The sequence below is a fragment of the Rhinolophus sinicus genome, chromosome 9 (genome assembly GCF_057876585.1).
Source record: "Rhinolophus sinicus isolate RSI-liver-muscle chromosome 9, RSI-T2T, whole genome shotgun sequence".
NCBI lineage: Eukaryota > Metazoa > Chordata > Mammalia > Chiroptera > Rhinolophidae > Rhinolophus > Rhinolophus sinicus.
In genome coordinates this window covers 4,782,677-4,854,765 of record NC_142509.1, presented here as the reverse complement: position 1 = coordinate 4,854,765, position 72,089 = coordinate 4,782,677, and the positions used below count along the sequence as shown (strand labels likewise).

The 72,089-nt window shown below is 37.8% G+C and overlaps 1 non-coding gene and 1 pseudogene across 1 annotated transcript; one reads left to right on the top strand and one right to left on the bottom strand.

The window, feature by feature from the left end:
* Positions 1-17,141: 17,141 nt before the first annotated feature.
* On the bottom strand, positions 17,142-17,216 carry TRNAR-CCU (transfer RNA arginine (anticodon CCU)). The gene has a single exon. It is a non-coding gene; the product is annotated as a tRNA-Arg (tRNA).
* A 28,659-nt stretch (positions 17,217-45,875) lies between these two features.
* On the top strand, positions 45,876-49,997 carry LOC109439512 (succinate--CoA ligase [ADP/GDP-forming] subunit alpha, mitochondrial-like; annotated as a pseudogene).
* Positions 49,998-72,089: the final 22,092 nt, after the last annotated feature.

Below are 72,089 nucleotides of genomic sequence, written 5' to 3'. Positions count from 1 at the left end.
AACAACACAAAACAAAACGCTGTATTTTTGAAGTGAAGCTGCATTTTTCAGAATAGAATGATTGTTATCTTCCTTTTCTTGCTTTCAGTTCTTGTCTAGCAACACAGGTAATTGAAAATAAGTTCTCCAGGTAGAAACTACAAGCATCACACTATGTGTGGAGTGAACTATTAAAAATATTAAATGGGCCCCAGTGACAGGAGATGTCTATCACCCATGCTTTGTAATTTGCCATGTAAGAATTTCTAATGCAAGGGACTATAATTGCACGCCACAAGCAATTAGATAGTCTCTCTGGCTAGAAATCAAAAGGACGCTAATCCATTTTCAAGCAATCTTAGTTACACTAAAGATCCTTCAAGATGAGTAACAATTGATTTGAAACATTAAACATGTCAAATATTAAACGATAAAATGTAAATAACGGCTCGATTTCCCAATATATTTTTAAAATAAAAATTACCAAAATTAATAACTTCCATTATAGCAAAGTTGTTATCATTTTAAATGCTTTGTTAACCAGGAAACACAAGAGTAACTACTATTCTTTAAGTGGTGCCATGATGCTGTCAGTTGCATTGGTACCCATTCACCTCTTTATTCCTCCAAATGCTAAGGATTCATAGTAATTAGTTTTTATCTTCCTAAATGTAAGACGCATGTTTTCTTCCCTAACCTTCTCATTTGGTTGGCAAATGTTGAAATAAGCATACATTTTTACAACCTCTACTCTTTGGTTATTCACACACACATACGTGCACGCACACACACACACACACACACACACACACATACACACACACACACATTTTTGTTTTAAACATTTCACCACTTATCACTACAAAGAAACACATGGCAATACTAAAAATATAAAATACTTGTAAAGTTACAATGGTTTAGAAAATCTCTTTGAATTTTACCTTAATAGTTTTCCTAACATGTTTTAAAATTGTAATTCCAGCTAGTGATGTCTCACTTCTCTTTTTCAGTTTCTTACCTCCCCTTGAAGGGCCATGTTTACAGGCTAAAAGCCTGGATTCAAGCATTTCTTTAGTTAATGGCAGAACCAAAAGTAGAATCCAGATCTTCTGATTTGCTGATCAGTTCTTTTTCTCTTTCCCAAACTTATAAATGCCAACTGAGAAATTTATGACTGATCTTGATGTTACAGAACTTTAGTTAATTTCCAGACAAGTCATCATAACAATAAAATAAAAAATAAAAAATAAATCATCATTTTGTTGAGGTCATCTCTATTTAACCCACATTTTTATTTCTCCTAACATTAAAACCTATAATAGCTTTTAAAAATAAAAAATATAACACAAAAGAAATAATGTCTAACTTTTCCGTTCAATGAAGTATTCCTAGAAACTTTGTCATGTTGATTTTTTTTAATTTAGACATAATTTGAGACTTACAAAAAAATAGAAAAAGTAATACAAAGAATCCACATACACCCTTTACTCTGATTTCCCAAAATGTTATCATATTTGTTTATTCTCTTCCTATCTATCATCTATCTATCTATCTATCTATCTATCTATCTATCTATCTATCTATCTATCTATCTATCTACCTAATCTATCATCCATATTGATACATTATCTCCCAGCACCACCAACTTCCCCAAAACATTTATTTGCTCTTTAAATCTTTGGAAGAGTTAGAGAACACATTTTCTTTCTCAAACTCAGAAGTTATACACACAAGCATACTTATTTTTTTCTGAACCAGAGTAAGTTGTGGGTATGATGAGATATAGATATAATGACCCCTTTCCCTACATACCTAACAGCATGCATTTTCTAAAATTAAGGACACCCCCTTATATAACTATAATATAGTTACTAAAACTAAGAAATTAACATTGGTAAAATACTATTATCTATAATACTATAATCTACAGACATTTGTTTTCATTTACTAATTATTCCAATAATGTCTTTTATTAAAAAAAAGAAAAATCCAGGATCATGAGTTGTTTACTGGCTAAAACCTCCCTCACAGACAGAGCCTTGTGAGCTGGTGCATTGTCATGAGGCAAAAGCCATGAATTGTTGGTGAAAAGATCAGGTCGTCTAACTTTTTCAGTCTTTTCAGCACTTCCAAATAGTAAACTTCGTTAGCTGTTTGTCCAGTTGGTACAAATTGGTAATGAATAATTCCTCTGATATCAAAATAGGTTAGCAACATTATTGCAACAAGTTCATAAACTTAATTGTCTGACCTCGTATAGTCCATAAAGTTATTTTTCTTTGGTTTCTTTTTTATGTAAAATAATTTCTGAGTCATGCTTTGTATTCCAAAACATTAATGTTTTTGAAGATTTCAGACCGGATATTTTGTAGAACGTTCATCAATTTCAGTTTGTCTGGAGTTTCCTCCTCATTAGATTCAGATTATACATTTGGAAAAGACTAACTCAAAAATGATGTTTTGTTCTTCCCACTATATCACATCAGGAGGAATTTGCTGTGGATTTATCCCATTACTAGTGAGGTCAGTTTTGATCATTTGGTTAAGATGGTGTCTGCCAGATTACTCAAGTGCAAAATTATCATTTCATTTTCCTAGTTAATAGTGACTTCGAGGGGAGGAGGGGTATTTTGCAATTATGTAGATATCCTGTTACTCCTCAAAGTTTTACCTGCTAGTTTTTGCATCAAAGTATGATGCTTGCCTGACTCAATTATTATAACAGTTGCCAAATAATGATTTTTGCAATTTAATTATTCCTACTGTACTTATCAATTGGCTTTCTACTATTAATTCCCCTTGTCTTCTATTTTATCAAAATGACATTCTAAAAAACTGAATAAAACGTATGAGACTTATCTTGTTGAGAATGTGATAAAAGCTGTCAGCTAGAATCATGGGGCAGAAATGATCATACCAGGATCTTATCTCATTTGGGTGAAGCATCCCTTTTTTAGGGTAGGAGATATAAACGATATCAAAAGTGCTTTGTCCAGTGGACTAGATAATTTCTAAATTCTCTTCCAATTCTGAAATACTAATTTTGCGATTCCAATATATCTGGTTGGGGAAACGAGAGAGAGTATGAATAGAGCAAGGAACGCAAATGGGAGATGATAATGGGACAGAAAGAAACATTTTTTTTCTTGGCATGAAATTCTTGCTAAATTATTCACCAAATAAAAAACAATTCCTCTTTCACTAGTTTGGTGCCAGCTAGCTGCAAATATTAGATATGAAACAATAGGCAAAAACACCAGTCAACCAAATAACAGGATTTATTTATTATAAGAATATAGAAGACAATTGGTACAATCAAGATATATTACAACAGCAATATTTTTCAAGACAGAAAACACAGATTCTTGGACCTAAATATCACCACTGAACACAAGGCTGTTCATTATAATATGGGAATGAGTAAGTTTACCTCTAGAAACATTGTTGACTACTTTCATACCCAGACTAATGGACATTAGAACATAAGGCTAGACCACTTCTGCATATATGCCCTGCCAGCTACCTCCGCCTGGAACAAATATACCTCATCAATCTCAATATTATACAAGTACACAATATGATTGCAGGATAGAAGACAGTAAATTCAGACCATTACAAGGTCGTTAGCCATTGCATTCAGACTCCACAGTCCATGGAATCTCCTGTGAACACATTCTTGATCTAGGTGCAGGAGAATTAGAAAAGGAATTGTTCCCCAGAATTCTATCGTTCATCTCACTCAGCACTTAGTCTCAATCCATGCTCTTACAACACCCAACGGTGTTTTAGAATCTCACATTTTCTACAAAACAAAATTGTCCTATACTCTACTAGTCAGAGCCCTGGAGTCAAATGGCCTAAAGCCAGAAGACTTCTAAAATATGCTGGCTTTGCCCATTAACATATTAATATTAAGTCTTCATAATTCTCCTAAACTATGAAAACCGTGTGCACATAATGTGAAATAGCTTTGTCTAAAACTCACTTAAGCGGGCAAGAAACAATTAAATGGTTAGCCCCTAACAGTTTTGGAACATTTGTATAGGATGGGCAGTGAGTAGCACGGGATACAGTGCTGTGCAAACTTAGAGCAAATCATCTCTGTAGAGGGAAGGATTTTGGGGCTGGGAAAAATGCAAGTCCATAAGCATTGTTTTACAGAATTACAAATGTGGGGTACCCTGATTATAAAATGAGTTAGAATGATTACATTTTACTCATAACTGCTATGACAGAAACACTAGACTTAAAAGAAGTGGAGGTTAATAGGTTAAGCATATACTGGATTATGTATTATTAATCAACATATTTATGATCACTTCTTATGTACAATACTTAGGATTTGTACAATGGTTAGGAAGAAAATAAAATGCACATGAATCTTATCTTTAAGAAACTTAACATCAAATGAAGGGAGCCTTAAGGAAAACCAGGAGACCGATGTCACCACTGTAATTCTGAATATTGTAAAAAAATAAAACAAAACAAAAAAACCCCAGAAATACCTGAAATTTGTCTACTAAAGAGAACAAGTATCTACACGTGAATTCTTCCCCAGGATATGGCAGCCTAATACCATAATAAACCTCTCAAAAGAATATTTTTCACAATTGAATTTTAAATGCAAATTCACAATTTATGCACTCCAAGCAACCTACATAAACTGACTGACATCCTGTTAGGCCTGACATCAAGATTTTCTCCTTTGTCTCACATTTCTCTGTCTATGCTCCTAAGCCCTAGAATGACTAGGTCTTTTACATAATTCCTAATTGGAATAGCAGTGGGTTGAAATTATATCATGTACCAGGTCCTGAGAATATTATTTTGTTTGGAATGTTGCTATATGTTGCTAAAAGATTTTTCCTTTTGTTTTTAATGTTTTAGGTATTGGGCTGGTTTTCTGAAAATGCTATATTTCCACTTGGGAAAGCTGAAATTAATGAAGAACCTCCATGTTAAAGCAGTTTAAATTGGGAAATATTAAAGGAGCCTTGCCCTATTTCATGAGAGAGTCCAGAAATTAGCTACAAAAGAAGAAACCATGACCCCAAATAAGGCCCCTCAGCTTCAGAAAAAAATGAACATGAAATTATGGAGGGAAGAAATTTGAACTCTTAATTCTTTGGACTCTGATATACAACAAAAGTGTATTTCATAGTTATTTTTAATTCATTTCTGAAATTTTAATAAGAAATTTCTTTTTCACAAGTGATTTTCATATGCAGGTTAATTTTGTTGGCATTATATTACTTAGCATATTTTCACACTGTAGTGGGTACTCATTTTACAGCTTCATCTTTTGAGCTACATTGAAAAATGTGGCTAGACATAATTTGTGATGAAAAATAGATTTCAGAATGCATTTTTGGCTGAGCGTGCACTGTGTCCTTGATGTTGAATCAATTTATGTTGTGTTCTAAAGACAAACCAGCAGGCTAGTCTGCTGGATGGCCAGGGAGACGTTCCTGGTTGCCTGGCAACCAGCTGGCTGCAGTTGGTGTCCTGCTTCCCACCAATAGAAAGAGGAGCGTAAATCAAGATGCTGCTGATTCCAAGGTTTTAGGAGAAAGATAGGTTATTCTCTTGCATTTTTAATCCAGCTTTATTAGTAATTAAACCAACATTTTTATTTTGACTCTCAATTGTATTGCGTTTATACATCAATTTTAGTACGCAGAGATGAGGAAGTGGGCAGAAAGATGATTGATTAGACTCCCTCAATATACATTATTATATCAGTCTACCTTTGCATTGTTATGATACTTTGTACAGCCCAGGTTGCTTATAGATAAAATTATAGATTTATGAAATATGATCGAATAACTGTTTACAACTCTTCCCAACCTCAGTCTATTATGAATAAAGAAGCATCACAAATATTTTCCTGACGCAATTCAAGCTATTCTTTCTACTGAGCACAAGACAAAAGAGTAAGTCTGAATCAATCATCAGAGCTTTTTGATTTTTTATTTTTTCAATTACAGTCCACATTCAATATTATTTTATATTAGTTTCAGGTGTACAGCATAGTGGTTAGACATTTATACAATTTATGAAGTGATCCTTCAATTTCTCTAGTACCTGCCTGGCACTATACATACTTATCACAATATTATTAACTACATTCCCTATGCTGTACTTTATAGCCCATGACTATTTTGTAACTACCAATTTGTACTTTTTAATCCCTTCACATTTTTCGCCCAGGCCCTCAACCTCCCTCCCATCTGGCAACCATTAGTTTGTTCCATCAAAGTCTTTTTAAGTAACTAATATACTATGCAAGAAAAGTTAGCATTTCCCTTCCTCCCTGCCATCTTTTGAGCAATGATATTACAACATGCTCAAATGCCTAAATCAAAAGCTAAGAGCACACCTTTACTTTTTCACACTCCCTCTCGATAGATCATCCATGAAGTTCTATACCCTATTTCTTAACTATTTTTTCCTAATTATCATCCAATCTCCTTCCTAATTGCTGCCACTTATTTTGTTACCCTGATGACCCCCTAAATGAATTCTCAGCCACTGTTCCTGCCTGAGTCCAGCCCCCAATTCACATGGATTCATATCACCTTGTTAGAGCACCATCTGGTCTCCACAGCCCATAGTATGAAGTGCAAACTCTGTCATATACAGCCTTTCATAGCCTGATGCCTACAGACATTTCTATTCACGTGTCCGTGTATGAAACTGAGTTGTAATTTTCTCAAACACACTGTGTTGTGGGTCCAGGAATGTTTGATAAATCACAGCCAAACTCTTCAATTTGGACTCCTCTCAAATATTATCTCTTCCATGATGCCAAACTGGAGAAGTTGATCTCTCTTCTGTGTTTCTCTAGATTGTATGCATTTTTACTAATGGACTTCCTTCAGCAGCATACTTTAGAGATACTGAGAAATACAGATTTGGTTTGGATTCCCGGAAATACTACATACATACTGTGTGACATAGGGCCTCGTAAACTTCCAGGGCCTTAGTTTCTTCACCTTTGTTCTCAATATTAACACCTCCCACATATGGATATTGGTAGAATTAGATAATATTCATTAATCAAATATCAGAATCCTGGCTCATAGAGCTAAAACAGTAATTTTCAATTATTTTTCTCTTCCCTCTCTTTTTCACCTAGGTTGTAAAGTTTCCTTGAAGTAATTGTAAATCTTTAGCACCTAGCTCAGTGCCTTCACATGATGGGTATTCAATAAATGTTCAGTAAAGTAATATGTCATTAATAAATATATTTATAACCAGTGTCAATTAAACAACATTTATTGATTATATATGATATTCAGGAAATTTATTTGTGTGCTTTCAGAGATACAGAGTAACATAAAATTAGCCTTGGAGAAACAAGAAAAAACCATGTTATATGAATCATGTCAAAATTATCATAAATGTCAGATTTTTGGAGTTTCAGTCAAGATGGCAGAGTAGGAAAATGCAGTGCTAGCCTCATCCGAAGACCACATCAAAATTACAACTTAACTACAAAACATCGTCATTGAAAACTGCCTAAAGTCTAGCTAAACAGAAGTCCTGTAACTAAACTATGCAGAATAAGCCAAGGTGAGACTGGTAGGAGGGTTGAAGACATTGATCAGGCTGGTCTCACAACGACATGGGACTACAACCAGTCCTCACAACCAATCAGCCTGATGGTCAACGCCCTCACACACTGACATACTAACAGCAATCAAGGCTCCACTATGACAGGAGGGCACAAACAACCCACACAAGAAACACACCTGGAATACCTGGCTCAGGGGACCAGGGAAACTGAGCCACTGGGCCCCACAGAACACCTATTACATAAGGTCACTTTACCAAGTCCAGGAGTCATAGCAGCTCTACTTAATACATAGAAATAAACACAGGAAGGCAGCCAAAGCAGGAAGCAGAAAAACATGTCCCAAATGACAGAATAGAACAAAGCTCCAGAAAAAGAACTAAACAAAGTGGAGACAAGCAATCTACCAGATGCGGAGTTCAAAACACTGGTTATAAGGATGCTCAATGATCTCAGTGAGAACTTTAACAAAAAGAGATAGGAAAACTAAAACGAGATAGGAAAAAAAAAAAAACAGTCAGAAATAAATAATGCAATAACTGAAATAAAGAATACCTTAGAGAGAATCAACAGTAGATTAGATGAAGCAGAGAACCAAATCAGTGATTTAGGGGTAAGGTAGCAGAAAACACCCAATAAGAATGGTGAAAAGGAAAAAGAATGAAAAGAAATGAGGTTAGTTTAAGAGGCCTCTGGGACAATATCAAGCATACCAGCATTCACATCATTGAAGTACCAGAAAGAGAAGAGAAAGAGCAAGGAATTGAAAACCTATTTGAAGAAATAATGACAGAAGACTTCCCTAACCTAGTAAAGGAAATAGACATATAAGCCTAAGAAGTCAGAGAATCCCAAACAAGATGAATTCAATCAGGCCCACACCAAGACACATCATAATTAAAATTCCAGAGCTTAAAAACAAAGACAGAATCTTAAATGCAGCAAGATAAAAGCAGTTAGTTGCCTGCAAAAGAGCTCCCATAAGACTATCAGCTGTGAGCATCAATGCCAACTATAAAAGCATTATAGAGACTTGTGTGAAGGAAACAAAATCTTCACCACTGCCCATGGTGTCTACAGACCATATCAGGTGTAACTGAGAATATTCTCCTTCCACAGAAAACGTCCCATGGTCTCTCCCCGGCCACTGGCCACCTGCGACTACAGTCTTCTCTGAGCGAACACCAACAAGGCTGGTGATGGGAGAGGGAGGGCAGAGTAGTCAAGGTACAAAGGGGGAGGGACAAGAATAGTGCCTCCAGAGGGAAATGTCCAAAGAGGGAATGATAACACATTCAGACATTTCTCGGAAGGGAAGTGAGCTGTAAAGAGCTACAGTAAGTAAAAAGTGGACAGTGAAGTTCATATACAAACTACAGGCTAATTTCTGTGGAAGGACTGGATTTAGAAGGAAAGCAGTGGTGGATGCCCTATTCTTATTATTCTAAGGTTCTGGTGACCTGTGGTGTATTTTTTTCTATTTCCTTGTGACTTTTTTTTTCTTCTCCCCTCCTTTTCCTTTCCCGTATCCATGTCTCTTCCCACTATGCACAGATAAACTTTACCTACAAACTCCTCAATCTGATCTGTGGAGAATGTATGGAATTTAAACACATCAATAAATATTTTAACTTCCACCAAGACTTCTTGTTTTATTGGCCTTGGTTTATTATTCTGTGGTGATGGTTTCAACCCTCCTAAGTCCAGGGTGATGAGTTGCCAAGCTCCTGGCAGAAGAGGGGATTAGTCTGCTCACACAAGTTGGACTCTTGAGCTTGAATTCCATTAAAGTAACAGGGAAAGTGCTTTCAACGTGAAGGCAGGTGTCTTTATTAACTCAGAGAAATATTATTTCATTATGTCTTTAATGCTTTCCTCCACTGTATTTTGCATGTTTTTGAAAATTCTAATTGGTTAGACCTTGGACCTCCCTGATGGTTTCTTTCTCTTTAATTTTATTCTGTAGTCTGAGTGATTGCTTTTTCTTTATCTTTCAGCATTTCTAGTGAATTTTATAATCATCTTTTTAAATTTTGTAAGGACTGCTTGCTTTATCTTAGCATTTTTTTAAACACCCTTTTTTTAATGATGGCAAACCATCTGAGTTTTTACATTAGAAATATTAGTTTGCATCTAATATATGGTGATGGAAAGAGAACTGACTCTGGGTGAACACACAATGTGAAATACAGATAATGTATTACAGAATTGTACATCTGAAATCTATGTAACTTTACTAACAATTGTCACCCTGATAAACTTTAATTAAAAGAAGAAAAGACTATCAGGTGATTTCTTAATAGAAAGTTTGCAGGCCAGAAAGGATTTGCAGGAATATTCAAAGTGATGAAAAGCAAAGACACACAACCAAGATTACTCTACCCAGCAAAGATATCATTTAGAATCTAAGGACAGAGGGAGAGCTTCCCAGACAAGAAAAAGCTAACGGAGTTCATCACTATCAAACCAGTATTACAAGAAATGTTAAAGGGATTTATTTAAGAAGAAGGAAAAAAAAATGATGAAAAAATGAGTAGTAAAATATCTACATATCTATCAACAGTTACTTTAAATGTAAATGGATTAAATGCTTCAGTCAAAAGATATAGGGAGGCCAAATGGATAAGAAAACAAGACCCTTACATATGCTGCCCACAAGACACTCCCTTCAGACTGAAAGACACATACAGACTGAAAGTAAAGGGATGAAAAAACATATTGCATGAAAATGGAAACAAACAAACAAAAAACAAATTTGGGGTAGCGATACTTATATCAGATAAAATAGACTTTAAAACAAAGGCTATAGCAAGAGACAAAGAAGGACCCAGTAATTCCACTTCTGGGTATTTGTCTGAAGAAACCCAGAACACTAATTTGAAAAGACATATGCATCCATATGTTCATTGTAGCATTACTTAAAATAGCTAAGATACGAAAGCAACCTAAGAATTCATCAGCAGATGAATGGATAAAGGAGTGGTACATATATATATATATATATATATATATATATATATATATATATATATATACAATGGAATATTACTTAGCCATAAAAAGAATAAAATCTTGCCATCTGCAACAACATGAATAGACTGAAAGAGTATTATGCTAAGTGTAGTAAATAAGACTGAGAAAGACAAATGCTATATGATTTCACTTATATGTGGAATCTAAAAATTAATAATAATAATAATAAATAAATGAACAAAGAGAAATAAACACATAAATACAGAGAACACTTTAATGGTTGCTAGATGGGAGGGGGTTTTGGAGGTTAGGTGGAAAAGAGGAAGGGATTAAGAAGTACAAATTAGTAGTTACAAAATAGTCATGGGGATTTCAATTATAATAGCATAGGGAATATAGTCAATAATATTATATATGCTGTCCAATGGTTAGTAGATTTCTCAGGGTGATCATTTCATAAGTTATATAAATGTCTAATCACTATGTTGCACACCAGAAACTAGTATAATATTGTATGTCAACTGTAACTGAAAAATAAAAATTATTAAATAAAATGTCATATTATGACACACACCAACTAAATAGTTCTGACGACCGTCACTGATTTACAAGGAAATCGTCATCAATTTTTGTCCCATAATTACATTTGATAATTACCAAAGTCTAGAATAAGAACTACTTAATCAATATTTCCATGACAAGAACTATGACTATGTAGGGAAAAATATTCCAAAGGAAGATCAAAACCAAGTTCGTTTAATTTCTCATACACAGAGAGATTTGCTTCTTACAAAGTAAAAGTAAGTAAAAACTGAAATCTATCAAAATCATAAGATGTTTTGTGACAGACTTTTCTGTTTTGTGAATCGTAATAATGACATTACATGTTTTATTTGAGACAGTGTTCTTGTCCTGTCCATTATTATCTTTAATGCTCCCATGTAATGTGATGAATTTAGAGGTTGGATGAAATAAATGTCTTTACGTGAGTTTTTTTTTTTTTCTTATTGTCAGAGAAGAGTCTATAGTTTTAATGAAATCAGATAAGCACAGAAATTAGAGCAATGCCAGGAGTAGAGGTAGAGGCTAATGGGCATGGACTGTGCCAGTCTAGGGTATAAAATGGAAGGAGGACTGGGAAGAATCATACTTGTTGGTTTCATGGAGGTTTACAAGATGAAACAATGGAAAAGTTGAATCCAAGACTCTATTCAAAGACTTTCCCCTTGAGAAAAGTGCTAATGAAAATTACCTGAAATTAGAAGCCTCAGTTTATAGATAGATACTGTTAACAGGACTGGCTCGCTAATCCAACATATAAATTATTAACACTTTGTTTGGCCTTTCTACCTTTTGAATCTAAAAGCTATTTATTTAGAAAGATCTTTATATTAAGAAAAACCTTCTTTTCATTGCTATATTTGTGTTGACTCTTCTCTAAAATACGAAGTCACACAGTGAGGTCTGAGTTTATCCTACTGGGAATTGGTAAGGGCTGGCAACTAATTTTTATTATCCCGTTCTTATCTTTTAAATTATGTATCCTCTTGGGAAATGTTATACTTGGACTTACTGTCTGTTCCTTTTGAATTTACTCCTTAACCTTTTTTTTTTACCTGTCTTTTGACATAAATTTATCTTTAGTGATTGTTTTACCTTTGAAGGCAAAGGCAGGTCACCAATTTTCAGGGTTTTGCTGCCCATATTTTCTATTCTTATTGCCTATTCACATCATAATTTTCCTGCACACAGTGATGCAGTGCCACTAGTTTGCTGCCATTGGTGATCCACTGCAATATAAGATCAATCACCTGAGGCATGAGCTGTACATACTGCTCATCACAGGGACCTGCATAGAAGACTGGTTACATTTCAGTATCCTTACTCTTCACTTACAGTTACCACAGCCCACTGCCAAAGAGATGGGCTATTATTGCCTGATGCCAACCTGTGACCTATGCAAACACGTACTAAGCCCAGCGGGTGGGTTTTCCTAATGTTGTTCTTTTTCTCTCTCTCTTTTCCCATTACTTTTATATTTGCAATGGAAATGCCATACCAAAAATTCTCTCAGCAGAGGGCATACATACAGTTTTCTCTGCCAGCATTGCCCGCCAGGCTACAATTCTCTGTGGCCATGAACAGAAGCCCAGAACAAGAGCCTTCCTTAATTTTGTGACTTGGCTACTAAATTTGTGTGACCCTTTCATTGAACAACTTGATTTTTAGCCTGAGAAATAAAAATTGAAATGAGTTACAAATGAAGCATTTAAAGGACAAACTTTATTCATAAAAATAAATGAGAAGATTTAGAACTTCTAAAGGAATCCTTTTTATTTTATTTTTCAATTACAGTTGACATACAATATTACGTTAGTTTCAGGTGTGCAACATAGTGATTAGACACGTATATACCTACTAAGTGATCACCCTGATAAGTCTAGTACCCATATGACACCATATATAATTATTACAATATTATTGACTATAAAGGGTTGGGGTGATGGATGAAAACAGAGAAAGGGGTTAAGAAGTACAAATTGCCAGTTACAAATATAGTCACAAGGATGTAAAGTACAGCATAGAGAAATCTTTATTATTCTTTTCTTAGCAGCTTTCAAGGAACTGTGCTTTAATTAGTACTATGTCTTTAACTTCATTCTTAAATCCTATGTCCTAGTGTGAATATTTGCTAGTACTCATGCTTTAGAAACAAAAATAATTTGTTATGTGAATAGCAGATATTCAATTGCCACTGATCATTTGATTACCCCCAAACTAAACAATGTTTTATTCTTTTCTCATTTCTATGGAGAAAGCATGGGAATGCAGACTATACCGTTGCAAAACATTCACTAAAAAGCATATAGCTCTTATCTTAGAACATTAGTTTTCAAACATTTTTCAGAAGAGAACTTACTAAAAATAAAATATTTTCCAATTTATATATGTGAAGCAAAAGTAGATAAGAAAAGCCAAACTATGCAGAGAAAAACTCACCTCAATTGGAAAAAATAGGATAGCATCTCTTTATGTTCATGTGGAAGAGAATTATCTTACATTATCTTTGATTCAGATCTTATTTACTAAAAAGAGCAAAATTCAAGGAATGTTGTTTAAAGAAAATGTTATTTTTTAAAATACAGACTCTATTACTGAAATAAGTTAGCCACTAGTGCCTGAGTGTTTAATCATGTACTTTCAAAGCAGGCAGTAGGAGATAATTGACAATTCTATGACTCACTATTAAGTCTGTTGCTTATTTTTGTGAACAATAAAGACACAGAATTGAAAGCGAGAATGTAGGGGAGAAATTACGAGTGTTCTGCCTAATAATGCAAAATCCTGACTCTGGTCTGAGAGAGACAATCTTGCAAATTACCATAGTTTAAAATATATGGGTTTTTTTTCCTTTCCCTCTATATAAAAGTTAATGTTTTCTTATGGGAGATTTGTAAGGCTCTGATTCGACAATTAGCTTATAGACACTGAGATTTAAAAAAGAAGGATGTGTGAAACAGACTGGTAGGAGACAGTACTGCTGAGGGTGGGCTGATGAATGTTGAGGCAAGATTCATTCTTAAGGGTAGGGATTAGGCTTTTAGAAATGACCAAGTTAAAAGAATAATTTCCAAAAAGATATGGCATGAAGAGAATGAAGCAAGATTAAGAACTGGGAAAATCCAAAGGAAGGTGACTCCTCCACAAAGGGTTTAACTTCTTGGATGAATTTCTCTTGTACTATGAAAAAAATTAATATTGAAGTATATACAAGGTCAGACAATTAAGTTCGCGAATTCATCCTGGAAAAAGTGCTACATACCTCATTGCTAAATATCACTACCATCACCTTTGAGTACTCCCCTTTGGGAATCTATGTACTGAGGCCAGTGCCTAGTCCACCCTTCAAAGCAATTTGAAACTCTTTTTCTGGAATGGCCATCAAAGCTGTCATCATATTACCGTGGATGTCTTGAATGTCATCAAAATGTCTTCCTTTCAATATTTCCTTTATCTTTGTGTAAAGAACGAAGTCATTGGGGGCCAGATCTTGCAAGTAGGGAGGATGTTCCAATACAGTTATTTGTTTACTCGCTAAAAACTCCCTCACAGACAGTGCCGTGTGAGCTGGTGCATTGTCCTGATGCAGGAGCCATGAATTGGCGAAAAGTTCAGGTCGTCTAATTTTTTCACGCAGCATTTTCAGCACTTCCAAGTAGTAAAGTTGGTTAAGTGTTTGTCCAGTTGGTACAAATTCATAATGAATAATCCCTCTGATATCAAAAAAGGTTAGCAACATTGTTTGCAAACTTAATTGTCAGACCTCGTATTTTATATGTTATAAATCTCATTAGCCCACCCATTAAAAGATATGGCATAGCTTCACAACTTAGTGGGGGAACATTGTAAAGAATATGGAAAACCAACAGTAAAAGTAAGTGTGGATAGTCGCACTGAAATGAGAGGCTTAAGAGCTAGACTGGCAAACTCCCCTCTAGGCTCAGATATGAAAATGGATCACAATACTTACATACAGAACATACCAAACTGACCATAAATGAAGCATGCCCAAGGTTGTCTGGTTCTGTGTAATGTTTCTCAGAGCAACCAGAATGTGGTTCTCAAGATTCTCTATTTATAATATAATTAATGTGATCCATCTACAGGAAAACTGAGAGCAAGTCACATACCCATGAAGGATCCACACGATTAGCAAAGGATACCAGTTTCCTTGTGCTAAGGAATCCTAATACATTTTGCTTCACCTCTTACAAATAAGAGTGGCCCATGCAGTGATGGGATCTTGAAGCTGTGCCTGGGCTATTTTACAAATTCTCAATAGGAATGCATATGCTGTACAAGTACATGTTGTGCCTCTCCTGCAACAATGTTTAAAGCTACATAAGCTTGGTGTTGAATTAATGGTGTCCCCTGAGTTTATCAAACTGTGACATCTTTACAACTCCACTGGTGGCAGCTCATTCACACTGTCCTCCCACAGATACCCATGTTGAAATAGTCTGTCTAGGGAACTCTGTCTGGGAGTTCCAGATATAGAAATGATCATAGGGCTGTAACAGAGCTCAGAGCTGTCGGAAGGACACACAGTACTGAGGGGACAACTTCCAGAGAAGAGATATTACACAAAGCCTCCCTTTCCCAGCACATACTGAGAAAGATGACCCAACAAGGGAGAGGGAAGACTGATATATATGTTAGGCTGTGGCCTAAGGAACACAGAGCTACAACACAGTTAAACAACTTCAAGATTAGACTTCCTATATACCCTTAATTCACTTTTTTTTTTCTGTCTTATCACCCAGTCAAAAGATTGTCAGTAGAGTCTCTCAGTGGAAATGAGATTGTCTCCACTGAAGGAAAGGTGAAAAATCAGATACTGTTAATGACAGTTAGTGGGTCAACAGCAGCAAATCACCAAAGAACTCTTAAGTATTGTAGTGAAATCTAAATAGGAACAAAATAAACAGAGAGAAGGTCAGATGTGAGCATTCACCTAATCCTAAGGGTCACTAGGAAACCCTTGTGATCACTCTGAGATAAATAATAAGATGGCAAATGAGATATCTTGTCAAATAGGGGATGTTGAATTGAAATGTGGATCAGTTTCCTGTCATCTCTTTAAGACACACACCAGATTATATCACAGTGGCATGATAGAGCACAGTTGTTATGTTTCCAGTGGTCTATTCTTGGAGACCCACACTGGCCTGCCGTTCCGTTCATACTATCTTGTATCTACTTCTTTATCCTGAGATTGCTTGCTATCCACCCTTTTTAAATTGTTTAAAAGCCCAATAGAACCGACCTGTTGTCTACATTTACAAGTATTCCCAACTCTATTCACTTTTTCCCATCTAGGCTTTATTCCAATCTAGGCAGAGAATGTGAAAAGAAACTAATGTCTCGGTGTATTTATGCTCCAGTCAGTCATACCCACTAATTCTTTTTTAACTCCAGAAGTTTTACCACTGATCATTACAAGATATTGGGAAAGCAAAAGTATTACAACCTTATGAAGTTATAATGCAAAAAATAATAACAAAATAAAATTTGGGGTTTCTAATTCTAGAAGAGAAAGTACATACTGAAACTTTTATCTTTTTCTCTAAACATAGATAAATGATAATATAATAAATATATAACTGCGGATGAAAATAAGGGAAAAGATTTCTCAATAAACAAGAAACAGAAAATATTCAGTTAGACATGAATAGCACTCACCTGAGGGTGAGCACGAGAGCTGCTCTTTCCAAACTAGTCTAGGGCCAGAGGTACACAACCAAGCAAGCTCCAGGCTAGAACAACATCTCACAAATGCTACAACATAATTACCACCCAGGAAGACTCACAAATGAGAACTGTTTTGTAGGAGTTTTCATCAAATGTTTCCAGGAAACAAACATTTTTTTTTTTTTCAATCTTAGTTGTGGAGGGTGTCGTTCAGCTTCAAGTTGTTGTCCATTCAGTCTTAGTTGTGAAGGGCGCAGCTCAGCTCAGGTTCAGTTGCCGTCGCTAGTTGCAGGGGGCGCTGCCCACCATCCCTTGCCGGAGTCGAGGAATTGAACTGGCAACCTTGTGGTTGAGAGCCCACTGGCCCATGTGGGAATCGAACCCACAGCCTTCAGCGTTAGGAGCACGGAGCTCTAACCGCCTGAGCCACCGGGCCGGCCCAAGGAAACAAACATTTTGAAAAGACATACTAGAAACTCAAAAATCTGAAGAACTTGTACCTTAGGAAATAAAAATACTAGGGCATTTAAAGAATTTAAAACATAAGTATGAAAGAGGCAATTAAAGAAATAATAAAAGAAATACTATTATTATGAAACGAACAGGAAATTCTGAAACAAGGGCAAGAAAAGGTTTGAAAATAAACCAATAGAAATCTTATAAAAATAATATTGAATTTTAACATGCAATATGATATGTAACAGAATAGCAGACTAAAGAGAATAAATTAATGAACCAGAAACTCTAACTCTTAAAATCACCCAAAATGTAGCACACAAAAAAATCTAAAAACAGAAAATATAAAGATTTATAATTTTCAGCATTTTCATGTAAAAGTTATTTCTTGGTTTTCTAAAATTTTAGATCTTGATGTGCTGTTGTCCTCTTATTCTCTGATTCCTATTTTATATACTCTCTTGGAAGTATTATTATTTTTTTATCATTTTTACTTTGAGAGTGCGTTGAGAGTTCATTAAACTTCCTTCCCTTTCACCTAGCTTTATCTAGTAGGCTTGGTAGATTCCAGTTAGGTGAGAAAAATAACTAGAAGATTCATTCAAAAGGATTATTGTATTTTTCTTTCAAGACTACATAATGTTATTATTAGGTGTTAATGATTAATAGGTTAAAAAAATACAATAAAACTATTTTTAATCCCTTATAAATCTCAGTACCCAGGAATAACCACTGTTAATTATTTGGGGGACATCTTTCCATCAAACACACACATATATATGCCCACACATACACAAATTTACACAAATGAAATAATATTGTAGTTATTATTCTATACCTTAAGTTTCCTATTTCCTAAACAATTTTTCACATCAATAAATATAGAATTGTCTTAATTAAAATTACTACCAGAAAGGATTGCACTTAAGTCACTAATAGAAATATTTTTTCTTAACTGTTCACTATCATGAACTATCATGTTTAACTATTCTCTCAATTGAGACATTTATTTTATAAGGATATTCCATCCGCATGTATATAACCTGTGTTTCTTCCCTGATTTAGAAAGGCAATGTAAAAAAGCTATACCCTCAATCTTTGCCTGGAGTATTTTTGCATTATCTTAAAATTTCTGATTTTATTACTTTAAAAAAAGTATTTTGGTTATAAAGTTTGAGACTGAGCTTTCTAAAATGCAAAAACAGGAAACTGAAATTTAAAAAGCAAACAAAGTAGAGATATTAGGAAGGACAGCCTGAAAGAAAAAAAATTATAGATGTTCTTTCTTTACGGGGGTATGCATTTAAGAAGATGTGAAGAGAAAGTTTTACTCCTACTTCTTTCCTTGCACAGTTACTCATATTCTTTCAAAAGCTAAAAGAGAAGACTATAGGGCCTGATAGCCACCTATTATGACTTTTGTTAACTAAAAAAGAGACAAAGACTTTCAAACCCTTTGTTTAAATAAGAAACACATCAGAGGGATGGGTTTACATTATACCTTTGTGAATGAAGGGAGAAGAGGAAAACAGTTCTGCCTAGTCATAAGTGTATAGAGCATTTATATTTTCGTAGAAAAACACATATATGTTTAAATACAAAACCTAATGCAACAAATTACAAAGCAGACATTTTAGTCATTAAAAAATACATTTCTCATGACATAAACCAATTTCTCCAGTCCACTTGAATGTCCTAAAAGTTTCAATTATCAAAATAATGTTACAAGGGCAATTTTATGAAAATCAAAAATAGAAACACAATATTGTACATTTTCTCAAGATTTGTGAATGTTTTCATGTATCATTTTATCAAAAGAATGTTGACAGTACAGGATAGTATCTATTACTACAGTTATAGAGAAAAAGGAAACATTTTCTCTCCTTTTGCTGGGATTCCTTTTACTAGTGATTGTTAATATTTAAGAGGCAAAATTTCAAGGCTAAGCTTGAGAATTTAACAAGTTATCACAAAAAGAATCTTAAAACTTTTAATATTGCAAATAAAAAGGTCAGGACAATTTTAACAAATGACATTTGAGAAATATAATATTCTGATTTTATTTGCAACCAAGCATTAGAGTGGGAGAGGAAGTCATTAAGTTGTTTCTTACATCTACCAATTTCAAGTCTACTCAGCATTTTGGGCTTAGAGAAGAGAGGGAAAATTAGACCAGAGATATTTTAAGAAAAGCAAAAACAAATAAAGGAAAAAATGGTTATTGAGAAACACACAAGAAAAAGAAAAGGTAGTGGAAGAGGTAGAAGCAATTCAGTTTCTACCTCTGGAACTAAACACGACAAAAAAACAGATGCTTCTCTCTTTCCTCTCACAGCATAAAACTTTCAGATTTGGTACCAATTTTATCAACATTTATGTCAAGGAATAGTAATAATATCCTGTAGTTAGGAAATTCTCTCTATTGTTCCCTTTTGTTGAAACTAAAACTTGGTATCACGTTATCATCATAACAAGATTAAGTTTCTACGTAAAATTAATCCCAGGGGTTCCTTGAAGATGCTCTCTGATGAAGAAAAAGTCCAGTTCCCTTCTCTAGTAGCTGAGAGTAGAAATAAATATGTCCATTGGCATCAGGCTGGTTCTTTTGCATTCTGTAAACCCAATGCAGGATCCCGTGACCTTTGCTAGCCATATTTTCACCAAGACTTTTATTTTTTTTTACCTAAATTTCTTCTTGTATCCAATGTCTATGACAGAGAAAGAACAGTGCGTATAGTGTCACCAACATGTAAAAAGGTTGAAGTTGTTTCTCTAGAGATTCGTGTACAGTCACTCGTGTCATCAGAAAAACATGAGCTTCACAGACCTCACACAATTTCAACCGTCATTTCAACCATTGTTTATCTTATCAGTTCAGTTCCAGGATCTCCGTGATCAATCTAGCTTATAGGTGCCCCAATAGTGCCATCTGCCGGCCTATATGGAAAATTTCACCTTGATTCAGAGGCCAATCTCAAGGGCAGGATTCAAAATCAAAAGTAGTAATTGTTCTGACCACAAAAAAGAAATGATAATTAGTACTTCTTAATCCTCTATCTTTTCACCCAGCCCCCTAACCCCCCTCTCACCTGGTAACCATCAAAAGGTGAAGGGATTAAGAAATACAAATTAATTGGTAGTTACAAAATAGTCATGGGGATGTAAAGTACAATATAGAGAATATAGTCAATAATATTCTAATAACTATGTATAGTGCCAGGTGAGTATTAGGCTTATTGGGGGATCACTTCATAAATTATGTAAATGTCTAAACACTATGCTGTATACCTGAAACTAATATAAAATATTGAATGTCAACTATAATGGAATAATTAAAAAGTTAAAATGATAAAAGTAAATAAATAGGAGATATCAGGGACAAGAAAAAAACGATAATTATGTGATGTGACATAGGTAATAGTTAATGCTACTATGATAATCATATTGTAATATGTAAATGTATCAACCAACATATTGTACACCTTAAACTTACACAATTATATGTCAAATATATCTCAATAAATTTTTTAATTAGAAAAAAAGAGCAGTACTGCAGAGGTAGTAAGGAAAGCATGTTCTCTTCTACCAACGATGTCAGTGACTGCTTAGGCATGATTGTGGGACTGGCTGATGATAAGAAATGAATGCAGAAGAGCTGTTTGGGCTTCTGCAGGAGAAAGGATTTTGCAGAATATAAGTAAGGAACTAAAAGTTCATGCCTGACTCTCTGTGGGTAAGCTTTCGGTAATAAATTTACTTTCTCCTCTTAGTTGCAACATTTAAAAATTTGTCAAATTTACATATTCTTCTGCATTTCCAGGTGATTTGAAAAATCAGAGGCACTATCAACAATTAACTTGCTTACCAATATGTCCAATAACACCCTTAGTTTTTTGCTACATGTAGAATTTTCAGATGAAACAAATACAAATTCTGCCGAAAGAACCTTTTTCATTTAAGATAGGAAATGTAACATAGCAAAAAAAAAAAAATAAGGATGTACAAGTCTATATTTACAATAAAATACAAGGAGAGTTATAGTTATCAGTACAGAACAGGCTATTCCATGATAAGAGGTAAACCCCAAATTTCAATAGATACACACAAGATTTATTTCTTAGTCATGAAAAGTCCTATATGAGATAGGAAACTTCTTCAATGCTTCCAGAATCCTGGTGACAGGGAAGAGAGGAGAAGAAGGGCACTTAGGTTATTTTTACAAGCTATTCCTGAGAGTGGTTTGCATCACTTAAGCCCACACCCCTTTTGTCAAAACCCAGTAAATAGTTCCAACACAACTACCAAGGAGTCAGAAATACCCTTTTCTTTTGTGAAAGAAAAATAAAATGAAAAAGGATTTGTTGTACATGTAGTATTGCCTTTGTTCCAAGAGTTTTTATAGAAGACCATAGGAAGAATTAAGAAAGAGGTCATTATTGCATGGAAGAATCATCGTGGAGGAAACATAGAGCAGTTTGAGTATGTGAACATGGGAGAAGGTATGGCGCTTACAGGTGGAATTAGAGCAGGATTGCATTTTATGGTGGTGACAGAGAATGCCTAACTAAGAGGCATGGTAGTATTAAAGGGACAGAAGACTTTATGCAGATGCAAACAAGTGATATTGAAGGCTTGGTACAGCTAGGAAAAAAGTGGCCTGATCTGTGAAAGACTGAGGTTAAAAGTAGCTGACACCTTTGAAGTGTCAAAATCCAGGTGATTCTCAAAGGTAGAAATGTTCCCTTTCGTGCATAATACTATGAGGTTTGGAATACTATTGGCTTAGGAAAACATATTTGCTTTTTTCATATTCAGCAACTGTTTTTTGCTTATTATTATTTTTTAAATAAAAAAAACTAATTAAGGATGACATTTGATACTGATTATGGGACCTGAAAAAATATGAAGTGAGAAAACAGAAGAAAGGTGGACCATTTTGTACAGATACAATTAACTCAATTTATTTATAAAATATATTTAGTTCCTTCTAGTTCAAAATACTGTGGTAGATACCGGAGACAGTCTCTGTCCACAAGGAGTTCACAATATATTTGTGTGAATGTGGGCTGGAGAGTGATTTCAAATCACTATTTTAAGTTCAACAGTAATTACTTAGTAGATACAGTGATAGTACAAAGCAAGGAGAAAGCAATGAGTTAGGTTGGATTAGGGAGTTTCTCAGAATAGAAGATAATTGAGCTGTGCTGGTAAGAATGGGAATGATAAAAAGTTATCTCTTTTTGAAAGCCTGCATCGTCCTGATATTATATAAAATGCTTCATACAAATTATCTTATTTAATTCTTACAACAACCAGAAAGCTATGAATTATTATGTCAACAATTGCTAAAAAGTAATAAATAGTTGAGATTCTTAATTATTTCACAATCTGAAACTCAGAAAATTGAGAGAGGGAAACTAACCTAGTTCACATCATGTGGCTACTCTAGTGTCATTTTAATCAAAATGGATCAACCATTTATAGTAAGTTGAGTTTCATTTACTATGCTTAATTCATTGATATGTAGAAATGCAACCTAAACAAAAATAATGCAAAAATATTGTTTTATTAAAGAAACAGATTAATGAGTTTATTTTCATTTTCTTTAAATAAATTATACATACACACACACAGAGACACACAACCACACACACAGGGTAGCCTTTCTGAGTTCATTACCAGATCTAAACATTAATGATAACAAGCTTTCTACACTCTGATATAGAAAATTGGCAAATTCTCCACCAAAACTACTATGAAATAAGTCCAAAATTGTCAAAACAGGAAATAAGTAAAAGTGTAAGTAAGTCCAAAACCAATATGCTATAAGACCACAAAGAGTAAGTACATTTTATAATAGCATGCTCTCTTTTGGAGAAGTTATACATATAAGTTATCTGGTGGCATGTTAGCCACATCTTATAAAATATCTCCTAATTGAAATGTCCATAAGGATATTGAAAACTTATAATCATGCCAGAAAACAATAATATGCCGGTCTGACAATTAAGTTCACGAACTAGTTGCATTGATATTGCTAACCTTTTTTTGATATCAGAGCCATTATTCATTATGAATTTGTACCAACTGGGAAGAACAGTAAACCAAGTTTACTTTTTTGGAAGTGCTGGAAAGGCTGCATGAAAAAGTTAGAAGACGTGAACTTTTGGCCAACAATTCATGGCTCTTGCATCACGACAATGCACCAGCTCACCCAGCACTGTCTGTGAGGGAATTTGTAGCCAAAAAACAAATAACTGTATTGGAACACCCTCCTTACTCACCTGATCTGGCCCCCAATGACTTCTTTCTTTACCCAAAGATAAAGGAAATATTGAGAGGAAGACATTTTGATGACATTCAGGACATCAAGGGTAGTAATACGACGACAGCTCTGATGGCCATTCCAGAAAATGAGTTCAAAAATTGCCTTGAGGGTGAACTAGGTGCTGGCTTTGGTGCAAAGCTTCCCAAGGGGAGTACTTCAAAGGTGACTGTAGTGATATTCAGCAATGAGGCATGTAGCACTTTTTCTAGGATGAGTTCACGAACTTAATTGTCCAACCTCATATACAATAACTTTGGAAAAGATATCTCAGAATCTGTGCAAATTTTCCAATAGTAGGAACACAGGTGGGAATGATTATAAACATAAAAAGAGAGAGAGAAAAAAAATTGTGGCCTAACCATAAATTGACCTCTAATCAAAAATTCAGGTTAAGAAATAAGAAAGTGGAAGCCCACTGTTTACTCACAATTCTATCACCCTCTCACTCCTGACTATGCCATCCTCCCATGCACAGTCTCTCTATCAATGTTTCTTTCTAAAGCCCTTTGGAGATAGTAATTTCTAATATGCAACATAGATGAATAGCTGGAGATAGAGGAAGAAAGGAAGTGGATCCATAGACATATAGGACCAAATAAAGAGAAAAAAAATCTGTAAATGATATACTGTAGGTGGGAAAAGTGAGAAAGACAGTGTCTCTAGTAACAGAAAACAGGAGCCGTGGAAATAACAAGTTTAGATGGAGAGGAAGTTGGTTAAGTTAAAAAAAAAAAAAAAGAATGCCCATTTAGAAATTCAATAGTAAAATTTAAAGGATTATTTTATTCCTGCGTTACATTATGAGTGTTAATAATTTACGCCTCAAATTATATCATAATTTAGAATGCCAATCATTAAATATTAAAGTATCAGAAAATATTAAAGAAAACAGTTGTGATGTTTTACAAATTTTTAATCATAAAGCTTAAATTGGTTTTAAAAAATTCGTACATAACAAGTCTGTTTTTGATGCTAGTGTATATTGGTGATGACACAACTTGATGATGTACTAGAATATAACAATGTCTTTAATCAATTACAAAAGTAAAACATAACCATATTTTCTAACAACTAAGGTGTAAAGCAATAATTTAAAAAAAAATTTAAAAAGTCTAAAACTCTTATAATTAACAATGTAGGTGAAAACATCAAGAATGTACTTACAATTTTATACAAAGAAAGAGAAAACACCCAAGGTAAAAAAAGAAAAGACAAATATCCATGATATTGGAAGGAATGAATAATAGCAAAGATAAAACTGGACATCTTTCACCTCCAATCCAAATGTAAAGAAAATTGATTAACGATACAAAGTTTTCTTTCAGAAAATAATTGAATAAAAGACAAACTTTGGGCAAATCTAATTATGTAAAAAGGGAGAAAGTGCAAAAAAAGTACAGTAAAAATGGGAATATGATAATACATACAAAGACAAAAAGTTAATATAGTTATTCTGACAACCTTCAAAGGCATAACTGTGCTTTTTAAAATATAGATATTGGGTACTCTCTTCAGACTTCATGAATCAAAAATTCTGGAGGATGACACACAGGAAACTGAAGTTCTAAATTAAAGTTTCTAATCCTACATACCTAAGGCGATTGAAAGTAACCAAAGTGTGAAAGTCACTGATTTAGATAGAATGAAACATTTCATTAGGAAAGTATTCTTCATATTAACAACTCAAGAATAAAAGGAGAAAATATAACTAGATTAATGGTCACAAAAAAAACTAAAAGAGCATTTTCCAAAAATATTTATTAAAATCATATTGCAGCTAGAGACTTTATAGACTACTTCAAGAAACACATAATCCTCCTGTGTTATCTTTTCTAGAGCCTACAAAATTTAATCAGTGTATTTGATTTATTTTATAAAGGTAGCAAATGAGACCCAAACTTAATTTCAGAAACATGTCACCTATGAGGGTAAGGGGGATCGAATATATGGTGATGGAAGGAGAACTGACTCTGGGTGATGAACACACAATGGGATTTATAGATGATGTAATACAGAATTGTACACCTGAAGTCTATGTAATTTTACTAACAATTGTCACCCCAATAAATTTAATAAAATAAAATTTTAAAAAATAATAAATTAAAAAAAAAAAAGAAACATGTCACCAAACTTATAATTAAAATAGATGTAAATCTCTGAATAAAGTTCAATCAAATGAAATCCAAGAAAGTATTAAAAAGCCTAATCTCAATGACTATTTACTTTAGGAATCCACAGATAGAAGGCATTACATCTTAAATAACAAGACGAAAGTTTGGCTATTATGAAGATAAACAGAAATAAATTCCCAATTTGAAATCACGCAAATTTCAGGTATATGAATGAGGGGAAAAAAACACAAAACAAAACGAAAATCTAAAACTCACTATTAAATATTTATGAGAGTAGTTATAAGAATTTCTAAGTTTAGATAAAATAGGGGAAATTAATTAAAAACAGAGAAAAAAGATTAATAAACTAGATTACATTTAAAAACTTCTGTACATAAAATATTGCAAATAAAAGCAAAAAATAAATAACAAAATGAGTGAAAATGTAGTCTATATGATAACTTAATACTCTAATTTAGGAAGAACACAAAATAATAATACTATTCCCAAGATCCAATGACTAAGGATGATGACTGATTTTATTTCAAATAAATGTAAAACTATACTGTCTCTTTTGAAATAACAATGAACACTCCAACATTAAATTATTAATCTAACAAATTTTGTGGGACTATTTTACATAATGAAAGGAAAATTCTATTTCTAGGGGTAGTTATAGACATTTCTGTAAAGTATTTTGGCAGGGTGCGTAAAATAAACAAAAGAGCTCATATGCTTTTTAAAAATATTTTTATTAAAATATAGCCAACATACAGTATTTTATTAGTTTTCAGGTGTACACCATAGTTATTCAACATTTATATACCTAAAGAAGTGATCTCCAATCCCACGACTGAAAATATTTATGAAATGCGGGAAAAAACTTTAAGTACAAAGATGTTTACTGTAAGATTATGGTTAATGGGGGGGAAATCAAATTGCAAGTTGGGTAATATGATGATTATATTAATTGATAAAATGGGATATCATGAAGCCATTAAAAATATGTCCGTTAATATTTTATGGTAAGGAGAGATTTCTGGCATGACAGTTTAGGGAACTCTGTGGACCCCTTTCCAGTGAAACCGGTAAAAATCTTAATAAAAAAACTATTTAAAGTCTCTGCAAATGGTCTCTACAAATATATAGTAAGTAAAAAGAAACACTTATTCAAGAAAATGTATTATAATTTGATAATAACAGAAATTTTGTGGTATTTGAATGGAGATCGTCTTACCACCCTTGTTCAACCAATAACACGGAAATTCCACTCTGGGCTGGTGCAGCCAAGAACACAGCATTGTTTTGCTCCCCAGCTCCCAGTTAGAGAGATTACCTTCCTGGGAAGGGCAGGATATTAATTAGCTTTGCTCATTCTGTCCCCAGCTATCTGTTGTGGAGGCTAAATTCCAGATGAGTGTGGCTGAATGTGAGGGCTCCCTTCTTCTGCTCAGTTCCTATTTATGAGGCAGAGTGTGTGCAAAAGCACTGAGAATATTGGGGCTCTAACTTTTCCTCATCTCATAAGGTGATGGTTTCACACTAAGAGGGGCAGGCTGAAACGATATAACATTAGTGCTCATTCCCTGTCTCCCTTGAGTGCTCAGCTCCTAAAGTAGGGGTGTCCAAAGAGAGAAGCACACCATTGTCTCCACTCTCAGCTCCAGAGGACAGGCTCAGATACTATGTTTGGGGGAAGAAACAGACAACCTGGGGAAAGATGGCTGAAAGGACCCTGTCTGGGATCAGAACATATCACAGCCCTGACCTTATGAACTACTTCTTAAAAGGACGCACAATATGGTTGGGTTAGTCTGTAGAGTAATTTAGATTCCGGGGAATTGTTTTTTAAAAAATAATAAAACAATCAGTCATAAATAAGTGGAGCTGAACAGCTGGGTATGGTCAGGAAAGAGATCATCAAAATGAGCTCTGTCAATGCCAGTGTCATCTGAAGATGACTGTGGACATACTCCAGACTATACCTCACCCTGAGGAGCAATAACAGAGGCTTAACACTGCAGGGAAAAGAATAGACCTCATTAAAATTGTTCATCTAGTCACTAGACAAACAAAAAATAATAATGGATTCTGAAGGGAGGCAGAACAAGTGCCAAGCATTGCTGAAAGATATTATCTAAAATACCCATGTTTCGGACAGCCAGTTGACTCAGTGGTTAGAGCACAGTGCTCATAACACCAAGGTCACCAGTTTGATTTCCTCATGGGCCAGTGAGCTGTGCCCTCCACAACTAGATTGAAAACAACGACTTAACTTGGAGTTGAGCTGTGACCCCCACAACAAGCTTGAAAAAAACAACAACATGACATGGAGCTTATGGGTCCTGCAAAAACACACTGTTCCCCAATATTCCCAAATAAATACTTACTTCATAAGTATTTTTAAAAAATAATAAAATAAGATATCCATCTTTCAAGAACAAAGTATAAGACATACAAAGAAACAAGAAAGCATACCAGAGAAAAAGAAATAAAGCAGACAAAATTAACTGTTTATAAGAGTAATCATATAAGATTTTAATAGGCAAATACTTCAAAATAACCATTATAAATATGTTCAAATAAACCTAAAGAAAACCATGATTAAAGAAGTAAAGGAATGTGTGAGAAAACATGTAACCTTGCATGGTACTCCAAATCACAAGAGCACTGATAAAAGCAATTATGTAATTACAAAAGACAGTATGAATGCATATTTCCTAACTTCTATGAACAAATTGTAAAAGCAATTTTATAAAAATAACATGTATCTAAAGTCTTATTGGACATAAAACATACTGAAATGTAATATATTTGCTAATAACATCAGAAAAAAGAATGGGAGAAAAACTGTACTGGGCCAAGGAAATAACTCCAGATGATAACTTGAATCAACTGAGACAAATGAAGAGAACCAAAAATAATATGCAAGAAGGTTATTATAACAAAATCTATATAATATTTGTTTTACTTTCTCCTTTCAGCTTCTTTAAAAGACGTAAAGTATACAAAGTAACAATTATTATAACAAAGCATTGTTGGATTAGTAATATTCATAGATGTAGTATATGACAATCATACCACAAAAAGGGGAGAAGGGAAGAATAGAGATACATAGGGAGAAGTGTTTATATACAGAGGTTAAGATGTAAGGTGATAAGCCTTAAAGCAACCATTAAAGGAAACATTCAAAAAATATAGTAAAAAAAACTCAGTAGAAAAATAAAATGCTACATTAGAAATTAATACAAACAAAAACAGATTATCATGGTAAGTGGAATAAATCAGACAGAAAAAGTAAAACACCATATGACTTCACTCATATGTGGGACATAAAACTGAAGGCAAAAAAGGAACAAGACAAACAAACAAAGAAACAAGAACTCATACACACAGACAACAGTTTAGTGGTTGCCAGAGGGTAAGAGGTATAATAGAAAAGGGAAAGAGGGGATCAAATATATGGTGATGGAAGGAGAACTGACTCTGGGTAGTCAACACACAATGCAATATATAGATGATATATTATAGAAATGTACACTTGAAACCTATATAATTTTACTAACCAATGTCATCCCCAATAAATTAAACAAATAAATAAATAAATAAAAGAAAAAAGTAAAAGAAGAGTAGAGGGAGAAAAATACATGACATGAGACACATAGAAAACAAAAACTAAAACAGCACATGTAAGTCCAACTATATCAATAGTAACATTAAAATGTGAATGGATTAAAAATTCAATCAAGGAATGGCTCCAATCAAGATGATGACGTAGGTGAATGCAGTGTTCACCTACTCCCAAGACCACATCAAAATTATAACTAAATTATAGAAAGTCAACCTGGAAAACCATCTGAAGACTAGCTAAATAGAACTCCTATAACTAAGGATATAAAAAAGAAGCAACATCAAGACTGGTAGGAGCGGTGGAGATAGGGAAAGGGCTGGTCCCATGCCCTCCTATGGCGGTTAAATATTGGGAGGAATATCTCAACTGTGGAAGTCTCGCCTAAGGAATGAGGGGTCCCAGCCCCACACCAGGCTCCCCAGCCCAGTTTTCCAGTGTTGGGAGAGAAGTTTTCATAACTTCTGGCTGTGAAAACAAGAGGAGGTTGTGGATGAGTGAGACAGAGGGTGGTTGGAGTCCCAGGCATTCCTCTTAAAGGGCCCACACATAGACTGATTTGCTGATGTACTCACTAGCTCTGAGTTCCAGCCCTGGGGCAACAGCTCAAAAGTCTCTAGGGACATATGGGGAGTAACTGAATTGTCTGCCTTTAGGGTAAGCGCTGGAGGGGCAGCTTTCTTCCAGACAGAAGTGATGGCAGAAGGCATTGTTCCCTTCTTGAGCTCACCCCTTCCCTCACAGCATGCAGATTTAGGTGAGTACTATATCTGAGTCTTCACCAACCTAGCTGACACTGTTGGACCTGCCTGGTGATTCCGAGACCCTGCCCAACCCAACTTTCTGGCCTACCAAAGCTGCTTCCAGTGACTTTTCCACAAAAATATGCCTTGGCTCAGGCTTCAGAATTTCCTTAAATCTCTAAAAGGTTCACAAACTCCAAACAAGCAATATCTGGCCCTGAAGAGCACCATATTTCTTGTTAAGCAGCCCCAAGCACAGCATTAGCGACAGCCAGCCTTGATTCACAGCTTAGCCTCTCCCAGTCATCTCCAAGCACAGTGTGGGTGGCGACCATCTGTGGATTGCTTTGTGGCTCATGTCAGGTGGCCCCAGGAAGAGCATAGGTAGCAGCTGAACTTGGCTTCAGTGGAGCCCCACTGAGAAGGCCCCAGAGCCTAGATGCCTGGAATGCCACCAAGCTGCCTCCAATGATGACACACCCAAAGGGCAGACTGAGCATGTATTAGAACTCTGCTAAAGAGAATCCTAATCCATATGTTCAGCCTGTGCACAACAGCTCCTTCACTGTAGTCACAGCTAATCCTTACAACCAATTAGCCCAAGAGTCAATTCCTGATGTGCAAACAGCAACCAAAGCTCAAATACAACAAAAGAGGACACGCAACCCACACAAGGAACACATCTGGAGCACCCATCTCAGATGACCAGGGAGAAGGCACCACTAAGCCCCATAGGACACTCTACCAAGACTGGGAGACATAGCAGCCCTCCCTAATACACAGAAATAAACACACGAAGTCAGCTTAAATGGGGAGACAAAGAAATATGTCTCAAACAAAAGAACAGAACAAAACTCCAGAGAAAGAATGGAACAAAATGGAGACAAGCAATCTACCAGATGCAGAGTTCAAAAACTGGTTATAAGGATGCTTAATGATCTCAGTGAGAGATCTGCAGCAAAAAGGGATAAGAAACATAAAAATGGAAGTAGAAAAAATAAGAAAGAACCAGTCAGAAAGGAAAGATATAATCACTGGAATAAAGAATATGTTAGAGGGAAACAATAGTAGACTAGATGAAGCAGAGTGCTTAACCAGCAACTTAGAAGATAAGGTAGTCCAAACCACCCAATCAAAACAGGAAAAAAAAAAAAAGAATAAAAAAACGAAAATATTTAAGGGGCTTCAGGGATAACATCAAGCATAAAAGCATTCACATCATAGGGGTACCAGGACAAGAGAGAGAGCAAGGAATCGAAAATATATTTCAAAAAATAATGATGATGGGAGAAGCGAGGAAAAATGGCGGCATGAGGTGAGCCTCTGTAAAGCTCCCCTGGAATTTACAATGTATCAAACAACAATAACTCCACAAAGGACTCCTGCAGAGCAGACAGGCAAGACGAAGAGGCCCACTACCGAAATCACCTACAGGTGGAAGAATGGCGCGGGGGGTGGGGTGGGGGGGGAGGAGGAAAGGGAGAAGTGCGGAGACAGAGCCCCGCGGGCGCAGGACACAGACCTAGCTCAGTGCTCCGAGCTCACTGCTTCCCGGAACTACCGCAACGGCAGGAGATCGGACGGCTAGGGCTCCGCTTATGGCCCACAGGGCTGAGGGCACAGCATATAACTCAGCTGAACACAACACTCACGGCAGAGACCTCGGAGAAAAGACTGAGGGAAAAAGGCTGAAAACGGTGGTTTAAGCCCTCATTGCCGAGCAGAGAACGGAGCCTTAGGCACTGAGACTAGCCGCCCCCTCCCTACACTCCCAGAGCTCGCCACCTGCCCTGTGCTAGAAGCAGAACAGTAGCAGTGTCAGATCAAAAGAAGAGAATATTTGCTGTTCTGAGAACTGTGGACCGCAGACACAGATTCGCAGCCCAATTAGTTCCGGCAAAAGGGAAGGAGCTGTGGAAGCAGGACCAGCTGTGGTGGTGGTCGCCGCCATTGCCCTGGGCCACCTCTCACAACTCACCCCACCCCTGACCCCACCTATCTGGGCAGACCCTTGCAGGAGTACACAGAACTGCTGAAACACACAGGTTCTGAATCTGGAGCTGGAAGAGCTTTGGAACATCAAAAGCTCTACACATACCCACAGGGACACTGCGCCCTGTGACCTAGACGAACTATTAACAGAGGAGAAGCCCGTCTCCCAGGGAATCCCCCCATTGTGTGAGAAGCTGGAACAGTGCAGAGAAAACATAGCACTACCGTGTGGGAGAAGAAAAATAAGCTGCAGTCGGAGAAAAAATAAAACATTCTACCAACAAGTACTGGAAAACAAAAGAAAGACCGCTTCCTATCAACCTGTTGCAAAAGCCACTCCTGTAGATGTCTAGGAAGAGAAATAGTAAACCAGTAATTGCCATGAATAACCAAGGCAACAAGATAGCTCAGAAAGAAAGTGAAAAATCTCCAGAAAAGGCACTTAAAGATACAGAAATATATGACTTAAATGACAGAGAATTCAAGATTGCAATTCTGAAAAAACTCAACGAGATGCAAGAAAACACAGATAGGCAGTTAAATGAACTCAGAAACACAATCAAAGAATAGCATGAGCATTTTACAAAAGAGATTGAAATTTTTAAAAAAGAACCAAATAGAATTTCTGGAGATTAAGAACACAATAGAAGAAATTAAGAATGAAATAACCAGCTTAGGTAGTAGAGTTGATCAGATGGAGGAACGAATCAGTGACATCGAAGATAGAAACCTGGAAATACACAGATGGAAGAAGAAAGAGACTTGAGACTTCAAAGAAATAAAAGAACTCTACAATAATTTTCTGACTCCATCAGAAAGAGCAATATAAGAAGAATGGGCATACGAGAAGGAGAAGAAAAGAGAGAAGGGAACAGAGAATATATTCAAACAAATTGTCGATGAGAACTTCCCAAACTTGTGGACAGAACTGGATCCTCGAATCCAAGAAGCAAATAGAACACCTAATTACCTCAATCCCAACAGGCCTTCTCCAAGGCACATTGTATTGAAGCTATCTAAAATCAATGACAAAGAAAGAATCCTCAAGGCAGCCAGGGAAAAGAAGACGGTAACTTACAAAGGAAAGCCCATTAGATTATCATCAGATTTTTCAGCAGAAACTCTACAAGCCAGGGAGGAGTGGAACCAAATATTCAAACTATTGAAAGAGAGAAATCATGAGCCAAGAATAATATATCCAGCAAAGATATCCTTTAGATATGAAGGAGGAATAAAGACCTTTCCAGACATGCAGAAGATGAGGGAATTTTCTAATACACGACCTGCACTACAAGAAATACTAAAGGAGGCTATTCGACTACCATCAACAGGGACAATTTGTGGCAACCAAAACTCAAAAAGGGGGAGAGTAAAGGCCTGAACCGGAATACGGGAATGGAGAAAGTAAACGTGCTGAAGAAAATGGAATACTCTAAATATCAAACTTTCTTTTCCATAAACTTAAGAGTAACAACTCAAAAAAAAATCCAGAACTGAAATATATACTGTAATAAAAGAAGAAACAGAGGGAAACATCATAGAATACCACCACACAGAAATAACAGACAACAACAAAAAGGCAAACAAACAATGGAGACACAGACTTACCAGAAAACTAAAGATAGAATGACAGGAAATCCTCACATATCAATAATCACCCTAAATGTAAATGGACTGAACTCACCAATAAAAAGTCACAGAGTAGGAGATTGGATCAAAAAACTAAACCCAACCATATGCTGTCTCCAAGAGACACATCTCAGCTACAAGGACAAGCATAGACTCAAAGTGAAAGGGTGGAAATTGACACTCCAAGCAAATGGTACCCAGAGAAAATCAGGTGTAGCCATAATGATATCAGATGAAACAGACTTCAAGATGAATAAGATAACAAGAGACAAAGATGGACATTTCATAATGGTGAAGGGGACTATACAACAAGAAGACATAACAGTTATCAATATTTATGCCCCCAATCAGGGAGCACCGAAATACACCAAGCAACTACTAACAGAACTAAAGGGAGAAATTGACCAAAACACAATTATACTAGGGGACTTAAATACATCATTGACAGCTATGGATAGATCATCCAAACAGAAAATAAATAATGAAATAGCAGCCCTAAGTGACATATTAGATGAAATGGACATAATTGACATTTATAGAGCACTTCATGCTAAAACATCAGACTATACATTCTTTTCTAGTGTACACGGAACATTCTCAAGGATAGACCATATATTGGGACATAAAATCAGTCTCAGAAAATTTAAGAAGATTGAAATCATACCAACCATATTCCCTGATCACAAGGCTTTAAAATTGGATATCAACAGTAAAAAGAAAGCGGGGAAAAACACAAATACATGGAGATTAAACAACATACTTTTAAAGAACGACTGGGTCAAAGAAGAAGTTAGAGAGAGATCAAAAGATACATAGAAACAAATGACAATGAAAATACATCCTACCAAAATTTTTGGGATGCAGCGAAAGCAGTTTTAAGAGGGAAATTTATCTCATTACAGGCTTATCTCAAGAAACAAGAAAACTCCCAAATAAACAACCTCATGTTACACCTTAAAGAACTAGAAAAAGAAGAACAAGTGAAACCCAAGCTCAGCAGAAGAAAGGAAATAACAAAAATTAGAGCAGAACTAAATGAAATAGAGAACAAAAAGACAATAGAAAAAATTAATGTGACAAAGAGCTGGTTCTTTGAAAAGATTAACAAAATTGACAAACCCTTGGCTAGACTCACTAAGATAAAAAGAGAGAAGACACTAATTAACAAAATCAGAAAGGAAAAAGGGGAAGTTATCACGGACACCACAGAAATACAAAGGATCATCCAAGAATACTATGAAGGACTATATGCCACCAAATTCAACAACCTAGGAGAAATGGACAAGTTCTTAGAAACATATAGCCTTCCAAGGCTGAACCATAAAGAACTGGAAAATCTAAACAGACCGATCACCAGTAACGAAATTAAATCAGTCATCCAAAACCTTCCCAAAAGCAAAAGTCCGGGACCCGATGGCTTCACTAGTGAATTCTACCAACCTTCAAAGAGGATCTAATATCAATCCTGCTCAAAACTTCCAAAAAATTGAAGAAGAGACAGTACTCCCTAACTCATTTTACGAGGCCAACATTACCCTGATACCAAAACCTGATAAGGACAGCACAAAAAAAGAAAACTACAGACCAACATTTCTGATGAATACAGGATGCAAAAATCCTAAACAAAATTCTAGCAAATCGAATACAACAATGCAATAAAAAGGTTATTCATAATGACCAAGTGGGGTCATCCCCGGGGCACAAGGATGGTTCAACATCTGCAAATCCATCAATGTGATACATCACAGAAACAAAATAAAGGACAAAAATCATATGATTATATCAATTGATGCAGAAAAAGCATTTGACAAGATACAACATCCATTTATGATTAAAACACTTAATAAAATAGGTATAGAAGGAAAATACCTTAACATAATAAAGGCCATATATGACAAGCCCTCAGCTAATCTCATAATTAATGGTGAAAAACTGAAGCCCTTTGCTCTACGTTCAGGAACACGACACGGCTGTCCCCTATCACCTCTGCTTTTCAACATAGTGTTGGAAGTCCTTGCCAGAGCAATGAGGCAAGAGAAAGAAATAAAAGGCATCCAAATTTGGAATGAAGAAGTTAAACTCACTCTTTGCAGATGACATGATGCTATATATAGAAAACCCTAAAGACTCCACCAAAAAGCTATTAGAAACAATCAACGAATACAGTAAAGTTGCCGGCTATAAAATCAATGTACAAAAGTCCATTGCCTTCCTATATACTAACAATGAAATCTCAGAAAAAGAAATACAAAAAACAATTCCTTTTGCAATTGCAGTAAAAAGAATATAATACCTAGGAATAAACTTAACCAAGGATGTGAAAGACCTATACTCTGAAAACTATGAGACATTTTTAAAAGAAATTGAAATAGACGTAAAGAAATGGAAAGACATTCTGTGCTCATGGAATTGGAAGAATCAAGCTAGTTAAAATGGCCATATTACCCAAAGCAATATACAGATTCAATGCAATCCCCATCAAAATCCCAATGGCATTTTTTAAAGAAATAGATTAAAAAATCATCAGATTTGTTTGGAACCACAAAAGACTCCGAATAGACAAAGCAATATTAAGAAAAAAGAACAATGTTGGAGTTATCACACTCCCTGACTTTAGCTTGTACTACAGGGCAACAATAATCAAAACAGCATGGTATTGGCAGAAAAACAGACACGTAGACCAATGCAATAGAATTGTGAACTCAAAAATAAAACCACATAAATATGAACTGATAATTTTTGACAAAGAAGCTAAAAACATACAATGGAGAAAAGACAGCCTCTTCAATAAATGGTGCTGGGAGAATTGGATAGCCACGTGCAAAAGAATGAAACTGGACTGCTATCTGTCACCATGTACCAAAATTAATTCAAAATGGATCAAAGACTTAAGCATAAGACCTGACACAATAAACTGCATAGAAGAAAACATAGATACTAAACTTATGGACCTTGGGTTCAAAGAACATTTTATGAATTTGACTCCAAAGGCAAGGAAAGTAAAAGCTAAAATAAATGAATGGGACGATATCAAACTTAAAAGCTTCTGCAGAACAAAAGAAACCATTGACAAAATAAGGAGGCAACCAACTGAATGGGAGAAAATTGTTGCATACCATGCCTCTGATAAGGGGTTAATAATGAAAATATTCAAGGAACTCATGCAACTCAACAACAGAAAAACAAACAATCCAATTGAAAAATGGGCAGAGGACCTGAACAGACATTTCTCTAAAGAGGACATACAAATGGCAAATAGACATATGAAAAAATGCTCAACATCACTAATCATCAGAGAAATGCAAATAAAAACCACAATGAGATATCACCTCACATCAGTTAGAATGACTATCATCAATTTCTAATGAAAACTAAGACGTAAGCAATTAACATTCTTTAGCTAGGACATTTTGTAACCTCTAGATATATTTTCCTTGGACATCAATGTCAATTATTAACATGAACTTATTTTTGTAAAACCCAAAGAGATGTCTGTTTTACTTAAATCAATAAACTCAAGCTAGCTTTTAGTTACTGAAGATTACTCTTAGATTACACTAACTTGAAAATCATTTCAGTTAGTTTTCATATTTCTGAGAATTTTACAATTCCTAATCCTTACAAGCACTTGACTTTAATTTTAACAGTACCATTCAGAGGTAGAAAAGTATCTTATGTTTACAACATTCACATATAAACTCACACCAACAGACATAAACAGAGATTTTAGCCATTAGAAAAACTCACCAGCCCTTATGCGCGCGTTTCCAGACAAGCTAAATAGAGTGAATAGAAGTGCTTTACATCCTAGAGGAATTTTTTCTTCAGGCAACCCCACAAAGATTCTTAGTCACCTAAGAATACCCAAGCAAGGGCTGGATACACCCAGCACCATGACACTTTCCAATGTGTGGGCCCCACTCTTTTGTAACTGTATTCCAGGGCACCCTGCCCTTCGGGGGGTGGGGGGGGAACAACAGAACTCTCCCCAGGGTTCCCACCCACTTCCCAGGATTGGTTGCATTACTACACTTTACACCTTACTGGACCTGACTTTGTCACTTTGCATACAGGGATCTGCAAAAACTATTACCTCCCCATTGACTACTTGGGTTTTGGAAGCAAGTATCTTTCCACTTTTGGAGCTAAAGAGAGTTCAGTCTCTCATTTAACTAGCAAAGATTTTGTTCAGACTCTCAGTAAGCAATCCAATAAAAAGTCAAAATTAAAAGCAGCAATCTTCCCCTGGGTTATCTCAACCCTTATAATTGACCTCAAGAATTTTCTAATAACTCAAAGAAAGTCATGGACCTGCTATTTAAAGGAAGGTCTGGAATTCCCATAGAAAATTCACCCCTTCCCATAGAAAGTTCACCAGATCCAAAGCAGGAAGCCAGTGGGAGACAATGATCTCTTGCTTGTACCACAGTGTGGTCCTGGGTGGACTATTTCAGAAACCTGCCAACTATCCCAGGTAAATGTTGAGACAAAAACAACAAAACCTGTAAAAAATTTTCTGTAAGAGTTTATTTGAGAAACACCAGACAAAGAAATGGAGAAAAATTCTAAAGGGAATATTAACCCAGCCTGCAATCTTCAAAAATATTTGGGATGTTGTGAAGGTCAAGAACTATGAATCTCATCTTGATTGAAGGAATCAAAAAGACGTGAGACCAGGAGAAACACATTATCCTGGAGTGGATTGTTTTTCTATGAAAAATCCTGGGGCAGTTTGTGAACTTGAAATGATTCCCTGGGTAACAATAACATGGCAGCTCTTTGTATTGCTTTAACAACTTTTCTTTAATTGTCATAGTTTCATACAAACACGGTAAGCAAAAAACAAAATCAAATAGGCACAAGGTGCCTACCTGACTTCGGTTCCAGGGATCACCAGGGAAGCTGTATTCCTAATTTCTTTTAAAATATATTTTAATATTTAATATATTAGTTTCATCCAAGCCATAAGTAGTGGAAATTAACCCTTGGTTTTATAAACTAGTGCTTAGTCAATTTCCAGTCCTGTTTTGCCTTTTTTTTTATTATTTTTTTTATTTTTGTATTGGGGAAAAGTGTGTTTCTCCAGGCAGGGCCCATCAGCTCCAAGTCACCGTCCTTCAATCTAGTTGTGGAGGGCGCAGCTAAACTCCAAGTCCAGTCAACATTTTCAATCTTGGTTGCAGAGGGCGCAGCCCACCATCCCATGTGGGAATTGAACCAGTAACCTTGTTGTTGAGAGCTCACTCTCTAACTAACTGAGCCATCCAGTCGCCCCATTGACATTTTATTTTTATATTTTCTCCCTTTCTTTTTGTTTTTTAGTAAATTGGATTAAGTTAGGGATGGTTATCTTATGACAAACTTAATCAAGTAATATTATATCGAGTATCAAATGTATCTATAGAGCTTTGTCTTAGATTTCAGGCTAAATGACTTTTTAAAATAGAGGAAACAAAAGTTTATTTGATCCAAAACTGACAACAATTCATGAAGAAAGATCTCAAGTGCTCTGGAGAATAACAGTTTTGCGGTTTCTTTTATGCATTTGAGATTAAGGAGGGAACTAAAGATTACATGAAGGTGGGAGAAAGCGAGGCAGGGCTTGGATTATAGGATAGTTAAGATTATGTGCTCTCTTGAGGGAGTTATGCTTATTTCAAAGATGTACTAACCTAGATGTACAAAAACAACGGACTGAGCTGCTTAAGACAAAGATAAACCTCTTACTAAACATGTTATGTGCTTGGCACGTGCCTATTCACCATGACCTGCCCAGTTAGGAATTTATGATCACCCTGTGATGCTACTTTCTGTATAACCCTTTTTGATTCACACTTTCTATTCTTCCTTTCCTTTTTTTTTTTTTTTTTTTTTTGGCCTTCAAGTAGAGAGAGTTCAGTTAATCATATACTTCAGGCCAAGACACAGTATCAGCATTGATCAGGCAAAGCCCTCATCTGTCCTATTTCCTATTCCCCACCACCATTCCTTGCCTCTACCCACAAGCAACAATTTGTGTATGATTTCTTGCATAATGTGTATTATTGTTTTGTGTTGAACAAGATGGCCTTAATGTTATCCTTAGCTTAACTAAAGTTTATGGGGGGTTGGGGGAGCAAAGGGTTGGCGTGGGGTTACTTCTACCTACTTAGCCTCCCGACTTCCCTCTTAGTATTTATTTAAGAAAACTTGTAATTGTACATTCTTTCTCTGCCCCTTTAAGACATACATCTTTATAAAAGCTTCTTGCCACTTTATCAATCCAGGAATATCTTTCTCAAGTACCTGGGAGCTATCCCTTTCAAATATAATTACCAAAAAACATAACTTCCCTGTCTCCCATTTTTTTGGAAAAGTACTGTATTTCCCTGAAAATAAGACCTAGCCAGACAATCAGCTCTAAAGCGTCTTTTAGAGAAAAAATTAATGTAAGACCCAGTATATTATATTATATTATATTATATTATATTATATTATATTATATTACATTACATTACATTACATTACATTACATTACATTACATTACATTATATTATATTATATTATATATTATTTTATATTATATTATATTAAAGACCCAGTCTTATAGTAAAGTAAGACCTGGTCTTATATTAATTTTTGCTTCAAAAGACACATTAGAGTTCATTGTCCAGCTAGGTCTTATTTTTGGGGAAACATGGTAAGAGCCTAACTTCAATGAGGGCCATTAGCAAATACAGAAGGGCCTAATCACAGAAAAAATTATTTGCAAACTCAGAAATAACTTAATGGCTTGAAATATCCCATTGATCAATCTATCCCCAACATTACTTGGTATTTTTCCCCTAGCTCACCCTAGTGCTTAAAACACTTCTACCTTCTTTTCGAACAAAGTTGAGTACAGACTAGGTACTGTCCTCTCTCTCCTATTGTAATAGCCTTGAATAAAATCTTCCTTGCCTGTTTAACTTTGTCCACTATAATTTTTACTTTGACAGAGTACATATTTTTAATTTACATAAATGGCATTATTTTATATATCACATTGTATCATTTTCTTACTTTTATTTAAAACTACATTTCATGGATATAAGCATGTTTTTATACTTATATCCAGTCCATTTCTCCTAACTGTGGTTTAATAATCTACAATCTGCTTTACCACTATTTTCCTATCTAGTCTCATTTTACTTTGCATTTCTCTGATTACTGATCGATTTGACAGTATCTCTAAATGTGTGTTCTTCTTTGGGTTTCTTATAAATTACCTGTTCTTATTTATTTATTTATTTTTGCTCATTTTTCTTTTGAGACCTCTGTCATATTCTTATTGATTTTTAGAAGTTCCATAAATACTCTGGATATTAATCCTTTGTTGTTTGTAAAAATTGCAAATATGTTCTCCCAGTTCGTCATTTGTACATTAAAATTGTCCATAGTGTACACTGTTGAAAAGAAATCCTTCCTTTTGAGGTAGCACAAATTTTTCCATTTTTTCCTTATGAGTTATAATTTTGAACTTTAGTTTAACATCAAAACAAAAGTAGCCCTCCCCAAATTACAGACATTCTTCTGTATTTTTTTCTATTAGTTTTACCGATATGTTTATTTTATTTTATTTTTTCATATTGAGGATTTTATCTGGAAGTCGTCATTTACAAGAGATGTTTCATAGGGATACATTTTCAACAAAAAATATAATAATACATTTGTCCTAAATTTTATTTTATCTGATACAAATCAGACTACACCTGCTTTCCTTAGTTTATATTAACCTGGTATATCACTTCTGATACTTTTGCTTTTGACTTTGTGTGTGTGTGTGTGTGTGTGTGTGTGTGTGTGTGTGTGTGTGTCTGTAGGTGTATTTCTGGAAATGGCATACAGCAATGTTTGTTTCTTTTTTCAAATCTAGTTTGATGTTCTATGTTTCTTAACTGAAGGATTTAATTCATTTACGTTTTTAAATTGTTGACCTGTGTGAATCTATTTCTACTTATATCTTTTATTTTCCACTTATCCTACTGTTTCAGAGCTTCTTTTTATTTTTCCTTCTTTGCTTTGTTCTGAAATAAGATTTTATTTTAGTTTGTTTTTTGTTGTTCTTCATTTTTCCCATTTACTGATATGAAAGTTATTACACTTGATTTCTATTCTGTCAGTAGGGTTGCTTGAAATTTTAAAATGCACATTTAAAATGTCTAAATTAGGGGTAGCTGGTTAGCTCAGTTGGTTGGAGCATGGTACTGGTAGCACCAAGTTTGCTGGTTTGATCCCCACATGGGCCATTGTGAGCTGTGCCCTCCTTAAAAAAAAAAAAAAAATCACTGTATTTTAGATGTCTAAATTAACCAGTATGCCTCTCTTCCTTAACAATACAAAGACTTTAGAATGCTTTATCTCTACCATCCTCTCCTGGTACATGTACTATTGCCATCCAGAGAGCTTTGTCCTTTTTGAAATCTAAAATTAGATGTTTGATTAGAATTACTTTTAGTGAGACTCTTGGTGACAAAAGCTCTGAGTTTTTGTTCATCTGAAAATGTTCCCATTTTTAAAAGAGTTTTCTGAGTGTAAAATTCTTGGATGGTAGTCATTTCTTCTGAATCTTTGGCTACCATTGTCATGGAATAGTCAACAGTCTATTTTTTTCATTCCTTCATAGATAATGTTTTTCCTGGTACATTTTATGGCCTGTTGTTTTTAATGTTCTGCATTTTCACTCTGATATGTCTATGTGTTCATTTCCTTTTAATTAATTGATTTAGGATTCACTGAGAGTTCTTAATCTGAGAATTGATATATTTCATGTTTCATGTGATTAAGTGATTATTTTTTTAAATGTTGCCTTTTCCTTATTCTCTTGATTTTCTCATTTTATAACTGCAATTAAATGGTTGTTAGAACACTCTAACCCACACGTTAGCATACAATTGGGCCCACTCGGAGCCACCTGGTTTTATACAAATTATTATTAGGACATAACTACACCAATTTATGAATTGCCTCTGGATGTTTTCAGGCTATAACAGCAGACTTGAGTAGTTATGACAGAAAAAAGATGGCCCAAAAATTATCTAGCTCTTTAAAAGAAAGTTAGCTGATCTCTGCTTCTAGCCTTCATATCTTTTATACACTCTGTCATGTTTTTTCTGTCTTTGCATTGTGAGTAATTTCTTCCTTCCTATCTATCTTTTAATTTACCAGTCTCTTCAGCTCTATTAATCTCTTTTTAACTCATCAATTAATTTGCTAAATTTAATTGCTTTTCTATACGACTCATCTATGTCTTTTTCAAATCTACTTGATCATGGTCCTAGTTCTTTTGCTTATTGTTTCTGCTAACTCTTGTTAATGGGACCTTGTACCCTCATGAGTTTTGTGCTTTTTATACTATAAGGTTATATTAATATATCTTATAATTCTAGAGAGATTATTTTTCCTCTCCCATAAGATGTTAAATTCAATAGTAATCAGGAAAAAGTGAATACCTATGACTTGGTCCACTTGGGCTGTTATAACAGAATACCACAGACTGGGTAGCTTAATCAGCAAACATTTATTTCTTCAGGAGGCTGGAGAGGGAAAGTCCAAGATCAAGGCACCTAGCAGATTCAGTGTCTGGTGAGAGATATATCTATCTATCTATCGATCTATGTATCTATCTATCTATCTATATCGATATCTATATATCTATATAGATATAGATATTAAATGCATCAGATTGATATTTGTCAACTTTTAGAAAGTAGTTCCTCTAGAAACTAGCTCCTCTAGCAAGGGAAGCAGAAAAAGAAAAGAGTGAAGTTTTAGCACTATCTTCAGTGTTCTTTTCTTTTAAAGATTTTATTGGGGAAGGGGAACACTGTGTCTTTCCAGGACTTTATTGGGGAACAGTGTGTTTTTCCCAGGACCCATTAGCTCCAAGTCCAGTCACTGTTTTCAATCTAGTTACAGGGGACAGAGCTCACTAGCCCATGTGGGAATTGAACAGGCAACGCTGTTGCTCAGAGTCCACACTCTAACCAACTGAGCCATCCAGCTGCCCCTGCAGTGTTCTTTTCTTTTTAAGAGAATCATTAATATTGTGAGATATTAAAAAATATATGTATTGGTCTCTGCCCCTGGTGCCTGACACAGAGTTCCTAAAACCTTTGTAATTTCCTAAATGATTAGAGCACTAAGAACCTCTGTTGTTTTACTAAGGAGATTCTGAGTGGGCTCTTGGATGGCTCCTGGATAGGGGCTGGTCACCAGAAAGACAGAGCCAAAATTAAAAGTTTGGAATTTTTAGCCCCACCACCATCCTCCAGAGAGGGGATAGAGGTAGGAAATGGAGTTAGAAATGGAGTTAATAACTGATCATGTTTATGTGATAAAGCCTTCATAAAAATTCCCAATAGTATAGAATTTGGGGAGCTTAGAGGTGGTGAACACATCCATGTAATGGGTGGGTGATTCCCCCAGTTCCACAGGAAAAGAGAAGCTCCTGCACTTGGGACCCTCCCACACTTCACTCTTTGTATCTCTAACTGGCTGTTATCTGTATCCTTTAGCATATCCTTTAATAAACTGGTGAATGTAAGTAACTGTTTCCCTGAGTTATGTGAGCTGCTCTAGCAAATTAATCAAAACAGAGGAGGGAGTAATGGGATTCTCTGATTTGTAGCCACATCAGACAAGTTGTGGATAACCTGGAAACCTACTGCTTACAGTTGGCCTCTGAGAGGGTGAGGGCAGTCCTGTAGGACTGAGACATTAACCTGTAACATCTAATGTTAGCTCAGGTTAGATGGTGTCAGAATTGAGTTGAATTGTAGAACACCCAGCTGGTATCCTAGAGAATTGCTTGGTATAAGGAAATATCCCCCCACATTTGGTGACCAGAAATGAAGTGACTAGTAAAGGAGACACACAGGAAAGAAACACACTGTGCTGGGTTTTTCTTCTATACAAGAGAGAAAGACATAGGCGGTAGCAAACGCAGTTTTTTATTACACATAGCTAAAGTAAATATGGTAAAATATTAGCATTTCTTATATGTGGATATATATAAATACATATGATTTCCCCGTGCACTTTTGAATGTCTAAACCACTTTATAATTAGTTTTTTTTTAAGAGGAAGGACAAAATGAATAAATGTAAAACTTACGAAATATTTTTTTGACAAGAACACTTATGAACAGGGATTTGAAATACACTAAGTTTTTAATAATTAATATAGTATAAACAAGTTAATATATGTTACTGCCACGTATATATTAAATAATATGTTAATTGGGGTTATAGAATATAGTCCAGAAACTGGTCAAGGTGTTGACTGGATTGTAAATTCCATAAGAACAAGAATTTTTAACCGTTTTGTTTCCCTGAATTGCTGGCACCTAAACAGAGCCTTGCACAGAGTAGGTGTTCAATAAATATTTGTTGAATTAATGAATATTTTTTATTCATGTCATTTTGAAAAATATAGTAATTCAATTCTATGAAAAAGGATAAATGAGTTCCTCCGTAAATAAGATTGTAGGATATTCATCTAACAGGAAAAAAGATTGTCTTTGTCTAACTCTGTACACAAGTAAAATCCAATATGAATAAAGATGTAAAGATAAAATAAAACTACAAAACCATTTTCTAAAATTGATAAAGACTAATGCTGGCTATGATATTGATAGGTTGGCTGGTAAAGGAACGTGCATGGTCAGGCAAGTTAAGAAAGTTTTTATTGTAAGAGACAAAAGTTTATCGGGCTGAGAAAAGATGGCTACAGCCTGGGGTGCGTGTCTAAAGGATACTTGCAGCCCCAAAGGAAGGGGTGAGCAGGGCTTTATAGCAGCTATGCTGACAGGGTAGCAATGTTTGAACAGAAAATGTTGACTGCCTGTAAGCCAGTAGCTGTTTTGTGGCATCACAAATTTGGCTCTGTCGGCAGGTGCAGGCCAGCAGACATTTTGTTTTTGTGTAGACATGACTCTGTCTGTAAGTCAAGGTCTCTGAGTCCTAAAATTCAGAGACCTAACATTAAGTCAAGGTCTCTGACATTCAGAGACTTAACAGACATAAAGTTTTAAAAAATACAAATTGCTAGAGAAAATAAAAACTGCATCTTTTTGTAATGTATCTTGACATTATCTACTAAAACTACGTATATGTTTGGGAACAACAGTCCCAATCTTGTTATTCTATTCAGAAAAAAGATAAAAGATCTCATCTCGCCACTGCCACCACTACAATGGCCTCCAGTAGCAGTGGCCTCAGTGCTGCCTGACTCCTATTGTTACCTTATGCAGAAAGAACAGGTCCACAGGGAGGAAAGGAAGAAAGATGTGAGGGGAAATAAAGGAAAGAGGAGATGAGATCATTCCTAAGAAAATGTGCATTTACAGCTAATTGTAATGGATTATAACACTATTAGCATTTCAGGCAGGGAAAATCCTCCACCCTCTGTGTCGCCATGAAAATTCCTACCAGGGAATCCCAACTCCCCATGGGAAGGAGTGGTCAGCAGAGACTCACCCTGGGAACACCTGCCATGCCACCCCTGGATATTTTGTGCCTCATTCAAATATAATCATAAGTTTCTTTGTTCTTTGGAGTAGTTGGCCTTTTTCATGGTCCAGTCCACTCTCACACCATCTTGAGAGTGTACTGTAATATTTTCTATCTTGTAATAAGTCCTTGGCCTGCTTGCCTTTCTTCACGTGGTGTTGTTTGTACATCCTAGAATGCCTTCCTGTGGTAATACAAGGACTTGATCTCCAATAACACTACCATGCTCTTTCCTCCTGTAGCAGAATGGAATTTGGCATTGTTTCTATACAGCTTCCCATAAACATCTGTAAGTTGACAAACAAAAAAAAGGTTATTTGCCAGGGTTTTATTTGCAGGTCACCTTTGATAGCCAGGAGGCATTGGAATACAGCACGAAACCTGTTGGAGGAAACACTCCTGAGAAAGGAGACAAGTCACGTCTGAGCTTACTGGTCTTTAATACTGTAAAGGAGGCCAGAGAACAGACAAGAGTGACAGCGTCTGTCATTTATGTCCCTGCTCCTTTGCTGCTCCTGCCATTAATGAAGCTGTTGAGGGGGAAGTGCCCTTGGTCTTGTGTATTACTGAAGATATCCCACAGCAGGGCATGGTACAGGTCAAGCACAAACTACTGCACCAGGGAATTGATACAGGAGAGTCCCCTCACTATAAGAATTTTAAGTCCCCTCAATATAGGAATTTTAAGTCTCCTTTACCCTCATGTCTTAGCTCCTTAGCCCCTGGTTTTAATCACTCTTCTAATCAGTTTCTAATCCTAAACTAAAGATTGCTCCTAGCCTAAATCACAGAATGTCTCTCAACCCTGTTTAATAAATACTTAAAAGCCTGTGAGCTATAAGCCTTGTAGCCCACTATTCCCCCAGGCCATTCCAGACCTAACTCTTGAATAAATAAAAGCCATCCCAGAATCAAAGGGGTTTTAACACTCCTCCAGGCCAGTCCATACCTAACCCCTGGATAAAGTTAAGATAATTGGACTTCCAGTCCTATTTTTGGAGCCAGTGCTTTAATTTATTAACTAACATCTGTCTCTCCATATCTAGGGGTCAGCAGCGTATTAATTATGTCCCAGTGAGGCTTCCGATGCACCCTGACCGAGACAGATATGAGACCCCTCTTTTTATTTAAGATCAGATAGGGTAGGAGTTTCATGAATCCCCATTAGGTAGGGACAGCTCTACCCCCTTCTCAACTTGGAGCACATATAGAAGAGACCTCCCGCCCCTTGACTCCCCACAGAGATTTATGGGGATCACGTCTCTGAGGAAAAATAAGACAGGCAGTTAGAAACTGGTAACTGGGTCTCTGCATTCCTGCACAGCCAACACAGTCTATGGGGAGCAAAGCCTGGAGACCTCCTGAATTTTTCCTTATCTGCCCTAACCGTTAACTGCTGTGAGGATCTAAGTAAGTTGGACTGGTCACCTGCACAATAGAAGGCCACCACGACCTCCATCTCACCCTAGCCTCATTATACCATCATTATAATATCATACATATTCCCGGTAGTTCATTAATATCATTACAAAAGACTGAACTCTGGGAAGGGACATGCACAATCACAAGTGTCAATCAAATGGTCCCATGCCCAGAAGGGAGCAGCCCATCCCAGAGAAAAAAAGATAAAACCCGCAGACTCCAGCGAGCCGCTCCTCTTGAGCCTTGCTTTTGCTCAGGAATGGGGAGGCCCGTCAAACTCTTCAGAGAGTACTTTTTCTCCCTGTAACGCCACCTTGAGCCTTGAGCCTTTAGAGCATCTTCTTTTGCTCGGCCCACTCCAAACTCTTTGGCGTGTACTTTTTCTCCCTGTAATGCCACCTTGAGCCTTGAGCCCTTGAGCCCTTTTAGCCTTTGAGTCTGGCTTTTGGAGTGTACTTTTTCTTCTAGTAATGCTTTGAGCAGCATCTTTGTGCTCGGCATGCTCCTAATTATTTGGAGTGTACTATCTCTTTTAATAAACTTCTCTTTCACCACTTTACCTGTGTCTCATTCAATTCTTTGCTCAAGATGCCAAGAACCTGGACACCACACCAAGGAGGGCCCATCTTCCAGTAACGTAGTGGCTAGAATTCCCAGTTTCCCTCTCTGAGACCCGGTTCAACCCCTGGTGTGGGAAACTAGCCCCACCAGTGTGAGAGCCAAGCCTGGACATCTTCGGGTTCAAACCTCCCCCACCCTATGTGGAAACTAAGCCCGGGCATCTCGATGAGAAAGGCCCCCCTCTCCAGTAACAGAATGATAAGGCTGATCAAGCTAAACTGCCCTGGAGTCATCAATCCTGAAGAATGCAAAGTTGGCATCATGCCTGGCCATATTGATAAGAAAGGGAGAATTGCTATTTTGTCCAGATCTGGTATTATTTTCCCCCTTCTTCTGCTTCCCCCACCCCCCACTCCAGTTCAAGCCATTGTTTCTCAGTCTAGTTATGTAGGGCACAGCTTCCTGGCCCACGCCAGTATTATGAGCCTTGCTCCTCCCGGCTGAGGCAGTCGGCTGCCAGTCATCGGTTGGCAGCTCACAGCAGCTCCTGGCAGCTCTCACCAGCTGCCAACAGCTCACGATGGCTGCCGGCCACTCACACTGGCCACTGGCCACTCATGGCTACACACGGTAGCCCAACTCCAGGGAGAGCTGTTGTTCACAATCTTAACTGTAGAGGACACAGCTCACTGGCCCATGTGGGAATCGAACCGGTAACCTCAGTGTTAGGAGCACGGCGCTCCACCACCTGAGCCACCGGGTCGGTCCCAGATCTGGTATTTTGACTTATGAAGTTGTGGACAGAAAAGGGGACACATGTTAAACCTGACAAGCTCGGGAGACTGAAAATAACCACATAGGAGGGCATAAACATAAAAATTCCTAACTAAGGTGGCCATGGCAGGAAGTCACATCCTTGACCTGTAACTTTCTTGACAAAGGTCAATCTTTACCTTAAGTGAGCCTATCTGTTGTCTTTTTGCATCTAAGATAACATACCCTTGGAATGTAAGAGTAATCCCTTTCTGGACCCCGCAGGTGGCACAACCCACCTCACCAGAGCAGGAAACTACAAAATCCCTCATTGTTATCTTATTCCACAAATACTATCTCTATGTGCTGTAAAACGCTATTAACTATCCAGTACCCACCAATGTAAAAAAGTGTGTGTCCCTCTATTTTATCCAATCCCAAAGATTTCTCCACTTTGCTTTCTCCCACCCCCTTAATCTACAACCAATAGATTTCATGTAACCCCCCTCTTTGATTCTAATGTATAAAATAAGGTTCACAACTGCAATTTTCCGGAGCATTTTCTCAATCCATCGACACTTTGCTTCCCAGCAATTGTCATCAGTTTGGCTCAAATAAACTCTTATAAGCTTTCTCTTAGACTGGATGTTTTTTCATCAATAAAGTGGTCCACCAAACAAAACAAGTTGGACTGGCACAGTCTTTGGAGGTGATCCTTTTAATGGAACAAATTTTATTGACTTCTTTGAAGTCTTTCTGAATGGTCCAGCCACAGAAGGCATCAATTGATTGGGAAATTGATGGCAATGCAGAAGAAAATGCTACGGAATTTTTGAAGCAACGTAATTTAGGTCCCAAAGTCAAGCCTATGATGTACTTCATTGCTGGTTTAATGACTCCTCCCAGCAGGAGTATGGGTCAGGCAGGGGCAATTATTACTGGAGGAAAAGGTGGAGGTAAAGAGAAGATCTCTTCCATACAGAGTGCAGGAGTTGTCAGCATGTCTCCCGCACAGCTGGGAACCACCACCTACAAGAAGTTTGAAAAGAGGAAGATGCTATGAAAGAAAAGAAAAAAAAAAAGTTCCCTAGGCCTGTAAATTGAGTCATTGTAGAAACATGAACCAGCAGCAGTTTCCTTCTGTTGTCCACTGATTGTCAGCCTGTGTGCCTGTTACTGGGCTTCCAGCACAGTGGGAAGCCAAAACAAGAGTTAGAATGTCTTATATTGAGATGTTTGTACTTCACTGCATAACAGAGACAGCCAATAAATCTACCATTTGATTTGAAATAAATAAATAAAATAAAATATAATGATCAAGCATAAATATAAAAACATTTTAATAACAGTAAAAAATAAATATATAAGCAAATAGTAAAAAAATGTATATTTCATGATTTTATATGTTGGTATGTAAATTAATAAGCGAGGGGGAATTTTTAGCAGGACACACCAAAGTGTTAATAGGGGATTACATCTCTAAAGTGGTTTTAGGAAAAAAGAAAAACTAAATCAAAATAGAAAAATTTACAACACAGGTTAGTTAGCATATTGTTAAGTAAACAGGGAGGTCCCTGGTGGAATAAACAAAAGGCAGCCATATCCTGAAACTCCAGGTTTTAGAATGTCTCCTTCACTTCAGGACAAAGATATGAGAACGTGCCTGGAGGTTAATAAATTATCTCATAAATCCCTTTTGGCTGGACAAAGGAGCAGATCTGATAGATAGGATGGGTTGTAAACCCCTTTGGGGTGGGTAAACAGGACAAACATGATAGATGAATTCCATTAGAAGGTGCCAGCCCCCTTCCTCAAGCACGCAAGGGAAGGTATAAAAGTAAGAAATTTGCTGACCTTAAGCCACAGAGGTACAGGCTTTGCAGAAGGGCTTTGGTCAATCCCCTCCAGCACTGAGCTGAGGGAATGTTGTCCCCAGTCTGACCTCTTTCTCTTGTAAGGAGAGGAGAAGGTGCGAGGTTAGCATGAATGACCCTCGATAGCAACTGAGGAATTTGGCCCTGGCTACTCTAAGGCAAGTTTCCAAAGGCTCCCTGGGTCTTTCTGCAGCCCAACTGTCCAGAAGGATGCTGTTTGGAGGCTCTCCCTCCCCCTCCCTGCTACTTTCTCCTACTCCTCTGCTGCCTTTTTCTTTATGCGAGGAGGCTGAACGTTGGTGCATGGCCAGGACTGTGGGCCTTTGCAGAAAACTGAGGGACCCTGATCGTATCTACTCTGCAGTGGTTCCCAAAGGTCTCTCTGCTCCCTTCCCAGTTCAACCACCCATAAGGGTGCCAGTGGGATGACTCCTCCAACCATGCTGCTCTTTTCATCCTGTCACTATCTCTCCCCAGCTCTTGAGACATTGGTCTGGGGTCCCTTCCTTGTGAGACCTCCTGAACACTCTCCGGTTACATATTTTGACAAGCCAGCCAGGAGGTAAGCCCCTTTTAGGCGATCCTAAAACCTCTCACTCGCTTTTCTATACCTCTTTTGTTTGCAGGCACAGGTCGAACAGTTAAATGGCCAGTAGGGTGTCAACCGCTTGAAGACTCCCATGACAGGATAACCCGGTCTTGGAACAGGTCATATAGGACCTGCCAGGCTCAAAATAAATCCAAGCCCGAGTGAGGTCTGTGTTTATACAGCATAATGTCTCTCTTGAGCCTTGATTTTTCACCCCCTCTGATCTTCCATGATCTTGCTGAACTCCTCTGTTTATCTCAGGCCGCTGCTTCTCTGCCACCTGGTTCTGACCATGCCCCCAATTCCCCACCCCCAGCCCCAGCTCAGCGCTGCTACAGCAGGAGCTGAGAGGCAGGGGCCACAAGACCATAGCTTCTCCAGAGCACTGGGCCCACCAGGCCTCCATGAGTGGCGCCCAAGCTCCTGTCTCCACCTCTAAAGCCACTTTTCTGGCTTGCACTTCTATGTCATCTTTTCTTTTGCCTAACCCGATGGTCCTGCAGTCAATGTAAGAAAGAAGGCCTCCACTGACTTTACACATCTTAGCCGTGTAACATCCCACAGGCAGGCTCCCTCCAGATTGGGGCCATTTGCTCCTTTATCTCCACTCCTTTCAAACAGAGTCACTTCTACATAGCCGGTGCCATCAATTTGCAGGATGCCCAAAGTCGAGCCATACATCCTTCCACTTTAAAGCACTTCACTATTGGCCACAGCCTTTATGGGCCTGTGAGCTGTGCCAGACATTCAGTTGCCAGACACACATGGATTTGGGTAGGCACCCACCGGCGGCACAGGCCAGGCAGCCAGGTAAGCATGACTAACCCTGGCATGCCATGTCTCCCCACTCGCCCTGATTGGTCCTGCGATGTCTGTGGCCCACATTTCTAGGGGACACCCTAGAGCAAGTTGTGGGAAATGAATTGCAAAGGGATGCCTTTCTGTTCTTCCTCCCATCCCCATGGCCAATCAGCTCTCACGCGCCTTCACCCCCTGGATTACATCTTGAAACACTGGGACAAATTTGACCCTCAGACTGAAAAAATGGCACCTGGTCTTTTGTTCTGAGGTTTGGCCTCAATACAAGTTAGAAGATAGGGAAACCTGGCCTCCTGAGGGAAGTAACTATAATACTACCTTACAGTTAGATTTATTTTGTAAAAGGGATGGCCAGATGTGCCAGGTTTCTAGAAACTCTCACTGGGGACATAAAAAAGAGAACTAAATTGATAGTTCAGAAAAAAAAGGGGAGCTCCACCCATCTCCTAATTCACTTATAAACAGGAATGCCTGAGGCTGAGGTAACTGAAGGAAAAAAGTGGCACTTTTAAAACCCAGCAGCTGGGCCTGCCCGATGACTCAGGTGGTTGGAGCTCCATGCGCCTAACGCCGAAGGCTGCCAGTTCAATTCCCACATGGGCCAGTGGGCTCTCAACCACAAGGTTGCCGGTTCCGATTCCTTGACTCCCACAAGGGATGGTGGGCTGTGTCCCCTGCAACTAAATTGAGCACAGCACCTTGAGCTGAGCTGCCGCTGAGCTCCCGGATGGCTCAGTTGATTGGAGCGAGTCCTCTCCACCACAGGGTTACGGTTGCCGGTTCCACTCCTGCAAGGGGTGGTGGGCTGCGCCCCCTGCAACAAGGGCAACTAGACCTGGAGTTGAGCTGCACCCTCCACAACTAAGATTGAAAGGACAACAACTTGACTTGGAAAAAGCCCTGGAAGTACACACTGTCCCCCAATAAACTCCTGTTCCCCTTCCCCAATAAAAAAAATATATATATATTTAAAAAATTAAAAAATGAAATAAAACCCAGCAGCTAATTCTCAAGCCAGACCCCTCCCCTTCACTCCACTACTGTAGTTCTAAGCTCTGCAGGGACACTCGCAGTGAGATTCATTGTAAGGGAAATAACCTCTAGACTGGAGTCCCAGAGTACTAACATTCTAAATAAGCCTATTTTTAAAATTTTATTAACAGATAAAACATTTCAGTAATAATATAGTGTGGATGTTTGGAGAATTTTTCTCACCATCTGTTGGTAACTTAAAATTTCAGTTTTACTAAGTTGTGCTAAACGATAAAAATTATTAAATATCTGGGTATTTCAAAAAAACAAAATGCTGAGGTGTGAATTATTAGGTAGGTCTAAGTTCATCTATTTCTGGCTTCTTGTCACAGAAATGTTAAGAGGTAAATTAAGATCTGTTAATAAATATACCTTACATTTTATTACAAAAGCTTATGCTTTTGAAGGTTGCCAAATATATTCCTGCATTTGCCAGTAGTAATGCTAATTGCTTGCTTTTGGTTGTCAGTAAAAATTAAGGTTCTGAAGGTTATAGATTGTGATATGGAAGAAAATGGTGTGTATTTTCAAGGAAGGTATAAGGTATGGAAATGCATTTTGAAGGTACTAAAAGAAAGCATTTTGTCCTAAAGATGGTTATTTCTCACTGAGTGAAAAGAGACAAACTAAGAGGAACTGGAGAAGTTGAAGGTTTGTGAGAAGTTTTGAGAGTTTTGTATATAGTTAAATTAAATGTAATTAAGTAAATTTAAATCTCAAAAGTAAGCTGGTACTAAATAAGAGTTAAGTTTTCTCTATTTACCAAGATAAAGTTGTTAGACTGTTGGTCTGCTACTCATATTATGAAAAAGTTTTCTGCCTATAAAAACAAAGAATATATATGTCACCGAAATAATTTTCTATGCTTTATGTTTTCTCAATCAGGTCCTTGGTTACTCAAAAATTAAATCTAAAAACTAAGTTTTCCTAATAGTTAAGTAAACTTTTATATTTTAGAACTGCTAGAGTTCATGTGCCTTCCTCAGTATCAGCTACAGGCCAATATAAGGGAGCTGAGCCTAATATTTTCCCCTAACCGGCAGGGAATTCTAATGGTTCTGATCCACTGTCATCCCTGATTAAGAGGCTCAGATCCCAGAAATGACCAGGAATTTGTTTAAATGTCTTTAACAACCAAGACAGAAAAATGAGGAATAAAGGAACAGTGAGACCAGAGCATAAGACCAGAGACAGGCCAGACTTCTGGCCACAGTTATAGACAACCCAGGGCTGACGTCACCTCAAGGCACCCCAAAAGCCCCAGACGAGGAAACACCAGATAAAGGAGCCTACTCTGGATATGCAAGACCAGAACACTGGAGTAAGGACTGTCCTAATCCTCCAAAACAGCCGTGCCCCTGTACAGACTGAAGGGCACTAGAGGAAGGAGTATCCCTGGCTCTGAAGGAAGGGAGCGGGGACAAATTCCCTCCCCAAAAATGGCTGTCATCACTGTTGGGCCTGAAGTTCCTAGCGGCTCCCAAGCTGTTCTCATCACAAGGGATAAAACTGTGGGTGACCCTGACGTGGTAAGCCTATTAATTTCCTAATTGATATAGAAGCTATTTATTCGGTCTCAACTGCTCACTCTGGACCTTTTTCCTCTGAAAACTGCTTGGTTGTAAAGATAAAGACAGCCCGCAAATTTGGACTAATTTTACTCAGCCTGTTCCTTATCATTGGTCTATACCTTAAAGAAAATGTAAAATAAATTAATTAAAAAGGACTTTAGAAAAGGTTTTATCAAAAGACCTCGAAGCCCTGGCTTTAACTGCTGCCCATTGCTTTAGATTCTAACCTAAATTCTGTTATTTCCTATGTTACCTTAAGAAGTTCAACAGTCACTTCAGAAATATAAGGAGCCCTCTCCAATTGACATGTTACTGTCCGTGGAGTAACAGGCAAGCCAACTGCTGCATGTGGGGCAACCTAATGTTCTCCCATTCATTCTTAATTATGTCAGAAAGCCCTACTCCAATTTTAGGAAGAGACATTATGATGGCAATCAGAACTATTGTTCTCCTAGCCCCTGGAAGTATTCCTAGCTGCCGCCCAGTAGTAGAAGCCAACATCAACCCTGATGTTTGGGCATCACAAGGGACAATTGGCTTAACAGCCACTCCAGTCCACATTCATCTGAAGGACCCCACTCTATTCCTCACCAGAAGTAATACCCTCTAAAACCCGAGGTACAGAAAAGACTAATCCCTATCATTAACAGCCTCAAACGACAAGGGCTCCTTAGAGAATGCAACACCCCCATCTTAGGTGTTCCCAAACCCAATGGAGAATGGAGACTGGTTCAAGACCTCCGGGCCATCAACGAGGCGAGCAGTCATTCCTCTACACCCTGTAGTTCCAGATCCTTATACACTCCTAGCCCAAATACCTGAAACAGCCAAATGACTCGTGGCTAGATTTAGAGGATGCCTTTTTCTGTATACCTGTGCAACCTGACTCACAATATCTCTTTGCCTTTGAGGACCCTGAAAGCCAGATTTCACAGCTTACCTGGACGGTCCTCCTGCAGGTGTTTAGAGATAGCCCGCACCTCTTTAGACAGGCCCTCTATAAGGACCTGTCAGATTTTTTTCTATAACAGCTGTACTCTTTTACAATATGTTGATGGTCTTTTATTGTGTGCGCCATCTGAAGACCTCATCAGCGGAGGCACCTCTGCTCTTCTAAATTTTCTAACCTCTAAGGGTTACAAGGTTTCCAAGGCCAAGGCCCAAATGTCAGATTTCTGTCAGATACCTTGGGCTAATTATCTCTGAAGGGACTAGAGCCCTAGGGGAGGACAGAGTTCGTCCCATCTCCACGTATCCCCTACATAGGACCCTGAAACAATTAAGGGACTTCCTAGGAATTACCGGCTACTGCCGCCTATGGATCCCCGGATACGGAGAAATGGCCCGTCCCCTCTATCAATTAATTAAAGACACTCAAACTGCAAATACTCACCTGTTACTTTGGCGTTCAGAGGCAGAACAAGCTTTTAGCCTTTTAAAACAAGCACTGTTAAATGCCCCAGCCTTAAGTCTTCCCACTGGACAATCCTTTCAGAGAGAAAAGAAATGGCTTTAGGAGTCCTAACGCAACCCAGGGGACCCTCACAGCAGCCAGTGGGCTATCTAAGTAAGGAACTTGCCTCCAAGCCGTAGCTGTGGCTGCCATCCTAGTTCACAAAGCCACCAAGCTCACAATGGGGCAAGACTTAACTGTTTTCACCCCACACCACATTCAAGGGCTTTTAAATGCTGATAATAGTCACTGGCTCATTGATAGCCACCTCCTGCGGTATCAGGCCCTCTTGTTAAAAGGTCCTATAATCCAAATATGGACCTGCTCCACCCTTAATCCTGCCACCTTCCTCCCAGAGACTGAAGAAGAATTAACTCATGACTGCCAACAAGTTTTAATACAAACCTATGCTGCCAGAGCAGATTTACAAGAAACACCCCTAGCCAACCCAGACTGGATGCTCTTCATTGATGGGAGCTCTTTTTTAAAAATGGAGACTTGTTCACCCCCACTGAACAAGTCTATATCCTTATCTCTTTTTGTAGTACCTGCTATAACCATTGCTTTAAGTGTAAAGATTAGTCAAATAGCCTGCTCAATAACAAAGGCCCGCAACGCTACCTCACAGACTATCCATGCCATGAGACAAGAGTTAGGACAGGTCAGAGAAACAGTTCTCAAAAACAGAGTTGCCATAGATTATCTACTTCTCAAGCACAATCAAGGATGTAAAAGTTTAAAGGGTTATGCTGTTTCAATCTCTCTGATAATTCACAGTTAATTGAAGATAATGTTCAACAAATTTGTAATATAGTTTCCAATATTAAACTAAAAACAAGATTATTTAGCCTAGATTGTTCCTTCCTTACTTCCTGGCTTCCCAGTTTAGCAGGACTTAAAGAAGCTTTCCTCATTTTTCTTTTATCCATTATTATAGGTATTACTTCATGCTTTGGCCTACAATGTGTCTCAGCTTACAGACTACCCACTGGTTAGCTGTGATGGCCTACAAGACAACAACAACCTCACCTGCATTTGTGTATCTACCAGGGACCCTTAGATAGACCTCTGGACAAGCCCTAGCTGTAGGTCTCTCTCTGCCCCTCCTCAGCCTGAAGTAGCCAGAGCAGTCATCGCCCCTATTCCCTAATAGCAGTTAGGGTTACATCTTCAGAGGGGAGATTGAGACAGGTTAGTTAGCATGTTATTAGGTAAACAGAGAGGTCCCTGGTGGAATAAACAAAAGGCTGTCATATCCTGAAATTCCATGTTCTAGATTGTCTCCTTCACTCCAGGACAAAGATAAAAGAATGCGCCGTGTGTTAATAAATTATCCCGTAAATCCCTTTTGGCTGGACAAAGGAGCAGATCTGATAGATAAGAATGGGTTTATTAATCCCTTTAGAATGGGCAAACAGGAAAAACCTGATAGACGAATTCCATTAGAAGATACCAGCCCCCTTTCCCAAGCAGGCAAGGGAAGGTATAAAAGTAAAAACTTTTCCTCAGTCACTGGGCAATCTGGTCGGGACCCTCTCAGAGAGCTGCGACTCTTTACTCTTTACTTTTAATTGTTGTGGAAAATGGCAGAGACCGAGAGACTCAAGTGCCATGCAGAGATCAGGGAGAACACAGCTTTATTACATCGGCGGGCTCAGCAGGATTGTTCCTAAAGACTGAGCACTTACTGGGGTCGGGGGCGCTTTGTTTTATAGGGTTAGGCCTCCGGGTTTGGGGGGGATTCGCGCCATTGCTATAGCAGTGCTAGGGATTGGTTAAATCTGGCTGGGGTGCCGGGGAGGTCTGTCCCTAACAGCTGTGATTGCTCAATACTGTTTTGAAGGGAAAGCCTCTAACTGCTGTGCTCGCAGGAAGCTGCTCCGATAAGATATCGGAGGAGGGAGGGGGACAGAAAGTTCCTAGTGGCTGTGCTCGCAGGAAAAAACCGTCCCAACATAATAAACTATCCTCTTTTACAACTCCTCACCTCTCCTTGGTCTGTGCTTCCATTTTTCAGTTTCACAAGACATGATCCCAGCACAAAGAAAATATTCTACATCATATGTATGTTTGTAAGGGTGAAACTCAGGGAACAAATAACATAGTTAGACTTAGCTAATTTGCAGTTTGATTCACCTCATAGCTCGCTATTTAGCCACCTGATATTTAGCTGTTTTCTCTTTAATGAGTCTGCTTTGTCCCCGTTCTTAAGACTGCATATACCTTGTTTATCTAATTAATCAGCGGAGAACTAACTTGGAAAGAACAATTTCTCAATTCTCAGATGCCTGGACACCAGGTAGCATGGTTGCAACTCCCTTGCAGTTTTGCTTATGACATAAAACACTCCAGTCTCAGCTACTGAGTTCGAGATAACATTATGAAGCAGACCAGGCCCTGGGAGGCAATTTCTCAGACCTGGACCCAGGAGGCCATTTCTCAGCTGTCAGCCCTGAAACTTACAGAACTGACTTCCACTTTTTTTGTTCTTTCCCCCACCTGCCTGCCTAACTTTAAGACCTTTTGATCATTCTCGGTTCGGGAAAGGTGGTTTTTTTCTGGACATTAGTCTGCCATTTTCTCTAGCTGCCAGCATCTAGAATAGAGAATGCTTTTCTCCTCACCAACCATTGTCACTCAAGTTTTTGGGCTCCAGGTGGCAAGTTGCACAAGACCTGAGTCTGGTAACATGTTTAGAAGAGGAAATTTTTTTCTTCTACCTTTCTTAGTTCTTTGGCTAGAATAATGATTTTAATTGACATAAGACAGATTAACAGGAAAAAAACACACAAAAGTTTATTACCATGTATACATGGAGAGACCTAGAAAAGCTGAGTATAGCAAAAGCCTTCCCTGAAATAGCAAAAGCCTTCACTTAAATACCATCTTTAGCTAAAGACAAAAGAAGATATTGGAAGGCAAGTGGGTGGAGTCAGTTATGAGGCGTTATAAGCAAAAGCCCAGTAAACAGGGTAAGGATATTATGCAGAATTAAGCCCTTGTTTTCTGCATTGGTAAGAGTTTCTAGAGATAAATTTATCTCCCTCTTCCTGGGACAGCCAGGAAGACATCCTTAAAAATAGAGATTTCCCATATACATATAAATGTCTCTTATGAAAGGGTAATATTTACTCAATTTTAGAGCTTTTTGAATGTCTGCAGTTTCTTAAAAATAATCAGCCTAAAAAATCCTTATGCCAAAGAGATATATTATGGGGTGGCAAATTTTGCTCCCCTACATATGCTATAATGTAACATGAAAATATGTAATAATTAAATTATTGATAATGTTTCTTCAAAATGGTAAGATAAAACTTTTTATGGTGAAAGATTAGTCAGTAAGATGGACCAGAGAAAAGTTTGACTTTACTAAAAGATGGGACTAGGCAATTTTGTTACAGATTTCTATTGTTATTTAAACAATTTTTTCAATAATTAATTTCTTAAATAAGAATAAATAAATCAATGAAAAGAGAAGTGTAACAAACTTTAGATGGAGAAAACAAATCCCTAATCAGTTTAAGGAACCTAGATTTACAGAAAATAGTTGATAGATTTAGCACCACAATAAAGGTAAAACTTCTGCATGATAAAAGAAAGTATAATCAAAGTCAAATACAAATGATAGTGTAGGGAAAATATTTGCAACATCCATAACAGGGAAAAGTTAACATCTCCAATATTTTAAAAATATTTGCAACATCCATAACAGGAAAAAGCTAACATCTCCAATATTTTAAAACCACAAATTAATTAAAAATAAAAGACAACCTAATCAAAAATTTTACCTAGATGTACGAGGTACAAACAATATAGTGACTATTTAAATTAAAAAATTGTTACAGTAAAAGACACCTTGCCATTAATCCCCTTCAAAATACCCCTCCTCGCTTCAAACATGCTTATCCCATCATTCTTGCCACTTTCTGAAGCAGTTCTGGAAGTCCTCTTTCTTGAGTGTCTTTAGTTGCAGTCATGGCTCCCTTGATGTCCTGAATCATTTTGACTTTGGCGAAGAGCCAGAAGTCGCATGGTGGCAGATCCAGTGAATAAGGTATATGATGATACACCATAATGTTTTTATTTGACAGAAATTGCCCTATACCAGAAACGATGGAGGAGGACATGGAGCAGACATTGAAATAAAGCCTGATTGGGGCCCCCACGAAAGAGGCCTTTCAAATCCCTGGCCTCGTCTCTCCCTGCCCTAGAACTTAACAATTTATCAACCCCTCCCTGTGCTTTGAGCTTGGAACGTCCCCTGTCCCAGTTCCTGAGTTTGGAATATCCCCAGTCCCAGTTCCCTAATTTAGATAATTACCCTGAAACTTACGCTTGCTTACTGATCCCAATACCCCTTGCTCACTAATCACAATCTTTATGGCTTAACATTCTTTCCAGGTTACTGTCATCACAGCTCCTGGTGTGATGACCATATTGGAGAGCCACATTGCCTGAGGGCAAGCTCTTGCAGACCCAGGAACCATCACGTGGCCTCTGGAGGAATGTCCAGATTTTCCCTTAAATATCCCAGGCTGGTCTGAGAATGTTAAGGCAGTTTTTTGAGGTGTTAACCTGCTGCCTCCTCAGACCACCCGTACTCTGATAATAAATGCTTATTCTATCACCCAACTCCTGTGTTGGTCTATTGGCTGAGCAGCACAGGCAGCATGAACCCCGGACTCATTTGGCCTCCAGTTTCAGTTTCTGGTAACTCAGATGGGACAGCGTTGGGGCTCCTCTGGTAAGTCTTTCGGCTTGCAGAGGGTCTTGGGGGCTGCCTGGGACTGGGCACATTCCTTGGTGCAGTACCTACCTCTGGAAGCAGCTGTCAAGTGATTTTGCTCGCCGAGGTGGGGTTTGTGCCAAGGCCTGCCTGTCATGGACACCTTTTCTGCTCAGTTGGGATAGAATAATTGTTTGCTCTGTTTTCCTGCCTCTAGTTACTGGTTCCAGAAACAGGGCAGCCCCAGTGTGCACAGCTAGAGGATTTTGCACTCACCATCTGGGGCTCCTCTTTGAGGGCCGTCTGGGGGTAATACTGACCCATTGGTGCCAATAGGTAAGATTGCAATGTCCAGCAAGGCATAATACCCCCACCGGTAAGGGGCTATGGTTGCGAGCTTGCTTTGGTCTTGGAAGCGCACTTGTGGTTGGCACTATGAAAGTCACCACACTTGGTTTCAGCCTTTGGGCATTGGGTGGTCTTAGGGCCACATTTGGTTTTTGATATTTGCCCACTGGCTGATTGTCTGACAGTCGACAGACCATGCATATGGAGTAAGACAATGTCACATCCCAATTTGGTGCCTGGCCAAGTCCAGTTTTAGATTTGGTATTGGGATCCGAAGTTAAGTTTTCTGGTTTTGTCTGTCCAATTCAGGGAATACTTGGATTTGTCTGTGTGTGTTTGTAAGTGTGTGTCAAGTGCAGCCGTATTTGTTCCAGCTCAATAATGGCATATAAGGTTTCAATCCCAACCAGGAGCCCATTGGGCAAAATATTAGGCCATTGGCAAAACTACAGCTATAAACTGTTGACCAAAAAGAAATTAATGTTTTATGACAGTACTGCTTGGCCAACGTATATATTAGATTCTGGAGGTCCTGGTTGCTCAATAGTTCATTGAATTATTATACTATTTTGCAACTGGAATTGTTCTGTTTGAGGTCTGGGAAGTAGGATGAAATTTCTTATGTATAAGCCTTTATGATAGACTCTGAAAAGAAGGGAACTAAACTTATATTTCAGAGAAAAGGGGACTCCACCCATTTCCTAATCCAGTTATAACCAGGGATGCCTGAGGCTGAGATAACTGAAGGGAGAAAAAAAAAAAGAGACACTTTTAAAACCAAGCAGCTATTTCTCAAGCCATACCTCCCACCCCTTTTTCCAGCCTCTTTGAAATTAGAGGGGTAATTGTAAGATCTTAGGATCTCTCTGCAATTGCTAATAATTCTGTTTATATGTATATGATCTCTGTGTTTTTCTGTGTTTTATATATAATGTAGTGTATTTGCCTCTGGAGGGTTTTACCAGATTATATTCGATTGGCCTAAAGAAAAAGGATTAAAAGTTTATATAAATTTAAATAATAAAAAACTAACTCAAGTACTTTTCAGGATCACGTGATCTAAGAAAATATTTGATAGTAAGGCTGGTTTAACTTTTGGTTAAATAGATATTTTTTTAAAGATTATTAACATTAAATATGGTATCTTTTGTTTTACCTGGGTTTACAAAAATTATATTATCTCTGTTATAAAATTGTGAAGAAAATAGGTTGGGTAATAATTATCTTAGAAATCTCAAAAAAAAACACACACACACAAAAAGAAATCTCATAGAGTTAAGAACTAATAAAATGTTGACTAAAATAAGGTTTTAGATGAAACTTTTCAGTAATAATTATATAGTGTGGATACTTGGATGTGTTTTCCCAGCTTCTGTTGTATTAGGCTATATTTAGGCCGGGAACAGGAATCTTCTTATCTTAAAAGCCATCTTGTCTTGCTTTGTACCTTGTACCTGCCGGCTTGTGTTTGTGTTTGCCTTAGGCCTGGAGAAGCCGCCTGGAATGTAGAAACCATCTTATCCTGTCTTGCTTTGTACTTTGTCTCTGAGGGGCTTGTGATCAGCAGGCCTGGGTGGGCCTGGGTGGTCTGGACAGAGGCCTTGGGGCCAGGGTTTGGAGTTTGGTCATGCCCCAAAACCCTTTGTTGCTAGAGAAAATGCTATGAAAAACCCCTGAAGCGCTGAAGGGGGAACAACCTTGTTTACCCCTCCTGTGAAACTCCAAACCCCTTTTTGCTCAGGGAGGTTATGGTCTTTTCTAGCCTGACATCCCGCAACTCAAACATGCCAAATAAATTCTAATAGAGTAATTTTGGTCTCCCGTGACTCATTCTTCCAGCCGTGCCTAACATGTTGGTAACTTCAGTTTTACTAAGTTGTGTTAAATGATAAAAATTATTGAATACCCGGGTATTTCAAAATAACAAAATGCTGAAATAGTAACTATTGGATGAGTTTGAGTTCACCTACTTTTTGGTTTCTTGTCACAGAGACTGAAAGATAACTCAAGATGTGTCAGTAAATGTGTTTTGTATTTTCTTGAAAATATAATTTTTAAAAATTGGTAGAGATATTGCTAACAAAAACTTGTACTTCTAAAGGTTGCAAGATGTGTTTATGGACTTGTTAATGGAAATACTACATACTTGGTTTTAGTTGTCAGTAAAAATTAAGGTACTGAAGGTTATGGATTATAATTAATATGAAAGGAAATGATGTGTGTTTTCAAGGAAGGCATAAGATATGGAAATACATTTTTGAAGGAACTGAAAGAAAATAGTTTGTCCTGTCAGGACGGTTTTTTCCTGCAGGCACAGCTAGGAGCTGTAAGAGACTGTTAGCATAAGAACTGCTACTTTAATGTTAAGATAGGGTTAACAGCCCTGAGCTTAAAATAACCTAATGGCCTAATTGTTAATTGCAGGATGTGGGCATAGAGACCAGATGTCTAGTAGCTTATCTGTAAACCCTTTGAAACATAGCTCAACTTGTACTCCCTAAGCATAGCTCAACCTGTACTCCCTAAGCATAGCTCAACCTGTACTCCCTAAGACTATAAAAAATTACTAAATGCCTTAGCTATGTGAAAATTGTAGTTTAACTTGTACTCCCTAAAACTATAAAAAATTACTGAGTGCCTTAGAAACGATATAAAAACCCTTAGCTTTAAGGGCTAGGGGTCCTTGTTAAAACCCGCTGCGTCGGGCAGAGACGGGGACCCCAGCTAGCTGGAAATAAACCTCGCTGTGTGACTTGCATTATCGTGTGTGTTCTCTGTCTGTCTGAGGGGTAGACGATTCCAGGACTTAACAGGGCTCCATCCCCTCCTCTTCCCATACCTTATTATCAGAGATGTCTCCAGTGGGCACCATAGTTAGAGACCTCCCTGTCAAAACAATGTTGAGTGATCACAGCTGCTAGGGACAGACCTCCCCGGCACCCCGGCCAGATTTCCCCCCAACCCAGAGGCCTAACCCTATAAAACAAAGCGCCTGACCCCAGTAAGTCCTCAGTGTTTGGGAACAATCCCGCTGAGCCTGCCGGCGTAATAAAGCTGTGTTCTCCCTGATCACTGCGTGCTGCTTGAGTCCCTCGGTCCTCGCCACTTTTCCGCAACAGTCCTAAGGATGGTTATTTCTGAATGAGTAAGAGAACACAAACAAAGAGGGACTGGGAAAGTTATAGAAGGTTTCTGAAAAAAAAAAAACCTTGAAAAAATTTTATATATGGTTAAGTTGAATGCAATTATTAAGTAAATTTAAATGTCAAAAGTAAGGTGGTACAAAATTAGTTAAGTTTTCTCTCTCTGATAAATAAAACAAAGTTTATTAGACTATTGGACTGCTACTGATATTATGAAAAAGTTTTCTGCCTGAATATCAAAGATTATATGTGTCATCAAAATAATTTTCTATGTTTTATATTGTCTTAATTGGGTCTTTAGTTACTCAAGAAAATTAAATCATTAAGTTTTACTAATAGATATGTAAACTTCTGTATTTTAAGATTGCTAGAGTTCATGTGTCCTCCTCAGTGTCAGATATAGGCCGGTGTAAGGAAGCGTGTTTTTCCCTAACCTGGTAAGGTATTAAAATGGTTCTGGCCCACTATTACCTTGCTGATAAAAAGGCTCAGATCCTAAAAGAAGGCCAGAGGATTTGCTTAAATGTCCTTAACAACTGAGATAGGAAAAACAAGGAAAGAAAGAAACAGTGAGACTATAGATGAGGCCAGACGCAAGCCAAATTGTTGGCTGTAGTTAATAGACAGGCCAAGGACAGGGCCACCTCAGGGCCACCTCAGCAGCCCCAGAAGAAGAAAAGGAGCCTGCTTTAGATGTGAAAGCCCAGGCCACTGGTGTAAGGAGTGTCCTAATCTTGCAAAGCAGGCGTGCCTCTTGTGCAAACTAAAGGGCACTGGAGGAGGGATTGTCCCCTGTTCTGAAAGGAACAGGGACTAACTCCTTCCCAGCAAATGGCTGTAATTGACTGATGGACCTAAAGTGCCCAGTGGATTCTGAGAAGAAAGAGGCCATGCTCATCACAGGGGAGGAACTACAGGTGACCCTTGACATGGCAGGTAAGCCTATTAATTTCCTGATTGATAAGGAAGCCATTTATTCTGTCTTGACTGCTCACTCTGGACCTGTTTCTTCTAGACCTGCTCAGTTGTATGGATAAATAAAGTCCCTAAACTTGGGCTCATACTCAAGCCTGTTCCTTGCCAATGGCCTATACCTTAGAGAAAATGTAAAACAAGCAAATCAGACTTTAAAAAGTCTCTGGAGAAGTTTTGTCAGGAAACCTCTAAGCCCTGGGTCTAACTGCTGTTCATTGCTTTGGATTCTTACCTGAATTCTGTTATCTCCTATGTTGTTAACTTGGGAGAGGTTCAGCAAGCACTTAGGAAATATGGGGGACCAGCACCTCCTCCAGGATGACCCCTTTACATGTTGTAGCCCCAGAAAGCCAGGGGACCATGCACTATTAAAAGCCTAGAGGGGGAGGGACCTCTAACAGACCAGTTAGCTCCTAAATTGAAGGGACCCTTAAGAGTTTTCCTGAGCACCTCAACTGTTGCAGGCTGGGTCCACTTCCCTCAAATCAAACTTATTTCAGTTAAGTCTCCACAGGACTTCCCCAGAAGAAAGACTATCACTCCTGCTCCTGTGAGCCAATTGAAGACCTGAAGCTCCTCTTCAGACAAAACTGCTGGAGCTGCTCATTATTGCCTCTCTACTTGTGCCCCACCTGGGATGCCCATTAGATGCCTTTTGGTTCTCTTCCCTTAGCTCCTCTAGAGGGTATAACTAATATAAGAGCTAGATTCAGTAGCCTCTCTGACTGTTGGACATGTCATAAAGAGCCTCCCTCCCGGCTTTACCAAAGAACAAAGAACTCTGGTGCCCATAGGCAGGGACTACACCCACTCTCAGTGGGAAGTAGCAAGAGCAGTCGTCACCCATATCCCTGGATTTAAAAATTGTTCTTAATTAATATAGTTATTTCATTTCTTCTCTAATCTAATTTTACAGAAATAAAATGAACACAAGATAGGGGGGATTGAAAGAGGGCCTAGTTGGGACCCCCATAAAAGAGAATTTGCAATGTCCCTGGCTTTGCCTCTTCCTGCCCTAGAGCTTAACAATTGATCAACCTCCTCCCTGCAGTTTGAGTTTGTAATGTCCCCTGTCCCAGTTTCCTGCTTTAGATAATTACCCTGAAACTTATACTTGTTTACTGATCACAATACCCCTTGCTTACTAATCACAATACCCCTTGCTTACTGATCACAATCTCTATGGCCTAGCATTCTTTCCAGGTTACTGTCATCTCTGCTCCTGGGTTGGTGACCACATTGGAGAGCCACATCGCCTGAGAGAAGACTCCATGCAGACACCCAGAACCATTATGTGGCCTCTGGAGGAATGTCCAGATTTTCCCTTAAATATCCCAGGCTGGTCTGAGAATGTTAAGGCAGTTTTTGGAGGTGTTAACCTGCTGCCTTCTCAGACCACTGGTGCTCTGATAGTAAACACTTATTCTATCACCCAATTCCTGTGTGGATCTTTTAGCTGAGCAGTGCAGGCAGCACTAGCCCCAGACTCCTTTGGTCTCCAGTTTCATCACGATGGAGGATGATTTACAGCAAACTTTAAAGCATACCTCTTCTCAACTGTAGCTCACACCTGACTGACTTCATTAAACAAGTTGAGACTTGTCACACACTATTACTAAGGTTGGATTCGCCACTTCCATATGGAAGATCCCTGCCTTTCTTTTGGATGGCACTCAGCAGCAGCATTCACTGTGTTTCTTGATCACAACGGAAAGGCTCTGTGTCACACATCACTTCTGATATATGGCAATTTCTGTCAAATAAAAAAATTATGAGGAGTGGCTTGTTAACTCAGTTGGTTAGAATGTGATTCTAATAAAACCAAGGTTGCCAGTTCAGTCCCCGCGTGGGCCACTGTGAGCTGTGTTCTACACAACTAGACTGAGAAACAATGGCTTGAACCAGAGTAGGGGTGGGGGGGAGATGGAAGAAGGGGGGGAAGGAAGTTAATGTGAGATTTGTCTAGATCAGAATGATGAAATGTTTTTGGTGAGGGAAAGTAAAGGCTAGAGGAGTTCAAGGTAATCACTACTTAAAAATCAATTAACATCAGTCATGGCACCCGGGCATTGAGGTTTTTTTCCCCCTTCATTCTAGTCCTTTCCCTTTCTGTTTCTCCTCCAATATATTTCATCTGAACTTTTTTACAGCCAAAAATACTTCTGTACACAAACACACACTTGAAGAGAAATGTAAGGGTAAAGCTATGTAGCCATTAAAAGATTAATTAAAATATTCATTCTTCCCACAGCCTCACATTTTAACTTCTATAATCTTCTTGTGCCCATCACTTTCCTCACAAGGGCCCTAGTGCCCTCTCCTCTCCTAATAGTTGCCTGTTGTGTACTTTGGTGGAAATGTTTATGTTTTAAGTAAAAAAATACTTTTCCAAAACTATTTCCTCATTCAAATTTATTACCTTGGAAATTCAACCCAGTCACATCTTGTATATCTCTTACAGCAAGACCTGAACATGTAGATCCGAAAAAAGGGGCCTCCAGAAACCTCAAGATCGGCAGCTGCTAGAGCAAGCGTGATTAAGGCAGGCCTGCCTGCAGCTGTTGAACAGCTATTCCCAAGAGTTTCTATGGTTGACGTTTCTTCCTGCCAATTTCTCAGGGTGTACCTCCTCTCCTGCCAGAATACAAATTCACCCAAAATATCCTCTCCCACCAGTTTTCACTCCTCGCCATTTTCCCTACTCCAGACTCTTCCCCTCCCTGCAATACAATGATTCCTTTCTTTTAATGCTTTTGCCAATTTTCAAAATGACGTTTTCCCCCTTTTCTCAATTTTTTTCCTAAGTGTATATTAATGCATGGTCATCATCAATATACTGCAAAATTGAAAAGGCATATAAAAGCCCTTAACTTCTCTCACTCAGAGAAAACTGACTTTAGTTTTTTACTGAGTAGTTTCTTTTGGGTTCAAATTGATAAGAAAGCATAACCCCAATAAATGTGTGAGTGAATTAGGTGGCCAATGATGACTTTATCCTGCAGCTCGAGCCATCCAGTGAGCTACTACAGTGAAATTTATGAGGGATGTCCATGTAAGAAGTGTCCAAACCTCCAAAACTGCAGAGAAATTTAATGAGTTTATTTGAGCCAAACTGATGACAATTTCCAGGAAGCAAAATTTCAACCGATTGAGGAAACGCTCCACAGAATGGCAGTTTTGCCACTTACTTTATACTTTAGCATCAAAGGGGAAGACATAAGGAGGCTTACATGAAATCCATTGGTGGTCGAGTAAGGGGGTGGGAGAACGTAAAGTGGGGAAATTCTGGGATTGGATAAAAAGTGAAATGCAAAGACACTTCTTTTACATTGGTGGACACAGGATAGTTAACAATTAACATTTTTACAGCACATAGAAATGGTATTCAGAGAGCAAGATAACACTTACACCATATACAAGAATAAATTCAAAATGGATTAAAGACTTAAAAGATCTGAAACCATAAAATTCCTAGAAGAAAATATAGGAAGAAACTTTACAGACATTACCCAGAGTAAGATTTTTATTGATATATCACCTCAGGCAAGGAAGTAAGAGAAAAAATAAACATGTGGGATTACATCAAACTACAATTTTTTTCACAGCAAAGGAAACCATCAGTAAAACAAAAAGGGATCCTACTGAATGGGAGAAGACATTTGTCAGTGATATATCCGATAAGGAGTTAATATCCCAAATTTATAAAAAAAAAAAAAAAAAAAAAAAAAAACTCACTCAACTCAATTCCAAAAAAACAAGCAACCCAACTAAAAAAATGGGCAGAGGACATGAAGAGACATTTTTCTAAAAAGGAGATAGAGATGACAAACAGACATATGAAAAAAATGCTCAACCTTACTAATTATTAGAGAAATGCAAATAAAAACCACAATGAGATACCACCTCATACGAGTCAAATGGCTATCATCAATAAATCAACAAACAAGTGCTGGCGAGGATGTGGAGAAAAGGGAACACTTGCGCACTCTTGGTGGGATTGCGGATTGGTGCAGCCACTATGGAAACCAGTATGGAGGTATCCCCAAAATCTGAAAATGGAACTACCTTATGACCCAGTAATTCCACTCTTAGGTATCTATACAGAGGAATCCAAAACTCTAACTCAAAAGAATTTATGCACCCCTATGTTTATTGCAGCACTATACACAATAGCCAAGACATGGAAAACCAAAGTGCCCATCAGTGGATGACTGGATTAAGAAACTGTGGTACATTTATACAATGGAGTATTACGCAGCCATAAAGAAGAATGAAATCTTACCATTTTCAACAATATGGATAGATCTAGAGAACATTATGTTAAGTGAAATATGTCAGACAGAGAAAGACAAATGCCATATGATCTCACTTATATGTGGAATCTAAAGAAAAGAATAAATGAATGTCTAACTATTACATTGTTTTGTGCACCTGAAACTAATAATAATAAAAAAATTGCCTTCAGAGTTAAGAGCTAATAAAATGTTAACTAAAATAAGGTTTTAGATAAAACTTTTCGTAATTATATGATGTGGATGCTTAGATGTGGTTTCTCAGTATTGTTGGTAACTTAAGATTTCAGTTTTACTAAGTTGTGTTAAATGATACAAGTTATTAAATATCTAGGTATTTCAAAATAACAAAATGCTAAAATATTAATTATTAGGTAGGTCTGAGGACATCTATTTTGGCTTCTTGACATAAGAATGTTAAAAGATTAATTAAGATCTGTTAATAAATATATCTTGCATTTCATTACAAAAGCCTATGCTTTTGAAGTTTGCAAAACATGTTCCTAGATTTGCCAATGGAAATGCTAATTGCTTGCTTTTTGTTGTCAATGGAAATTGAAGGGCTGAAGGTTATGGATTCTAATATGAGGGAAAGTGGTATGTGTTTTGGGGGAGGGTATATGGTATGAAAATACATTTTGAGGGGAACTGGGAGAGAGTGGTCTGTCCTGAAGATGGTTATTTCTGGGTGAGTGGGAAGAGCCAAATTGGGAGGACTGGGAGAGTCATAGAAGGTTTGTGAAAAGTCTTGGACTATTGGTCTGCTGCTGTTATGAAAGTTTTCTGCCTGAAAATTGAGGGTTGTACGTGTCATCAAAATGGTTTCTGTGTCTTGTATTGTCCTAATTGGGTCCTTGGCTGCTGAAGAAAACTAAGTCTTCACCATAGTAAGAGCTAAGTTTTGCTAATAATTATGTAAACTTCTGTATTCTAGGACAGTAGAGTTCATGTGCCTTTATATTATAGTAATTCTGACCCATTGTTACATCTTAACAAAAAGGCTCACATACTTTAGAAAGCCAAAAAATTTGTTACATCCAAGACAGGGAAGATGAGGAAAGAAAGAAATGGTAAGACTGGAGATGAGGCCAGAGACAGCCCAGATTTTTGACCACAGTTACCATGTTTCCCCGAAAATAAGACATAGTATGATTTTTCAGGATGACATCACCTGAACATAAGCCCTAATGTGTCTTTTGGAGCAAAAATTAATATAAGACCTGGTCTTATTTTTGGGGAAACACGATAATAGACAGGCCAGGTCCAGGGCTACCTCAGGGTCACCCTGATGTAGGAGATTTTCTGTGCATGCCGGGATCGTGTCTCGTGAAACCAAAGAATGGAAGCATGGACCAAGGAGAGGCAAGAAGTTGTAAAAGAGGATAGTTTATTAAAAGTAAAGAGTCACGGCCCTCAGAACAAGAGGGAGTCCCAACCATGTCGCGCAGTGACTGAGGCAAAAGTTCTTACTTTTATACCCTCCCTTGCCTGCTTGGGGAAAGGGAGCTGGCATCTTTTAGTGGAATTCGTCTATCAGGTTTGTTCTGTTTGCCCATTCTGAAGACATTAGTAAAATAACCTATTCCTATCTATCAGATCTGCTCAGTTTGTCTGCTCAAAAGGAATTTATGAGATAATTTATTAGCCTCAAGGCGCCATTACATTTTGTCCTGGAGTGAAGGAGCCATTCCAGAACTTGGAGTTTCAGGATATGGCTGTCTTTCGTTTATTCCACCAGGGACCTCCCTGTCTACCTAACAACATGTTAACTAACCTGTCTCAACCCTGCCAGCCCCAGAGGAAACACCAGATGAAGGCGCCTACTCTAGATGTGGAAGCCCAGATCACTGGAGTAAGGACTGTCCTGATCCTCCAAAGCAGCTATGCCCCTTGTACAAACTAAAAGGGCACTAGAGATGGAGTACCCCCTGTTCTGAAGGGAGCGGGGACCAACTCCCTCCCCAAAAAATGGCTGTCATCACTGTTAGACCTGAAGCTCCCAGTGGTTCCTAGGCTGTTCTCATCACAGGGACAAAACTGCAGATGTCCCTTGACATGGCAGGTAAGCCTATTAATTATCCATTTATTGTTTCTTGACCACTCCTCTGAAACCTGCTTGGTTGTAATGATGAAATAGAGCCCCTAGAAAAGGATGCTGGGAAAGCTTAGTCAAGAGACTTCTAAGCCCTAGCTCTAATTACTGTACATTACTTGTAGATTCTGACCTCAATTCTGTTATTTCCTATGTTAACTTGAGAGGTTCAGCAGGCACTCAAGAAATATAGGGACCAGCACCTCCCCCAGGCTGACCCCTCTACACATTGCAGCCCCCT